Raw genomic sequence first — 72089 nt, 5'->3', positions numbered from 1 at the left:
TGGGGTCACTATTAAGACTGGGGCTACTAACGGGGACACTATTACTACTGGAGGCATTAATGGGGGTAAATATTATTGTGAGGGGGTCAATGAGAGGCACTATTATGGGATACAAAGGGTGTGGTTTTTGCATAAAAGGGGTGTGGCTTGCCATAAAAATTAGCATTTACATTTATTCCTCCTTTCGTGGTTCATAGGTTTTGAGGTATGTCAATGGATTTGTAACAGATGAAGACGACTCAGAGATGAGTGATGTGACTGAGCGGGTGTGTGGGCAGTGCCCGCTCTTTTCGGCCGCAGTGGAAGTTGCCATGGTTCATTATCTGGGTCCGCCTTGTGCTGATGACTTATTGGAGTCAATTGTTGTGTCAATCCAGCAATACGTCTGAAGTGTCTGTTTAATGTACGACAATCATGTACCTGGCGCCACGGGTCAACACACCCGACCCACCGCCTAATCCCCAACCGACAGCCGCACAATAAGCAGTCATCAGCCTCTGTTTACTCCAACTGCTGCGTGCCCAACATAAAGGGACAGAGCTGTACACCTGCGACTAATCTGTAGGGGAACATGATCTACTGCTCCCTGTTATCAGCCAGTTCATGATAAGCACAGGCCATCAATATTTACCCCTTAAGGACGCGACCCTTTTTTGTTTTTCCATTTTCGTCCTGGAGCATTAAAGATTACTTGTGCCAATAACTTTCTGGTCAATGGGGGGTCCAACCGCTGAGATCTTCACCAATCCCAAGAATGGGGGTCGGTCTGGTGTGTCCAGCAAGTGCGAACTGTCAATCCATTCATTTCAATTGGGGCGTTAAAGTTCAAGTGTTCAGCTATCCCCGGAGCTCCCATCAAATGAAAGGATTGGTAGTGCTCCACTCATACATGGATCCTCAAGACCCTCGTTCTTGGGAACGGTGGGGGTCCCAGTGACCGGAACCCACAAATCAAGAATATTCCTTATTTGGGGATAACATTCTATTTTGACGCAACCCCTTTAAAGCCTGTAAACCCCCTTAGAAATTGGCTATACATTTAGCAAACGTCATCCTGCCTCTCCTTAAGGCTGGATTCAGACGATCGTATATCGGCTGGGTTTTCACGCCCAGCCGATATATGTCATCTCTCTCTGCAGGGGGGGAGGCTGCTCTGAGCTCCCCTCTCTGCCTCCTCTCCGCCCCTCTGCACTATTTGCAATGAGAAGGGGCGGGGCGGGGCTAATTCTAGTAACTTAGCCTCGCCCCTGTCCCGCCTCCTTTCATTGCAAATAGTGCAGGGGGGCGGAGAGGAGGCGGGAGCTCAGTTCCTGCTCTTGGGAAAACCGAGCCGATATACGGTCATCTAAATCCACCCTACGGCGGGCTTCACACGAGCGTACGAGTATTTTTGCGTGCCTGAGCGCTGTATATTTGTGGAATGTATGATGCTTTTTGCGCATTCATTAGTATTTTTAGTGTACTTTTTGCGCCCACAAGACATGTTCATTTGTGCGCATCAAAGAAAGACGCTTTGATTGAAATGGCTAATTAGTTTAATGAGTTCCAGGTGTGTTCTTTTTTGTGTGCAATTACAGTGTTTCACATATCTCCGAGCGTATTGTGCAGTTGCTCATCCCCATTGACTTCTATGGGGACTTTGAGTGCACAAATGTGCAGTAAATAGAGCATGCTGCAACTGAAATACACAAGAAAAATACACGGAATGTGTTCTATTCTCTGTGTATGGTGCAGCGCCCAAGGAGCCGAGGAGACGGCGGGGTAGAGTTGGGCCTTGTCATGATGGCGCTACCATTTCCTCCCCTGGGGGTAGCACGTGACCCGTCTAAGTTACCACTGTGGGAACTTTCACGGGGGTAACCCAATACATAGACTACCTTAAATAGTCCTGTCACTCGTGACGCCACCGTTCCTTCCTACGTGGTGAATCCAGATAATGAAATAAGTGGTCCACACACACAGGGAAACGTTTAAGGAGCAAAGCCAGGAACAGGCGGCGGTGCTCGTTTGCTCGAGAAAATGATGTCCAAAACTGTAGATACACATGCCAGCAGGAAAATGGTGCAGAACACAAAGGGGTGCGACAGGGAGAAAATCACAAGATCACAGAAGAATCCACAGTCCCAGTTATCTGCAGGGTTCTGTTCCCAGTTACCCTGCTATACTCTCTTTAGCTCTCTACTGGTCAACACACACTTGGAAGCAGAAAGCACTCAGCACTGCTTGGCAGTTCCTCTATCTCTCTTCATTCACAGTGTTTCAGGGGTAACATTGGCATCTCCAAGGTAAAGCAGGCCCAAGGAGGGCTGGTGGATATGTCTCATCCTCTTCCATTCTGGCCCACACAGAACAGATGGTGTCTGTGTGGCTCACATGCAGAACTCCAAACACTCCTTTCCCTTGTGAGCCCAGACTGAAACTCTGTGCAAAACTCCTTGCAAACACTTATACATAGCATGAACACATGATAATCAACAAAATACATTTGGTACTGGTGCATCTGGTCTCCACTGGATGTATGGGTGGAGACATGAGTTGGCCAGTGTAAGTGTTAGCTCCCACACATGACCCCGTCTGACTCTATCTTCCTGTCGGACTGCCAATCTTCGCTCCTGTTCCCCCAGGACACACAGCTTCCTCGCTCCCACACATGTTCCCTGGCTGACTCTCTCTCCCCGCTGGACTGCCATCTCCGCTCCTGTTCCCCCTGCAGTGGCTGCAGCCAGAACTGCTCTCGCTGTGGTCCTTGCTCCTCTCCACGGCTGAAGCCAGCCCTACTCACGCCATGGCTGCATGCCGCCACCACTGCTTGAGGACGGGCAGCAGCAGTAGCGGCCGCAGAGTGCCGACGCCGCTTCCAGTGGAATGTTTTCCTCCTCTGTGGGAAGGGGGTTGCTGCAGGACCTGGCTGCCTTGCAGAAGTAGTGGCCACAGCTTCAGTACCAGGAGGATGAGGCAGAAGCCAGAGCTCAGGAGGGCACATCTGCATCAGCCAATCAGCCGCTGGGGGCAGGAGGTAGAGCTCAGGAGGGCATGTCTGTGGCAGTCAATCAGCCGCTGGGGGCAGGAGGTAGAGCTCAGGAGGGCATGTCTGTGGCAGCCAATCAGCCACTGTGGGCAGGAGGCAGAGCGCAGGAGGGCACGTCCGCGGCAGCCAATCAGCCGCTGGGGGTGTTGCCTTTTACTGAGGATTGCAAAGCCCTGTCTCCACCCATTATTGTAGTGGAGACAAAATGCACCAGTACCCATACATTTTCCAGACATCTCACATACCAGGCAGTTAACCCACTCAGTACTGCAGCTATGCAATACACATATTCATGCAACATGTAAGACACTGACAACACATAGGCATAAGACCAATGCATGCATGCATTATGGAGGGGCCTCGTTAACTCCGGGCCACTACATATTGCATGCGCAAATATGCGTGCATGAAGAGGGCCTAAGGCTCTGTTCATATTTGGTGTTTTTGCTGCATTTTTCATTCTTAAAAACAGCATGCGCCTTTAAGAAACTGTGTGTGGCTCTTAAAGGGGCCATCCGCTCTCTTCTGCTCTTTACAGTGTTCATTTAATTAGTTACAGAATAGGAAATCATACAGTTTTCTAATATCTGCTCACATCTTATAGCAGTGCAGCGGCCCCTATCCGCACAGTACAATAGTATGGCCCAGTCATGTGACCCCCTTCTATTCCCCACAGGGTGTATTCACACGGGCAAGCGCAACATCAGTCCAAGAAACTCAGACCGGTATCGAACTCTTAAACTTCCAATTTCGGGTGCGAGCGCCATGTATTTTTGGTTAAAAAACACATCGCATCTATGTACTTGCAATGTTCACGCATGCGAAAAAAATCGCAAAGGCTTCCAATAGTTTCAATGGTAAAAATCGCACTTGCATGCAGATTGCACGGCATGCGACGGAGATGTGATTTTTTGAAAAAAGATCCCATAGGAAATAATGGTGATTCCTTGTGCGCAATCACCCAAATACAGGACATGCAGCGATTTTTCTATCTAGGGTGTGACTGTGCGAGAAAAGTCGCTCATGTGAATTAACACATTGGAATGCGTGCGTTCTGTCCATATGGCTATCGGACGGCGCATGAATCTCGCCCGTGTGAATACACCCCAAAATCGTGGGAATAAAGATGTGATTTTGCAGCGCTGTTTCTCAGGGCAAAATCGCCATTGCCTGTGCGAAACTAAGGTTAATTAGTCTGATTAACAATTGCGCAGAAAAAGCCGCTGTATTTTTTGCGTAACCGAAACGCGCAGAAAATTCACGCAAGTGAAGGAACTCATTGGAATCAATGGGTGCTATTCTGCGTATTGTGCGAGCAGATTTTGCGTGCGCATACGCCCGTGTGACGCCGGCCTTACATGTGCGCTGTTATGATGAATCTACAGATACCGTTATCAGTTTCCTGAGACATCCCTTCTCAATCGTGTCGCGCACCATGTGGAAATTAACCCCGAACCATCCAATGGGCGCTCCACCTCTGTCTACGGTCCGGGCTCACTCTCTCCCCACTGCCTGACAAACCGCCCCTTCTGTCTTTTGTGACGTCCCAACCTCTCTCCGCTGAAGACATCATGCGTTTCCTTGCAATGTGTGCGCTGCTCTGGGCAATCCGGCGCACTCGCTGCTTCTCGGCGGCACTGACGTCACTTTTTCTTAAAAGTCATTTTCTTAAGTCATTTTTGCCGCAGTGCGTACGCCGTAAAAACAATACCCTCCATCGAACAACGGCAGGATTGCGTTTTTTTCCATTTTACTCTACTTTTAGTACATCAAATATTAGCATTGAACATTACAACTTGTGGCGCACAAAACAACGAGCCCTCCGGCTGCGTCGACGGATGAAGAAAAGCGGTAAGATTTTTTTGAAAGTGGGGAGGGGAAAAAAAGGTGCGTCATTAAGGGGTTAATACAATAAATTTCCCCCAAACTCCATTATTCGATGACAATTATTACTGTTGTTCGTGTTGTTTGGAATATACATGTCCGTCACTATCGATGGAACTCACCGGAAGGGCCAGAAAAGCATTGAAATACTCCAAGAAGAGGTCATCATATATGAGAAGCTCCTCAAATTCTGCCTCGTGGATGTCCGGCGCTGCGGAGAGGGACGGAAACACATGATGTCAGGCGGTTCGACTACTGTCACTTGGCAGGTTCCCGTTCCCTTTAGTTCATCTGACCAGTGACCAATGGTACCAGGACCCAGCTCAGGGAGCACAATAGGGAGGGTCCCAGGAAACAGCCCCTCCGCTGATCATCACTGAAGAGCAATTCTCCTTTAAGGCTGTTTTATGGACGGGAACTAGCAGGAGCCCATGTATATGAATGTGCCTGCCAGTGTATATAGTACTGCACATGTGCTAGTGGCCGTCTCTCTGCTGCGGCCTGCAGTTACAGCCAGTGTGTACTGAGCCTAATTGTAACTTGTCATGGCACTCTGTAATCACTTATGTAGCTGCCCGCCCTCCTTTAAGTAAAACTTCAAGTGTTGAGAAGATGATCTTGCCGGAAAAGAACAATGCAGCTTTCACAATTCTGTTGTTACCTTAGACTCCAGTCACATCCAGAGCTGCGTTCACAATTCTGTAGTAACCTTATATTCCAGTCACATCTAGAGCTGCACTCACAGTTCTGCAGTAACCTTATACTCCAGTCACATCTAGAGCTGCACTAACAATTCCATAGTTACCTTATACTCCAGTCACATCCAGAGCTGCACTCACAATTCCGTAGTTACCTTATACTCCAGTCACATCCAGAGCTGCACTCACAATTCCATAGTTACCTTATACTCCAGTCACATCCAGAGCTGCATTCACATTTCTGCAGTAACCTTATACTCCAGCCACGTCTAGAGCTGCACTCACAATTCTGTAGTTACCTTATACTCCAGTCACATCTAGAGCTGCACTCACATTTCTGCAGTTACATCATGCCTTGTACTCCAGTCACATCTAGAGCTGTATGTGCAGCACTCACTAAGAATCCTTCAGCATTGGGATGATACTAGTAACAGGTTAGCTGATATCCCATATAATTCATGGATACCTGCAGTACTGAGCTTTTCTGCATCAGACTATTGTATGGAGCCCAGTGTGAACATTACATTTCCCACGATGCAGTGCAGCATACTGTATACAGACTGACGTATTGTTACTGCATATCAAGTGTGTCATTTTCACGCATCTAATACACAGTGCTAAAAGCCCATCCAATTCTATTTGGTAACAGAAACCTAATTTTTTTTCCACGTGCGTATTATGTATTAGTGTGCATGTTATACTGCTATGTAGTATAAATATAATACTGCCATACAGTGTGCAAGTAGTACTGCTATGTAGTGCACATATAATACTGAAATACAGTGCATATATAACACTGCCACACAGTGCACATATAATGCTGCTATATAGTATGCATATAATACTGCCATGTAGTGCACATGTAATACTGAAATACAGTGCATATATAACACTGCCACACAGTGCACATATAATGCTGCTATATAGTATGCATATAATACTGCCATGTAGTGTACATGTAATACTGAAATACCGTGCATATATAACACTGCCACACAGTGCACATATAATGCTGCTATATAGTATGCATATAATACTGCCATGTAGTGTACATATAATACTGAAATACCGTGCATATATAACACTGCCATACAGTGCACATATAATGCTGCTATATAGTATGCATATAATACTGCCATGTAGTGTACATGTAATACTGAAATACCGTGCATATATAACACTGCCACACAGTGCACATATAATGCTGCTATATAATATGCATATAATACTGCCATGTAGTGCACATATAATACTGAAATACAGTGCATATATAACACTGCCACACAGTGCACATATAATGCTGCTATATAGTATGCATATAATACTGCCATGTAGTGTACATGTAATACTGAAATACAGTGCATATATAACACTGCCACACAGTGCACATATAATGCTGCTATATAGTATGCATATAATTCTGCCATGTAGTGTACATGTAATACTGAAATACAGTGCATATATAACACTGCCACGCAGTGCACATATAATGCTGCTACTGTATATATTATGCATATAATACTGCCATGTAGTGCACATATAATACTGAAATACAGTGCATATATAGCACTGCCACACAGTGCACATATAATGCTGCTATATAGTATGCATATAATACTGCCATGTAGTGTACATGTAATACTGAAATACAGTGCATATATAACACTGCCACACAGTGCACATATAATGCTGCTACTGTATATAGTATGCATATAATACTGCCATGTAGTGCACATATAATACTGAAATATAGTGCAGATATAACACTGCAATAAAGTGTGCATGTAGTGCACATATAATACTGCTATGCAGTGTGCATGTAATACTGACACACCACGTGCACATAATATTGCTGCACATATAATATTGCCTACACAGTGCACACGCATGTAATACTGCCACAATGTACATACAATGTTGCCATACAGTGTGCATATAGTACTGCCATAAATGCATATACAATGTCCATGTAATACTAACGCAGTGCTATACACTGCATATACAATACTGACATACAATGCACATATAACACTGCCATACGATCTCCATATAATACTGGCGTACAGCGCACATACCTGTCATGTCCTCTTCTGCCTGTCAGCTCTTCTGGAGCTGGATGAGAGCATCTCGCTGTTATCAGCTGCCGTTCGGAGTTTCTGTGTGCACTACAAACACATTGCGCTGGTTACTGGCTGCCAGGGCGAGGTGCGGCGGAACAACCACCCTCCTAATGCCAGCCCTGCCCTGCAGATAAATCATCCCAGACTGATACATTGTAACAAGCAGGACAGAAGAGACTTGTGCTACTGCTGTGTGTGATGCTCAGAGGGCTGTCTGCTCTGACACATTGTAGCAAACCTTCAATATTAGGTCAAAATAGACTTTCTGGCTCTGATGTTTGTTCTCATTCACTGACAGCAAGAAGAGATCCTGAAAAGTATACCAGCAAAGACTGGAACCATTTCCATCATTCCCATCATTGCAGGTGTCAAAGCAATGCCTCTCCCTTTTACTGGCCACTAAGAAGTATGGAAGTACTGGGCAAGGAAGGGGTGGTGGGCATGTCTATAGTGAGTGACTAATGGGTCACTTCACCCAGAGATAAGGATGCCCAAAAGCATGGACAGACATCAGCAGGAACACACAGCCTATGTTCTAGATAGCTGCTGCCCCCTAGTAGTGATGGCTGGTATAGCAGGTTATCAGGATGCTTATCTGTCATCCCTGGGGAGGAAATAGTGTGATTGTTCTCAGTAAGAGAAATCAAGTAATCTTGTAGATCTGATACCTTTTAATGGATTACAAAAATACATGATTTTATAGCGAGCTACTATAGCGGGCATAATGGAACAAATCTACAGTCGTATTTATATAAAAAGGTATACACATGATCACGTGGGAGGGCACAAACATGGTGAACTTAATTTGCATTTAGATAAATAGCAGAGACAGAGAAGAGGGCACAGACATGCTGTGATTAATAGCATTTAGATAAATACCAGGGAGGGATGAGCATAGCAGTAAATAATTAGTCCAGTGACCTTGTGAGAGTTTATAGTCTCTAAATTGATGTTAAGGGCTCAACAGCCTGTGTGTTACCTCTGCTCTGAGGTTCTCATATATCATAATCTCCACTTGTCCATAAGTGAGTGTGTCACATGTTCCGCCCCTGATCACATGACGGTGACGTCATCGCAGTTCCTAAAGCATAAAACATGCAGAGCCTGACAGCAGCCATGTGCTCATAGGACGTGGGGTCAGCCAATCAATGTTGGCTGACTCAATGTTGAATGGCTGTGATTGGCTGACGCCCTATGAGTTAGCCAATCACAGCCATTCAATGGTGTCATTGAATGGCTGTGATTGGCTGACGGCGCGTAAGTTAGCCAATCACAGCATTAGCTTTCTGGAGTCGGCGATTTCAAGCCCCGCATCCAGAAAGCAATGCTCTGTCGGGGACGAGGAGGGAGCGACAGCCTGCAGCAGCGCCGAAGAACGCCGGTGAGTACTGTTTTTTCTTTTTGACACTTTTTTTTTGTATAGCCGGCTATAAGACGACCCCCGACTGCAGAGCAGATTTTTAGGGGTTAAAAGGTCGTCTTATACGCTGGAATATACGGTAGTTCCTTTTTATGTGTCAGAAGACAATGCACTCCTGATTATAAGGTTCCTCAGAGTTGGAGGTTGCTTGTAACCTCACTGAATGGCTGTGATTGGCTCATCGAGTGCCGGCTGTGATTGGCCGCCAGCGCTCGATTAGCCAATCACAGCGCTCGCTTTGCTGGAGACCAGGTATTCAAACCCCCATCACCAGCAGAAGGCAGGAGGCATTGGGACACCGCAGACCAGGTGAGTATAATGCTCCCAACGCCCCTGAAAATAAGACACTGTGCCCTTTTTGGGGCAAAAAAGAATATAAGACAATGTCTTATTTTCGGGGAAACATGGTAGGGGTACATGGCCGTTTTCTCCCTTCTCTGTGTATTGGAGTAGTTGACTTCTGGGTATCCTGGTGGCTCTGGTGATTTGGTCATTAATTAAGGTGGGGTAGTAGACCTGGTTTAAAAATGTATTTTTAAGATGATATAGATGTTCCTCTCTGTCTGTTGGGTTGGAGCCGATCCGGTTGTATCTGATGGCCTGGCTAAGCACTGCTATGCTCATCCCTCCCTGCTATTAATCACAGCATGTCTGTGCCCTCTTCTCCTGTTTCTGGTATTTATCTAAGTAAGGTTCACCCTGTTTGCGTCCTCCCATGTGATCGTGTGTACACGTTTTTATATAAATACGACTGTAGATTTGTTCCATTATGCCTGAGGAAGGATCCTGAGAGGTTTGCAAGCTCACTGTAACGTCATGTATTTTTGTTAGCCATTAAAAGATATCATATCTACTGGATTTCACACTTTGCTGTACTGGCGACACCGGACCAAACCTTTTTGGGGAGAAAAAAACTGTTTTTAATGTGTGTCAGGTCTTGTCCATAGAAAACCACCAGAAAAATAGTGAGTGCAGCTCTGGAGTATAATAAAGGATGTAACTCAGGATCAGTACAGGATAAGTAATGTATGTACACAGTGACTCCACCAGCAGAATAGTGAGTGCAGCTCTGGAGTATAATACAAGATGTAACTCAGGATCAGTACAGGATAAGTAATATATGTACACAGTGACTCCACCAGCAGAATAGTGAGTGCAACTCTGGAGTATAATACAGGATGTAATTCAGGATCGGTACAGGATAAGTAATGTATGTACACAGTGACTCCACCAGCAGAATAGTGAGTGCAGCTCTGGGGTATAATACAGGATGTAACTCAGGAGCCGTACAGGATAAGTAATGTAATGTACATAGTGACTCCACCAGCAGAATAGTGAGCGCAGCTCTGGAGTGTAATACAGGATACAACTCAGGATCAGTACAGAATAAGTAATGTATGTACACAGTGACTCCATCAGCAGAAGAGTGAGTGCAGCTCTGCAGTATAATACAGAATATAACTCAGGATCAGTACAGGATAAGTAATGTATGTACACAGTGACCCCATCAGCAGAATAGTGAGTGCAGCTCTGGAGTATAATACATGATGTAACTCCGGATTGGTACAAGATAAGTAATGTATGTACACAGTGACTCCACCAGCAGAATAGTGAGTGCAGCTCTGGAGTATAATACAGGATGAAACTCAGAATCAGTACAGGATAAGTAATGTATGTACACAGTGACTCAACCAGCAGAATAGTGAGTGCAGCTCTGGAGTATAATACAGGGTGTAACTCAGGAGCAGTATAGGATAAGTAATGCATGTACACAGTGACTCCACCAGCAAAATAGTGAGTGCAGCTCTGGAGTATAATACAGGATGTAACTCAGGATCAGTACAGGATAAGTAATGTATGTACACAGTGACTCAACCAGCAGCATAGTGAGTGCAGCTCTGGAGTATAATACAGGTTGTAACTCAGGAGCAGTACAGGATAAGTAATGTATGTACACAGTGACTCCCCCAGGAGAATAATGAGTGCAGCTCTGCAGTATAATACAGGATGTAACTCCGGATCAGTACAGGATAAGTAATGTATGTACACAGTGACTCCACCAGCAGAATAGTGAGTGCAGCTCTGGAGTATAATACAGAATGTAATTCAGGATTGGTACAGGATAAGTAATGTATGTACACAGTCACCCCACAAGCAGAATAGTGAGAGCAGCTCTGGAATAAAGTACAGGATGTAACTCAGGAGCAGTACAGGATAAGTAATGTATGTACACAGTGACTCAACCAGCAGAATAGTGAGTGCAGCTCTGGAGTATAATAAAGGATATAACTTAGGATCAGTACAGGGTAAGTAATGTATGTACACAGTGATCCCACCAGCAGAATAGTGAGTGCAGCTCTTGAGTATAATTCAGGATGTAACTCAGGATCAGTACAGGATACGTAATGTATGTACACAGTGACTACACCAGCAGTATAGTGAGTGCGGCTCTGGAGTATAATACAGGATGTAACTCAGGAGCAGTACAGGATAAGTAATGTATGTTCACAGTGACTCCACCAGCAGAATAGTGAGTGCAGCTCTGCAGTATAATACAGGATGTAACTCCGGATCAGTACAGGATAAGTAATGTATGTACACAGTGACTCCACCAGCAGAATAGTGAGTACAGCTCTGGAGGAAGGTTGTGTGTCTGGGAGCTCTGCTGGTTCCAGGGTGTGGTCTGCTTCTTGGGTGGAGACCTTGCTGAGAGCCCAGGAACAAGTGCACGTTTCTGGGCTACATTTGCCATGGAGTCCCGTGCTTCCCCCCCCCCCCGGCTTCGGTCGGGAGGGGGGAGGAATGAACCCCAGGAGGGGAGAGGATCCAGTCGCGGCCCGCGCAGCGTCACCCAGACTCCCCGGGAGGACGTGGATTATAGGAAAACCCGAAGCCAAACCAAGGGCAAGGTTAGTGCTGCAAAGGCACCTACAAGCATCAGCTGGGGAGAGCGCAGCAAGGGTGAATCCGTTACTGCTATGGCATCTCGGATAACTGCCAATATAAAGGACTATAAGGAGGTTGGTAGGCAGCTGCAGAAACACCGCAGGGAACTGCAGACTGCCCTGAGTGATCTAGATAAAGCCCCACAGGGAAGGAAAAAGATCGCTGCAGCAGAAAGAGTTAAATCCTGCAAGGAGGCTGTGGACTTCTACAAGGAGGAGAGGTACAGAATATTCCAAGCCAGCGGCCCGTTTAAAGAGAAGCTCTTAAACGACGAGCGATTCTCCGGAATAGCGCACATAAGCAGCGACAGCAGCTCGGATGAATCGGAGGATGCGCAGGATGGGATGCCAGTATGCTCTGGGGAGCAGCCGTCCCTACAGCAGAGAGGAACTGCAGGGAGCAGCATTCCTGCAGAGCAGATTAGCCTGCCCCCCACATCGGAGGAGTCCAGTGCTGAGGCCGCGGACGACGACAGCAGCAGCGGTGAGGGGGCTCTCATCATGCAGCAAATCATGCTGCAGGAGTCCCCAAAAAGGATGCAGAACATGTACTTTGGTGACGACATGCCTGAAACATCGGCAGGCAAAAAGAAACAGAAAAAAAAGATAAAGAAGACCACCGTGCAAGAGAGGTTTGTGTATGTCACCAAGCACTCCGGTCCGGCTGCAAAGTCAGATCGGGGTGCTAGCCCTGGTATACCCCTAGTCCCGGGCTCTGCAGTGGGTCCGGTGCAGGGGACTGGGGAAGAGAGGGTTAATGCGGCCCAAAACTCCATTTCCGCTTGTGCCAGTAGTGGGAATGGAGGCGATAAAGAGGCAGAGAAGGTCCGTGGGAAAGATGGAATGAGGGGTCACGGCCAATCCGGAGGTGCTGGCGCTGGTGGCTGCCCCCCAGTGGGAGGGGGGAGCAGTCCGGTATCAGGTTCCACCAGTGGTGGCTTGGCTGTCCCTCCTGTGTCCCTAAAACGCCTGTCAGGTGTAGAGGGGGCGCAGTGGGTGGTAGCCAAGCCTGTCAATCCTCCCACCCATCATGACAGTAATGCTGTTACAACTAAGGAAGTGAAAAGTACCACAAGTCCCAGAATGGCTGGGAAAATAGGCGGAGCTGGGGCTGCAAAGACAGCTCCTACCAAGACTAATGCAGGACTCAGGACGGATTCTGTCAGTCTCCAGCTTCAGCCCGCTGGAGGCTCCCAGGACAAACCATCCAGCAAGTGTAATATTAAAAACAAAAGTGAATCAGGTCCTGGTCCGGGGAAAGGAAAGGAAGGTATGAGTGGTGTGATGCATGTAATTGCTAGTACTACCGCTGCCCCTGCGCCCGTGGAGGCTCCGGATGCCCCCAACCCCGTGGGAGGCATGCCATCAGCTGTACAGGAGGGTGGGGCTTCGGGTAGTAGCCAGGGGATGGGCCGGGATCCAGTCACCCCTCCAGCGGCGACAACAGCTGGTAGAAGTTATGCCAGTGTCGCCGCTGGAGGGAGGGGGGATGCGTCCTCCTTGTCTTTGGGCTCTGGGAACGGCGTTTTGCAACAGCGCCTCCTGGAGGCCTTGAGGAGGGGGGAGAGCTTGATGAATGTAGGGGGCAGAGTTGTGGATTTGTCTCTCTGGGTGGAGAGACATGGTCTTGGTGCCTTCCGAGAACAAAGGGGGGAGACCGTTTGGTCCCTGCCGACAACCGGGCAGGACATTGGCCGCAGGAATGTGGCTCGTCTTCAGTGGAGAGGCAATGACGCGTGCCCATCCAGGAGTAAGGTGGTGGAGCTTCTGCTGAAGATGGGTTTCAGGGCAAATGACATCTATGCCCTGATCCATCCTTACGGCACGTCTGAGTTCGACATCAGCTTTGCTCGCCCGGAGGGCCTGGAGCTCTTCTGGGGGAATTATGAGCTGATGAAGGACGAGCCCGGCTGGCGCGGTTTCGCTGCACAAGTGGTAACCCGCCAGACTGGAGTCAAGAGAGTGACCGTTTTGACTCGTAACGAGTCCCTCTCTTGTTACGATATCATGACTTGGATAAGTCGGTACGGAGAGGTGGTGGATATGCCCAATAAGAACCGGGACGAACACGGCATCTGGTCCGGAGCCTGGACGTTTATGGTGAAACTTAAGCGTTCAGGGAATTCGGTGGCCCACATACCATCCGCAGCCTTCCTTGGCAGGGATCGTATCTTGGCCTTCTACCAGGGGCAGCCGAAGCTCTGTCACAAGTGCCGCGACCCCACACATTTGAGTGCAGCCTGTAACGTCATCAAGTGCGCTCTGTGTGGCGAGGTAGGTCATCTTGCGGCATCTTGTACAGAGATTAGGTGTCACCTGTGAGGTGACCTCGGTCACCCATTCAGTCGCTGTCCGCGCTCTTTCGCCAATGCGGTCAGGGCCCCAGCGGAGGAGAGCCGTGAGGTTGCTTCTGCAGGGGAGGGGACCAGCAGAGGCGATGGGGCCCAGGAGCCAAGGAAGAACAAACATGCTGGGGCAGCCAAGCTAAGGCGCCAAGAGAAGCGCGGAAGGGGCAGGGAGCTGGTGGAAACCCAGGTGGCAGGTGGGTCAATGCTGGCCCCTGCTCCGGACGCAAATCATGTGGCTGAGGCTCCAGGGGACAGGGAGCTGGATGAGGAGGTCAGGGTTGGCTCCCAGGCTGCACCGTAGGGGGTTGTTTGGGGTGTGTGGTGGTTTGGTCTGGGTATAGGGTTAGTTTAGGATTATGTAGGGTTTTATTCTTTAGGTGGTGGGCATTTAAAAAAAAAAAAATTAAAAATAAAAAAAAAAACATATTGGGTTGTTCTTATTATTGTTATTATTACTTTTGTTATTGTTGTTTGCATTATTGTTATTATATCATTGCTTCGGTTATTAGTCGTTTTCTTTCTTCTTTTTTGGGATCTCAGGCTGGATCCTGTGAGTTAAGGATGTTTTCTTACATGTGTTATATGTAGTATGTAGCGTATATGTATTGGTGAGGATGAGTGAGTGTAGTTTGAAGTGCAGGTTGGTGTAGTGTGCGGTGTGTATTGTTTGGACCAGATGGACCCTTTGCTTTTGTTCCTTTGTCCTGCAGTAAGGCAAAGTACAGATAACACAAGTGATGATTTGTTTTGGTTTTATGTTTATGCCAAGTGAGCGATATTTATGTTCTGTTTATTGTTATGTTTTTCACTTTTATAATAAAAAGATCTACAGGATGGAACTCAGGATCAGTACAGGATAAGTAATGTATGTACACAGTGACTCCACCAGCAGAATAGTGAGTGCAGCTCTGGGATATAATACAGGATGGAACTCAGGATCAGTACAGGATAAGTAATCTTCGTACTTATTAACTCCACCAGCAGCAGAGTGAGTGCAGCTCTGGAGTATAATATAGGATGCAACTCCCCACAGGTGGTATCCACATCACAGATGTAGTTCCCAGACCAGATGCCAAAAGTAATTCTGATCTCAGACCTTTACATCATTACTGCTCGTGGTTCTTGCCTTCAGGGAGCTCTCTCCTGTTATCCAGTAAGTCCAGCTGTAGCATGTCCTGAGGTGTGAGACAGCGGAGGACGCGCATGCTCACCTTTACACTATTCAGTTTAATGGGACCGTTGGAGATAAGCAACTTGGCTATGTTAGGCGGTTCCAGTGAAATGAATGGAGGAGAGTCCCACTTCCCCACACTTTGGGACTCGCTGGATGACAGGTAAAGCCTGTAGTGAGACAACCCCTTTAAGATCCGGATTTTGGAGTCCCTCTCACAAGTATCTAAAGTTATTAGGTAATATCCATCGGTGGTTGAACCCCCTTGTTTCATCTTTGTGGCCAGCCCCTTACGGCAGTGCCAGCTGTTCTGTCCTGATGGCGGCGCTGCTCCAGCACACGCGATGGATGGAGTCAGCAGCATAATAAATGATAATTCCTTATGCAATTAACAGTGGTGCTAACTAGAGATGAGCGAGCATACTCGCTAAGGCAAACTACTCGAACGAGTAGTGCCTTATGCGAGTACCTGCCCGCTCGTCTCTAAAGATTCGGGTGCCAGCGGGGGAGAGCGGTGAGTTGTGGGAGGGAGCAGGGAGGAACGGGGGGGGGGGGGGGAGAGTGAGAGAGAGATCTCCCCCCCCCCCCCCTTCCTCTCCGCTCTCCCCCGCCGCTCCCCACCCCCCTCCGGCACCTGAATCTTTAGAGACGAGCGGGCAGGTACTCGCATAAGGCACTACTCGCTCGAGTAGTTTGCCTTAGCGAGTACGCTCGCTCATCTCTAGTGCTTACCCAGGTGTAGAAGAGCTCACGTCTGCAGAACAGGGGGAAACTAGATGATTGTTGGAGCGCTGCTGCATTCACTGTGGTTGAACCCTTACCAACCAATTAGTTATCCCTTACCCTGTGTATAGTGGATAGCTTAATTTCATGGGGCACCTCAATAACTAATTAAGGACCAAGTGCTGTAAGTATATGGCACTCGGTCCTTGGCTTTAATCCCAGCTGATAGTAAATATATGGTGCGTCATTAAAGGGCCTGAACTCTAGCAGGAGCAGGTCGGGTTCGGGGCTGTCAGACACAACCAAGGACCCGGAGGAGAAGCAGTTGATACCGGCTGCCCATGCCTTCTCTATTACAGGCTACATAGCACTCAGTGAGCGCCATGTAGAGAACGCAGGAAGGGCAGTGCATGACGCCCGGCATATCAGAGCTGCAGGGTGTTAGCAGACCCCCGACCTCCTCTGACAGTGACTTCTGTCACACTAGGGGGATCTTTTCTCCTGTAACTGGGGCTCCTAGGGATGATCCAGCTGCAGTGGAAAGGTATGAAATAAAGAAAAATACAATGTAAATGTCCCAAGAGGTCTTATATGATGTCACGGGGGACATAGAGGGTAACAAAAAAGTTACAAAAATATGTTTAAAAAAATTTCAGGATAAGAAAGAAAAAAAAAAAGATATAAAGAAATAGAAACCGACCCGCCCCCCCCCCCCCCCCCCCAACGCCAACCTAAACTGTCCCTGTAATCCGTGATTATACAAATTATACATCAAGACTGAGGGTGCGTTCACACGAGCGCATAAACGGCGCGTTTTTGTGCCCAATCGTATAAACGTGACCATCTGAGGCATTGGTTTCCAATGTATTCGTTCGCACGGGCGATTTTACGGCGCGTAAAAACGGCAACCCGAAAAAAAGACGGAACATACGCGACCGAAATACGCGCCAACGCATATTCGATGGCCGAAAAGATAGTTTGCAAAGTAGGAACAAACAATAATACGCTTTCTAGCTCTGGTCATGATTGCCAAAAAACGTTCTTTCCGGCGATTAAACGCTGCGAACGTGCGAACGTAAATACGCCTACGCTCGTGTGACCACGCCCTAAGGATGAGCGAGTATACTCGCTAAGGCACTACTCGCTCGAGTAATGTGCCTTAGCCGAGTATCTCCCCGCTCGTCCTTAAAGATTCGGGGAGCGCCGCGGAGCGGGGAGCTGCGGGGGAGAGCGGGGAGGAACGGAGGGGAGATCTCTCTGTCCCTCTCTCCCGCCCGCTCTCCCCTGCTCCCCGCCGCGACTCACCTGTCAGCCGCAGCGGTCCCGGAATCTTTATGGACGAGCAGGGAGATACTCGTCTAAGGCACATTACTCGGACGAGTAGTGCCTTAGCGAGTATACTCGCTCATCCTTAATCAAGACATCTGAAACAAAGTGGCGAACCCATCTCTGCACTTTTTATTTTTACGTAAATAAAATCATTTTAAAAATTAAGAACTATCAACTTAAAACTTTTTTTTTACTACTTTTTGGACAAATTACTCCTAATAAAATAAAACACTGGAAAGTTTTCAGTAAAAAAGGTATTTAAAAACATCCGTATATGTGATGAAAAAAAAACACAGAAGAAATATTTCTGGTAGGACAGGAAAAAAAAACGGGCCATAAAACCACCACTTGGGTAAGATCGCTAAAACGTGTCTGATCTTTTAGGACTGAAGCACCTTGGTCTTAAGGGGTTAAAGGGATTGCATGCCCTGTGTCACACAGGCGGATTTTCACGTGCAGCACGCAGAAAATAGATGCCATTAATTTCAATGGTTTGCTTCACATGCGTGTATTTGGCGTTCGCAATTCGAGCACACAAAAAAACGCATAACTCTTTATTTTCCTGTGTGTTTGGCAGGGAAAGAACAAGTCTTGAAATCATTAAACTAATTGGCCATTTCAATAGCCGAGATCATCGGAGCATTTTGGGGTTTTTTTTGCGCGTAATTGTACAATATTGGCACATACAAGGTACAGTTTAAAAAACGCCAATGCCAATACGCACACAAATGCAACGCACATTCAGCAAAAACACAGTGCAAATCCGCATAAGTTAGTGTGAATCCAGCCTAAAGGCCCATTTAGACTCAACGATTCTCGCTCAAAAATCGCTCAAAGCCGTCTTTTGAGCGAGAATCGTTGTCTAAACGCGCAGACATCGTGCAGTTTTCATTAACGAGTCGTTCATCGTTCTCTTTAAGCTAGCTGAAAGAAAATGATGAGCCGTATCAGTGCCGCACGCTGAGTTCTCAGCGGGATACCGCTGATACTATTGTTTCAGCTAGTATCCCACCCGGAGAACACAGCAGGAGTATGCAGAAGACAGCGCTACAGCTGTCTTCTGCATACCCCGCTCGGAGCGCTCAGCTATATACCAGCAGAGCCCTCCGAGAAGACAACAGCTGTATGCAGGAGATAGTGGTCCTGCTCGTCTTCTGCACACAGCGTGAGCTTCATTTACACACTTATGCAAAGTGAACGCTCAAAACTGTCACTCAAACTGCTGTTTGAGCGAATTTTGAGGGATCATCTTGCCGTGTGAATACACACAACGATTATATATCGCTCAAACGATGTCTTTTGAGCAAGATTCATTGTGTCTAAATGGGCCTTAAGGTTGTCTGCAGTCTTCTTCATTTGCTGTGAAGGTATATGCACTCTATTGTTCCCTGTTATCAACCATTCTCTGTTGGGGAAGAGGCTGACTATAGTGCTTTTCACTGCGGTGCATCAGGAAAAGTATTGTTTCTCCTCGCCCAGAAGATATGTGTGGAGATTAATAAGGTCATCTGTGCTCCTCTGGGAAATATGCAAATGAAAGTTACCTCTGCAGTGCCACCTATTGGAAGGCTGCATTACTGCAAGTCACTGTTAGACCTTTTAAACAAGTCTTGTAATAATGACTGGGAACTGTTAGGCTGGGTTCACACGAGACCGAAATCCTGCGAAATGACCGCACGGAAAAAACTGCGGGATAAGCGCAGCTTCAAAACCCGCAGCCTTTAGCAGTTGGTTTTGGAGCATCTTTGCGCCTGCATTCCACTGCGGCCATCTTTTCCGATTGAGAGGAGAGAGGCCGCGGTGCAAAGGAAGAAAGAATTGACATGATGCGTCTTTGATTTCCGCACTGCATGTCAATTTCAACGCGGCTTGGCCACAACGGATCGGCCACAATGTGTGGATGAGATTTTTGCAAATCTCGTTCACTTTGCTGGCTAATCCTGGGATTAAAAACGCGGGCGGAATTTCCATGCAGAAAGTCGGCACGGGCATTCCACGGCAATTCCGCCCTGTGTGAACCTAGCCTGAGCTAAAAGCTACTGCACACTGATGAGGGGCAATCTCCCCGAAACAGCTGTCTGTGTATGGGTTCTGACTTTGGCTTACAATTCTCAGTCATTGTTACAAGACTTTTAAAAAAAAGTTTAACATTGACTTGCAGAAATGCAGCCTTCCAATGGGTGGCGCTGCAGAGGTATTGTTCCATCTTCTCATTCGCTAGGGCAGTGTTCCCCAACTCCAGTCCTCAGGGACCGCCAACAGGCCATGTCTTCAGGATTTCCTTAGTATTGCACAGGTGATGTAATTATTGTTGGTGCCTCAGGCATTACCAGAGGTGTTCTTACCATAGGATATCCTGAAAACATGACCTGTTGGCGGTCCCTGAGGACTGGAGTTGGGGACCCCTGCACTAGGGTGAGTGACTAGAAGTGCAAAAATCCCAGGGCCCCAACTACCATGGGATATTTAGGTTCCTAGTGTCTCATGAGGCAGAGGAGACATTGGGCAGGAGTACATCTGCCGCCTCTGTACCCTTAGAGCTACACCCCTGCTCCAGAGACATATCCACCCATATCCGTCAATGCTGACACATATAGGGCTACTGGCCCTTTAAGAGAACACCAGGTAAAACTGTCAACTGTGACTTGCACTTTGGCAGGTGAATACATGATAGGTGGGATAGTCTGCAGGTACTAAATCAATGATCACACCCAGTGAGGGTGGAGGAAGAGGAGGAGACGTTCCCCAACCCAGAGAACACAGAACAAAGTGCTCAGGCAGAAGGCAGCGACATGTGGCGACAAGTGCTGGAGAATGGCAGGTGAGTAGGGACCCCGAAACCCCACATTGTGCCCTGACTGCAACATGAACGAATGAGATCAGGGCAGAGCGATGTTCTGCAGATCTCTAGAAGGGTTAGTGGAGTAATAATCTGCAGGGTATATCACTATCTGTCAGGAGGTAGAGGGGACAGAGCGATGCTCTGCAGATCTCTAGAGATGTCAGTCATGTAATAATCTGCAGGGTATATCACTATCTGACGAGGTAGAGGGGACAGAGCGATGTTCTGCAGATGTTTACAGAGGTCAGTGGTGCAATAATCTGCAGCTTTATCCAACAGTTTTTAAAACCTGTATAGCGTGTTTTAGATATGTTGGGGGCGGAGTTCTTTCCCTCCCCCCTGATGCTGAGCTGTAAACCCAGAAACAGAATTAGGCTAGAGAGTACATAGAAATCGGGCCCCAAGCAAGATTCAGAACTGGGGCCCCCTGGTGTCTACCACCTCCAATATATACATATAACATATATGGCTCTATTAATATATAAACTAGGCCAACAGACCAAGCCGGCCGCCTTCACTTAGAGCACACGATCACAAGAGGTGAAGACAATTCGGTTTACCACATCAGGAGGTGGGGAGGAGAAACCACATCTCCTGCCACAAAGACCGGGATCCTCGAACGGGGAGTTGTCTTCCTGGCACTCAAGTTCGACACATCGTGGATTGGGTTGACAGATTACTGGGAGGGGCTGGTGAAGCTAAAGAGGTCATGGTACACATTGGCCCCAACTACAATGGTCAATGGAGCGGGAACTTGGGGAGGTAAATAAGTGGCTCCGGAGTTGGTGTACGAAGGAGGGGTTCGGGGTTCTGGAGAACTGGGCTGACTTTGCTGTTGGCTACAGGCTCTACCGTAGGGATGGGCTGCTTCTCAATGGGGATGGATAAAGCTGTGCTTGGGGAGAAGATGGCTAAAAGGCTGTAGGAGTATTTAAACTAGGGACTTGGGGGAGGGCAAAAAGAGTAATAGGGGAGAAGACAGTGTAGACAGTGACCTGGGACCAAGTATTGGGAATGAGGGTCAATGGGGGGGTGGGGTTAGTACAGTTAGAACTGATAAAACAGCTAATAGGACCATAAATAGCACAAGAAGTCTGATCAGTAAAGTGGGTGAGCTTGAAGCGAAAATGTCTGAAGAAAATTACAATATAGTAGGAATAACGGAAACATGGCTTGATGATAATGCAATATGGCGGTCAATTCACAGGGTTACAATCTCTTCATAAGAGACCGTGGCAACCAAAAAGGGGAGGGATAGGTCTGTATGTTAAATCCTACTTAATGCCGAGGCTACGGGAGGATATAGGGGCAGGAGATGAACATGTGGAATCTCTGTGGGTAGAAATACAGGGAGGGAAAAATAAGAAAGTCCTGATAGGGGTTTATTAGAGGCCACCAAAAATAACAGAAGAAACTGAAAACATATCAAGAAGACAAATAGAAGAGGTGTCAAACCGCAATGAAGTAATTATTATAGGGGACTTTAATTATCCAGATGTAATATGGGAAGACGAAACCTGCAAGTCTCACAAGGGTGATAAGGTCTTGAGAACGATTAAAGATAACTACCTTACCCAACTTGTACGGGAGCCAACTAGAGGGAGGGCCACTCTGGACTTATTATTAACTAACAAACTGGACAGAATCACAGGAATGCAGGTTGAGGGGCACTTGGGGAACAGTGACCACAATATAATTAACTTCCAGCTGTTATTCAATAAGAAGCCTCATCAGGGAGCGACAAATAAACTAAACTTTAGGCTGCATTCACACGAACGTATATCAGCTCGGTTTTCACGCCGAGCCGATATACGTCGTCCTCATGTGCAGTGGGGGGAGGATGGAAGAGCCAGGAGCAGGAACTGAGCTCCCGCCCCCTCTCTGTCTCCTCTCCGCCCCTCTGCACTATTTGCAATGGGGAGAGGCGGGGTGTGGGTGGGGCTAATTCCCAGAACTTAGCCCTGGCTCCTTTAATTGCAAATAGTGCAGAGGGGTGGAGAGGGGGCGGGAGGTCAGTTCCTGCTCCTGGCTCTTCCACCCTTGCACATGAGGACGACGTATATCGGCTCGGCGTGAAAACCAAGCCGATATATGTTCGTGTGAATGCACCCTTAGTAAAGCAAAATTTGATCAGCTCAGAATTAATCTTGGGAACATTAATTGGGACAACATCCTCAAAAATATCAGTACAGGCGACAAATGGGAGAAGTTTAAAAACCTCCTAATCACCTCATGTGAGCAGTTCATATCTTTCATAAATAAAAGAACTACAAGTAGAAGGAAACCAATGTGGCTCAACAAGACTCTAAGGGGGGCAATAAGTGGAAAAAAAGAAACTTTAAATTATTAAAACAAGAAGGCAGCAAAAAAGTTCTAAAATCATACAGGGGGAAAAAACAAATTATGTAAGGAAAAGATCAAAAATGCCAAGGAGGAGGCAGAGGGACTGATTGCCAAAGTGAGCAAAAATAACCCTAAACTAGTTTTCAATTATATAAATGGTAAACGGATTTGCAATGAGAGCGCTGGCCCTTTAACAAATAACTAGTAATTATTAGAAAATTCTAGTACCAGTGTTTCTGGTGGCGTCACTTACTGATCTAATATAGTGGAAGGGATTGGAGTTGTAAGCACACGGCTGCTGGTTTAGGACCTGGGATGATATCACTGTCATTGCGCTTAGGGTGTTTAACAAATAATGCAGGAGAAATCCTAGAAGATGATGAGAGGTAGGGGAAGCAAATCTATCAAATAGTTTTTTCTCAAGTGTATTCACAAAGGAAAAAGAAATGTCACACGAGATGCGCAAAATATCACCTGCCTACTGCAGGAGGCAATGCAGAGCCGATTTGAAAGAGATTAAAAACAACAAATCGCCGGGCCCAGATGGAATACACCTATGGGTTCTAAGGGAATTAAGTGATGTGATAGATACTGCTATTTCTTATATTTAAGGACTCTATTGAGGATCGGTTATCACCACTGGATTGGCGTATTGCCAATGTGGTTCCAATATACAAAAGGGGTCAAGAAGAAAGCCTGGTGACTACAGGCCAGTAAGTCTCACTTCAATAATTGGGGAAAAAAAATATTCAAGGGGTTTCTGAGAGACGCCATTCTCGAATACCTCAAGGAGAACAACGGATTAACTCCTCATCAGCATGGCTTCGTGAGGGGTCGATTATGTCAGACCAGTTTGCTCACATTCTATAATGAAGTAAGCTCTAAGCTGGACCTGGGAAAGTCTATTGCTCTCGTATATCTGGATTTTTCTAAAGCATTTGACACCGTGCCACATAATAGGTTAATATATAAAATGATACAACTGGGACTGGGCGAAAATGTGTGTCTATGGGTAAGGAACTGTCTCAGAGATAGAAAGCAGAGGGTGGTAATAAATGATTCATACTCATTGGGCCACCGTTGCTAGTGGGGTGCCACAGGGTTCAGTATTGGGCCCCATTCTGTTCAATATATTTATTACTGACCTGATAGAGGGGCTACACAGAAAATGGCAATATTTACAGATGACACAAAATTATACACGGTAATTAATACAATGGAGGACAATATACAGCTGTAAGTGGACCGAGATAAGCTGGGGACTTGGGCAGAAAAATGCAAATGAAGTTCAATGTGGATAAATGTAAGGTTATGCAGATGGGCAGGAGAAACGGATGTCACCAATATACACTAAATGGGGTACTGCTAGGAAAAGTGATATGGAAAAAGACCTGGGGGTACTAGTGGGCTGTAGACTAAACAGGAGTAACCAAGGCCAGTCAGCTGCTGCAAAAGCTAATAAAGTCTTGGGGTGCATTAAAAGAGGTATAGGGGCGAAGGACGAGAACATTATCCTCCCATTATATAAGGCACTTGTCAGGCCTCACATGGAATACTGCGCACAGTTCTGGTCACCGGTGCTCAGGAAAGATGTTACAGTGCTTGAGGGGCAACTAAATTATTAAACAGAATGATGGGACTGGAATACCCAGAGAGGCTATCAAAGTTGGTATTATTCGTCCTGGTAAAAAGATGGCTAAGGGGTGACCAAATAACTATGTATAAATACATCAGGGGACGATACAAGGATCTCTGCCATGATCGGTTTATACCCACGGTTGAGACCGATATACTAAATAACCAGTGAGGTTATTCATCCGGGCCTTGGTGTCAGGAAGGAATTTTCAAAACGTTGATCCAGGGAATATTCTGACTGCCATTATGGAGTTGTGAAAGAATTTTTCCCCCAAATGGGCTAAATTGGCTTTTGCCTCGTGTTTTTTTTTTTTTCTTCCTCTGGATCAACAAGGGGGGTTGAATCAGGTTGAACTAGATGGACATTGTCTCTCTTCAGCCTAACATACCATGTAATAACTAGAGCTGAGCGAGCATACTCGATAAGGCAAACTACTCGAGCAAGTAGTGCCTTATTCAAGTACCTGCCCGCTAGTCTCTAAAGATTCAGGTGCCGGCGGGGAGGAACGGAGGGGAGATCTCTCTCTCCCTCTTCCCCCGCTCACTCATTTTCGAGTAACTGCCTGCTCACCTGAAAAGATTCGGACGGCGGCGGGTGAGAGCGGGGGGAACGGGGGGGGGGGGGAGATCGCTCGCTCCCACCACTCGTCCCTGCCGCCCCCCCCCCCCCCCCCCAAATCTTTTCGGACGAGCAGGCAGTTACTCGAAAATGCGGATTCTCGCTCAAGTAATTTCCTTAACCGAGCACGCTCGCTCATCTCTACAGCGTAACTTTAAAACAACTTTTGTAACATGACAGATTACATAGAGCAGCTAAGCTCCAGTATACCTGTAATTGTGCAGTCACCATATAATAGTCAGATAAGAGTCCTACACAGTGATTATAGTGCAGTTACCCCCACTGAGCCTCTGGTGATATCCGTTTTTGTCTTTTCTTTTCTGTAACTGGGCCCAGATCGCCATGAAGACTTCTTCCAGCCATAAATTGTCACTGCACACTCTCCCAAGCTTGCTGCTACCCCCAGTGCACCTCTCAGTGGCTACCCATAGTAATTGCACCCTGTATGTGAACCCGACTAGCTTATTGCTTGAGTCGGGCAATCTTACTCTGGGCTCCTCTGCCCCATGGGTCCCCAGCAGTCGCTTGGTATGCCTCTATTAGTGGCATATCACTGAGTTAGCCATTTCACACACTACATATTTCCATCTTGGGGTACTGTCTGAACCGTCAAAAATGTATTCAGATGGAATCCTAGACATTAACGTGTCAAACGGAGACCACTTTGGACGGCTTCTGCTCCTCTCCATTGTCCTAGGAGGAAGAGAAAGCATAGTTGACTAATATGTGATTCTTTTTCCCGCAGGTCGGCGTTCAATGACCACTGGCCGCACAGCGCTCTGGTTCCGGTCGGGGTTGGCGGTGCTGTACTTTGCTGGCTGCTATGTAGACGTAGAAAGCGAACCATAGACATGGGGGACGGGTGGTGGGGTGCCGGGGTGAAGCCCCAGAAGACTGAGGACACCAGTGTGAGACCGTTCCGCATCGAGGTGTCTGAGGACGATATTAAGGTACCAGGGAAAATTCGGGGGTAACTGGTCATGTATCGTGCTGCTCATTAGTGATGCCACTGAAAAATGATGTCCGAATCACTTTTCGTAGCTGATGGGTTGTTACAGTGTATCACTCTAGACGATTCTCTGTGGACTCCAAACGGATACATGTTACTTGCGCTAATACATTGTAAAAAACGATCAGGACAGAAGAGAGATTTGTGCTGCTGATGTGTTTACCTCACTAGGGATTGTATGCACTGATACAGTGTAACAAACCCTCAGCTGTGTGAGCAGGACTGGTGTCATTAGACAGAGGTTCCACACCAGGTGGGCTCATCATGCATAAGTTAATGTGCTGACTGCTTTGTGATCTCCAGGATCTCCATGAACGTCTGGATCGGACCCGCTACGTTACCCCTCTCGAGGATTCACAGTTCCATTATGGCTTTCCAGGGACGGAGCTCCAGAAGATCGTCTCCTACTGGAGGAACACGTTTGACTGGGGCAAGCAGGTGGAGACCATCAATAGATACCCGCACTACAAGACCAACATCGAAGGCAAGTTCTACAGTGGTTGAGAGTTAAGAACTTATATATATCTTGCATCATACAGTATATATATTACATGTATCGTACTGTATATTATATCTTACATCATTCAATATATATCTTGCAAGATATAATATACTATATGATGCATCATACAATATATTACAGATGCCTTACATCATACAATATATTACATATATCTTACATCATACAATATATTCTATTACAGATATCTTGCATCACGCAGTATATTATATTACAGATACTTTACATCATACAATATATTACATATATCTTACATGCATCATGCAGTATATTATGTCTTATATCATACAGTATATTATAATTCAATATAATTTCTGTGCGATAGACTATTAATTTACATATGTATCATACAATACACTATACTATTGCATATATTATATGATAATGATATATATTACATATATACTGTGTATATATAATGTAATACAGTATATTATATTACTTGGATTATATCCTACACTACTATATTCTTACGGCATGCCACTATACTATATACAGGATTATTATATGACATATATGCAGCTTTCTGGTTCGGATGCATACGTTTATCAAAGAGCGCCACATAATGCTTTTCTTTCCGACAGCTGCAGCACCCCGTGAAACCGAAATCAAATGATCTCCTAGGGGTCCTCAGAAAGCAGAAGGGGTTATCTAAATCAGATCACCGCCCCTTTTCCCCCAGAGAATGAGAAAAACATCGGGTCTTCATAGATGTCAATTCGTGACTCTTTGTAACATCTTATTTGGTTCCTGCAGGTCTGGACGTCCATTTTCTCCATGTGAAGCCCCCGCACCTTCAGCCCGGCCAGAAGGCCGTCCCCCTCCTCATGGTCCATGGCTGGCCCGGCTCTGTATATGAATTCTACCGCATAATCCCGCTGCTGACAGAACCCGGGAAGCACGGACTGGACCCCAGCGTCACATTTGAGGTCATCTGTCCCTCTATTCCAGGATACGGCTTCTCCGAAGCGCCACACAAGAAAGGTACGGAGGGGAGGGGTCACTGTAGAGGGCGGAGTCACCGCAATGTCCTTACGCCAATGACCCCTCTGGAAAGGACAAATGATAGATGAATACTATTACTTGTATCATACACTCTATTAGATCACAGGATGTGGCACAGCAGATTATATCACATACATCATAGAAGTGTTTATTGTTGTCAGCTTACAAAATACAAAGTGAGTGAAGAAAAGAGAAATGTAATCCCATCAGTATTTGGTGTGACGCCCTTTGCTTTCACTACAGCATCAGTTCTTCTCGGTATACTTGCACACAGTTTTTGAAGGAACTTTGCAGGGAGGTTGTTCCAGACATCTTGGAGGGCTAAGGACAGATCTTCTGTGGATGTCGGCTCGCTCCAATCCTTCTGTCTCTTCATGTAGTCCCAGATTCTGGCACAACTCGCATTGGGCACCACACTGACACCTGTCCATGTCCTGGCTGATATACAGAAGGCCCTCATTTACATGCATTTGCATGTCCTAATTCTCGTCCATAATACAGACAAGAATGGGACATGCAATAAGTTTGCTTCACGCACATCATTGGTCTGTGTGGAAAGAACGGCAGTGTGTATAGCTGGGTGCGTGTGCTGTCCGTGAACTAACACATACAATGCATACCCAAATATCCCAGAGCCTTATGCTAAAGATGGCTGGATGTTGGGGGTCGTTGTCTTGCTGCATAATAAATTTGGAGCCAATCAGACGCCTTCCTGATGGTATAGCACAGTGTTTCCCAACCTCGGGGCACTCCTGGGAAAATTATTTTTACGCTGCGGCACCCCTACCAAAAGGGGAGGGGGTGGTCGGGTGTGGTTAGGGGCGTGAAGGTTTGGCATTTTGGCAGCAATTCTTCCACAAGGACCACTTCTGGCCACACTTCTCCGAACGGTAGATGGGTGCAGCTGGGTCCCACTGGTTGCTGCCAGTTCTGAGCTGAGGCTGTTTTGAAGACAAATATTGATGTGATTTAGGCTTCTGTTTTGTTCGGTCACTAACGGATAAAAATAAACTATTAACTCTTCTATTTTTGAAAGAGTTCTTATGGTGTGCCATTTTTTTTTTTCCTCCCCTGCCTAAACCATTTGCACAGTACTGTGTATTAAACCTACCGTACTAGTAATTATTAGGAAACTATATAGTACTAGTGTTTCTGGTGGCGCAATGTGCCACACAGCGCTGCTACATGCACCCCACACACACACACACACACACACACACACACACCTGCTACATTGCTTTCGCATATGAGCTGCATGTGATTTACGAACTTTAGCAGCTCGCTGAGGAGACATGTTGGCTTGTAGCTTTCGCATATCTGCTGCACGAGATTTAGGAACTTCTGCTGCTCGCTGAGGTGAAATCGTGGCTTGTCACTGTGTCATGTTAGATGCATTCGCTTCATGGCGGCGTTGAACCCTCTGTGGTGACATGTTTGCACGACAGGAACTGTTTGTTACAACACTGGACAACGGTTGACAATTAGATGAAGGCTGGACTGGTGTCGGCAGCATTAGTACTTGAACCGACAGGATATCACGTTCAGGAGATGTGAAGATAGCGGGGGAAGGACTATGCTTCAATGTTGGACAGTATGCACCACCAGTTATGTATGTGGACACTTGAGAGTGGTTATTTCTTGGAGTCTCCACACAGGTGTGCAGCTGTCTCACAATATACAAACCGCCAGACTGAGTACTGTTGTATCCATAGCAACCGAGTCTGCAGGGGTTTGTGGGGGATGTAGCCCGCACATAATCCCTCATTCGGTACACAATGAGGATAAAGGACCTGTAATGATGTCGTGTGATCAGGGGGCGGAGCTAAGAGCCGGTAACTGGCATTCACAGGTGCTGTCAGGCTCTGAGTTCAACTCACAAACATACGGACAGACTGACAAGTGGTTGTTAGTAGTTTGTACTATCATACACTATATTATATTACATCTATATCCTACGGTATCATATATGCATTATACTATGTTATTATGTATATGACCTCATACGGTATAAGTATTTTTATATGTTATGATATCGCCCTCAGGTTTCGATGCTGCTGCAGCCGCTCGCATCTTCTACAAACTGATGCTGAGACTGGGATTTAGTGAGTTCTACCTGCAAGGAGGAGACTGGGGGAGTCTAATCACCACAGTGTTGTCACAGATGAAACCGCAGTAAGTTGTCAGGGGCTGAATGGAGAAATCGCTGGCCCCAAGGTCTGTGGAGGGGTGGAGAAGTATCAGTGTGGCCCCATATTGCATGGTCCGTCACTGTACAAATACTTCTCTTACCTGGGACTGACCTCTCATTGTCACCCCCTGCCTGTTCAGGGTCTGTACAAGGCCTGTGCAGCTGTAGTGCATTGTGGAAGATGTAAAGCTGTTCTTTACTAGGGGTTGGCCTGCACTGAGGTCTCCTGTAAGCGGCGCGGTGTTGCTCGCGCTCTGTAGCGTGGTTCTTACACCTGTAAGGCGTCTTATTCCATCTCCTCTCTTTCTCAGGTCGGTGAAGGGCCTCCACCTCAATATGGTCTTGATCAGAAATAGAGGACTCAAGGTGCTTCTTTGTATGCTTCTTGGGCGTCATCTGCCTTGGCTTGTCGGCTTCACAAGAGAAGACGTTAAACGTTACTTCCCGTACTTCGAGAAGTCGTGGTATGCCGTAATGCGAGAGTCGGGGTACCTCCACATTCAAGCCACCAAACCGGACACTGTTGGTAAAGAGTCCTCTGAATGGAGGCAACTACACAGAATTATGCAGGATTACAGCGTTTCCTCGGGGGTAACATTCTTGTTTATATCTAGAAGCTGAAGACCCGTCCAGGTCTAATACTTCTCAAAGCTGGAGGTTTGTTTCAATGTATCAGATAATCCTCTTTTATCTGAGCACATCAGCAGCATCAATCTCCAACCATTGGGGGTCCTACATGCATCGATACATTGAAACAAATGCTCAGTGGTGCCAGCAGGACTGGGTCAAGACAATGGATGTGAACTGGAATTTTTGCCATTCACTGACAGCAAGCAGCTGTTTTGAGAATAAAGAGGAATTAAAAATAAAGGGGTTTTGACATTAATGACCTTTATTCCCTAGGGGATAAATGTCTGACCACTGGGACTCCTAGCGATACCGACCACTGCACCTAGGGAATAAATGTCATTAGTGGGAAAAACTCATTTAACCCTTTAGTGATGTTTGCACCTTAATGACCAAGAAAGTTTTAAGTTGTTTTTATCATCACATTTCTATAGCCATAATGTTTTTAGTTTTTCCATCGATGGAGCTCCACGAGGGCTTGTTGTTTTTTGCAGCATGAACTCTAGTCTTTATTAATCCAATTTTAGGGAACATATATAATATTTTATTCCATAGTAAAGGTGAAAAGGCGGGGTTTTGACTTTTTTTTTTTTTTTTCTTTTTATCTTTATCCCACTAGGGGACTTGAATATCACCACTTTTTGTCATTCTTATAATCTACTGCGATACTTCAGTATAGCAGTTTATTATATTGCCTATGAAGCTGGGCATAATGTATAGTAGTGAGGTGCTGAATAACACACGGAGACAGATATTTTGCTTAACTTGTTGTAAACACGGTGTTCTTTAGGGATCAGCGAGTATACTCGCTAAAGCACTACTCGTTCGAGTAATGTGCCTTAGCCGAGTATCTCCCTGCTTGTCCATAAAGATTCGGGGGCCGCTGCGGAGTGGGGAGCTGCGGGGAGGAACGGAGGGGAGATCTCCCCTTTCCCTCTCTTCCGCCTGCTCTCCCCCGCTCCCCGCCGCAACTCACCTGTCAGCTGCGGCGGCTCCCGAATCTTCAGGGACAAGCAGAGAGATACTCGTCTAAAGCACATTACTCGAGTGAGTAGTGCCTTAGCTCATCCGTAGTGTTCTTCTTAAATCTAGCAGTGAGATGAGGCAATGTCCTCCAACACACTCAGTGAATTAGAAATGATACACAAGTTGCAACAATGTAGCCACCTGTCTAACTCATTTATACACTTGGAGATTACGCTGGACTTCTTTTCTCTCTATCCTTCTTTGTATTTATTTCTCTATATTTCTTTATCTCCCTCTCTTCATATTTACATCTTTTATTTTTCCTCTACTCACTGTCAAAGCTGTCTCTCCTTCTCTGTTACAGTTTCTCAGATTTTTCTCTTGTTTCTCTCGTTCTCTTGCTCCTGCTTGTCTGTCTCCCCCCACTTCTCTCTCCTGCCTGTCACTTTCTTTTCTGCCTGGCGTGCTCTCTTTTTACTGCCTGGCACTCTTTACTGATGCTTCTCTTTTACTGTTCTCCTCCTGCGACCCTCGTCCGGCTATTTATCACCTCTGTCACCTGACCAGTTTGTTTCCAGCCAATCACAACCTATCTGGTTGCTAGGCTACCTGCCTCATCTGAGTTTATAAGCATTTTTCTAACCTGTGCAGCTGAATAAATGACTGCTAGGTTACCTGCATCTGCTCTGCAAAATGACTCCGCTTAAACTCCCAGGGGCCGGTTATTATATTACCGCTCCCCACAGCTAAACAGCGCTATGTAATGCCTTTTATCAGACCACTACAGGCGTATGGGCGGTCACTAAGGGGTTAAGAGGTTATCTCGCTGTCTTTGCTGCCCATAGCAACCAATCGGCGTGCAGCTTTCATTTTACCAGAGGAGTTTCAGAAATGAAAGCTGCGCTGTGATTGGTTGCTTTGGGCAACTTTGGTTTTCTCTTTTTTTTTTTTTTTTCTTTAAAGGGTAAATAAAGAGCGTGCGAAGCTCCTGCTGCTGTTGTGCTGTGTTTCCTTGTAGGAAAAATTAATTAAATAAACTAAGATTCTGCCAGTCAACTAAGGCCTCCCTCACACGGGCGTTTTTGTATGGCGATTAGCGCTGCTTTTGCAGCGCTGCGCTAAACGCTGTACAAAGCTCCCATTCATTTCAATAGGGCTGCTCACACAAGCGTCAAAACCCTGCACTTTGACAGCGATGCGTATTCTATCTTTAGCGGTTTTCAGCCCTGAATCACCCATTGAAATAAATGGGCACAACTTGGTACCGTGTTATTGGCAGTATTAAACGCCATAGCTACACTATCTGTGAGAGGGAAAAAAAGCAATACTCACCTAGCAGGCGCTGTCCGGGTCCCTGCCGTTCCCTTCCGGAGCTCCTGCAGGCTTCCTGGCACTTGTAATCCCCTACAGACGATCTTTTGCTGGTATCGTGTATTGAAGATCCCGCCTCCAGCAAGAGACTGCTCTGATTGGCTGAGCAATTCAATGAATGGCTGTGATTGGTGCATCCAGCACTGGCTGGGGCGCCGGCTCAGCCAATCAGAGCCAGCGCTTCCTGGAGGCGGGGATTTTCCAATCCCTGGCCAGAAGAGATGCTGAAGGAGAGAAGACGGGCCGGAGCCGGACAGCGCTTCCTAGGTGATGTATGTGTTTTTTTTCTTCAGCTAAGGCTTAGTTTACGGCTTTGACTGTAGGATTTCCTACTGTCAAAGTTGCATCGCACGAAAACCGCGTTTTCATGCAATGGGATGCAACAGAGAGGAAGGCTCCATAGCCTCTTAATGACGCAGCCCTTTTTTCTTTTTCCATTTTCATTTTTTCCTCCCCTATTCCAAAAAAATCGTAACTCCTTTATTTATCCATCGACGTCGCTGTATGAGGACTGTTTTTGCGGGACGGGTTGTATTTTTCAATGGTGCCATTCACTGTACCATATAATGTACTAAAAACGTTTTAAAAATTCTAAGTGGAATAAAATGAAAAGAAAAACGAAATTACGACATCCTTCGGTGCGTTTTGCTTCTACGGCGCACAAACTGCAACAAACGCGACATGATAACTTTATTCTATGGGTCGGTACAATCACTACGATACCAAACCTGTAATAGGTTTATTTTGTTTTTGTTTTGTTTTTTCCCTCAATTATTTTCTGTGGTCATTTTGTGCGCTCAATAACTTTTTTTTATTTTTCCGTCGACGTAGTTGAGCGAGGGCTCATTTTTTGCGGAATGTTCTGTAGTTTTCGTTAGTACCAATTTAGAGTACATGCGACTTTTTGATCACTTTCTATTGCGCTTTTTCTGGGATAGAGGGTAACTAAAAAAGTGCATTTCTGGTGTTCTTTATTTTTTTTTTCAAACGACGTTCACCGTGTGAGAAAAATAATGGGCTACTTTGATAGATCGGACTTTTATGGACGTGGTGATACCAAATACATAATTTTTTTTATGATTTAGATTTTTTAATAATAGATATGGCAGAAGGGGGGTGATTTAAAGTTTTTTTATAACTTTTTTTTTTCTAACTTTAAAGTCCCCCTGGGGGGACTACAACATGTGATGCTTTAAACACTCCTGCAGTATGACGTAATGCTATAACATTAAGTCATACTGCTATTTGACAGGCAGTCTATCAAGCCACCCCACAGGGGTGCTGCTGTCAGAATGGCTGTAATGGGACCTCTTGTCTATCTTATATGACCAGCTGATGTTCTCTTCTCCCTCACCAGGCTCTGCTTTGAATGACTCCCCTGCTGGTCTTGCTGCATACATTTTGGAGAAGTTCTCTACATGGACCGATCCAGACTTCAGACAACTAGAGGATGGAGGCCTGCAGAGGTCAGAACTAAGGAATATCTAAAGTCCTTACACTTACATACCCAGTCCCTAGAAGTTGTCATTTTGCTGCAAAACTCGTCCTGCAGTTCCTTCTCATGTAAATGATGAGCGTTGTGGTGATTAGATAAACGGTCTTGTCACTGGAGACCCTAAAAGTGGTTCCCCCTCCTTGGCCTATAAGAGGCTCCCGGAGGCTCCTTGTGTGTAGTGACCTCTTCTTCTGCTTGTTGACCACTAGACGCCTCTACGACGCAGAGAAGAGATTTCACCCCGTTACCAGAGTCTGAGAGGGGCGCATTATTGCGATGTGAGAAGCTGGATGGTCGTATTGATGAACTGTCCCCCGCCGGCCGTTTTGACCAGACTATTAGGGGGTGTTGGGACCAATGAATGTGTGAGGGCACACAAGGTGACCGGGCTCTGGACGCCCCCCACAGACCACCAGTAGAGAGGAGCGTCTGACCAGACTGTTAGGAGGTTTGGGACCGGTGGATGTGTGAGGGCACACAAGGTGACCAGGCTCAGGGCGCCCCTACCGACCACCAGTAGAGAGGAGCGTCTGACCAGACTGTTAGGAGGTGTTATGACCAGTTGATGGGGGCACACAAGGTGACCAGGCTCAGGACGCCCCTACAGACCGCCAGTAGAGTGGAGCTTCTGATCTTCCGACAAGCACCAGCAGCTCCAACCGTTTTGTTGTCCGCTATCCAGAGACAGGTGGTGCTACTATTACATCCCTGCGTCTGTCTGAAATATTTTGTGTCTGGAGACCTCGGGGTGAGAACATTAATCCTGCCTTTGTTGTGGAGTGGCACACTGCCCCCTGCTGGTGTGATAGTCTGGGGGGCATTGCATACGACAGTCGGTCTCCCTAGTAGTGGTACGAGGGACAATGACAGCTCAGCGAAATGTTCAGGACATCCTGCAGCCACATGTGTTCCTCTCATGGCGACTTCCAGCAGGATAATGCCCGGCCGCACACAAGGGGGTCACAGGAAGCCCCCACAACATTGTCACACTGCCATGGCTGCCCGGTCACCAGATTTATTGCCAATAGAACATGTATGGGACCATCTGGGATGCCAACTGTCACAGCCGATGATTTTGTACAATCTAGAGGCTCAGTTACAGCAAATGTGGAGCGATATACTGCAGGATACCATACAGAATCTGTATGCCTCCATGCCCGCCCGTATCACATCTTGTATCCAAGCTAGAGGCAGTACGACAGGGTACTAGAGCCTCCAAGCCCCCCACCCCATATCACATCCTGTATCCAAGCTAGAGGCGGTGCAACAGGTCACTAGAGCCTCCATGCCTGCCTGTATCACATTTTGTATCCAAGCTAGAGGTGGTACAACAGGGTACTGAAGCCTCCATGCCCCCTGTATCACACCTTGTATCCACAGCAGCCAGTTATAATCACACTTTCGACAGCCTTGCATCCAACATGTTTGGGCATCTTTACTTTTAATTTCTAAATGGATAGTAAAGTTGCATTTTTCATATTGGCCACTAGATGTCAGCATAAATTAACACCTGTAGAAAGAAATCTCCTTTTCCTTCCTGCTGAAAAACTATTGTCATCATAACTAGTAGGGTGGAGGGGTAATAATAGAGCGATGCTTGTACTGTACTGCCTGAGCCCGTGTGAAGGAGAAATCGGTACATGTGTCAGAAAACTGACTGCTCTGTCATGTTGTTATCACAGGAACTATTCCATGGACGATCTTCTTACTAACGTGATGATCTACTGGGTAACTGGATCCGTTACATCTTCTATGAGATTCTACAAGGAGAATTTCACTCGAGAATTCCAAACGTCTCCAACAGCAAGGTAAATTATCAAACCAGTTGGTGGCGGTCACATAATTATGTACAGATGATACCCAGGTTATACCGGCATGGTCCAGATCACTATATACAGGATATATGAACTGATACCAGCTGTACATATGTAATTATATTCAGGAGCTACCAGGTTATACTAGCATGGTCAATATCACTATATACAGGGAGATGTAGAATTTATACCAGCTGTACATATATAATTATATACAGATGATACCCAGGTTATACCGGCACGGACCATATCACTATATACAGGAGATGTATAACTTATACCAGCTGTACATATATAATTATATACAGGAGATACCCAGGTTATACCGGCACGGTCCATATCACTATATACAGGGAGATACCCAGGTTATACCAGCTCTACATATTTAATTATATAATGTCTCTCTTTCTTCTAGGACCCCTGTATATGTGCCCACTGGCATTGCTGCCTTCCCCTGTGAGTTGCTTCATGCCCCCAGGGTATTGGCTAAAGATAAATATAGGAACATTGTCACTTACACCTACATGCCGCGTGGAGGACATTTTGCCGCCTTCGAGGAGCCTGAACTTCTTGCCCGTGACATCCAGAACTTTGTGTCCAAAGTGGAAAAGAAATAATCACTCCCCTCCTCTGTTTGGGGCCACGACGCCCGCATGTCCTCTCTTATAATAAAGTTACCTGATCACTAGTGGTGGTTGTCTGAACTGCAGAATCTGCACTGACCTCTGTCGAACAACCTGAAGCTTATGGGTCCTCCATGCAAAGCCTGTATCGGGCCCCAACCTCCCATGTGCCACGTACAATACTGGGGATTTTTTACGTCCCAGTGGGGCCCCGGTTTTGCTACTAATATCAAAAGCTGTATACAATGGATATGAAAAGTTGGTACACCCCTGTTAAAATGCCAGGTCTTCGTCATGTTAAAGTCCAACAAATTATTTCCGCTGTATTTCCACCTACAATGTGACCCGCTGTCTGTACAATTCCATGGAAAACAAACTGAAATCTGTTAGGGTGGGAACAAAAATAAAATAATGTGGTTGCATAAATATACACACCCTGAAACTAACACTTTGTTGATGCACCCTTTGACTTATGAGAGCATTCAGTCTTTTTGGGTCGGTGTCTATCGGCATGGCACACCTTGACTTGGCAATCTTTGCCCCCTCTTCCTTGCAAAAACGCTCCAAATCTGTCAGACTGCGAGGGCATCTCATGTGTAGCGCCCTCTTCAGGTCACCCACAGATCTGCAATGGGATTCTGGTTGGGGCTTTGGCTTGGCCATTCCAAAGCTTTCATCTTCTGGTTCCACCGTTCTCTTGGTGATTTGGAGGTCGGCTTTCGGTCGTCGTGGTGAAATTCCTCTTCAGCTTTTTAGCCGAGGCCTGAAGGTTTTGTGGCAAAATGGACTGATATTTGAACTGTTCATAACTCCCTCCACCCTGACTAAAGCCCAGCTCCAGTGGTAAAACAGACCCCAACCTAATGCTGCGCCCATCATCTTCACTGTGGGTTGGGGGTCTTCTGGCGATGCGCAGTGTTTGCAGGCTTTGCAACAAACATACCTTTTTGGAATTCTGGCCAACAAGTTCCCCCTCGGTCTCATCAGACATAACAGGTTCTCCCACAGACTTTTGGCAGACTTGATGGTGGTTTTGGTAAAACATAACTGGCTTGGATGATTTCTATGTTTAGAAAAGGCTTCTGTCTTGCCCCCGCCCGACAGTCCAGACATATGAAGAATACGGGAGATGGTATTCTTCATATGTCTGGACTTCCCAGAAACTCCTGCAGCTCCTCTTGGCCGCCAATGTTCTCCTGGCCTTTTCATCAATGTTTGAGGGACGTCCAGTTCTCAGTAATGTCACTGTTGGGCCAAATGTAACCCACATCTTGCTGACATCTTCACTGTGTTCCGTGGTATATGTAATGTCTTGGAGATCTTTTGGTCTCCTTTTCCTGACTGATACCTTCCAACAATCAGATCTTTTTGATCTGCTGTAAACTCTTTACTGACAAATTAAGAAAATGTCAGGGAAAATCCTCCTAGTGTAGTGGCCCAGTACAAGCTTTCCTGGCCCCCTCCATAATGTCATACATGTATTTTCATGTTGATGCTCTGTGCAAATTGTCTTGTCATTCTGTTATGTGTATTGCACAGCTGCAGCGTGTGATGGGTTAATGTTTGCAAAGTGTGAGCTGACTGTCTGTAAATGTATCAATTTATGTCCTGTCACGTGGTATGAGAGAGGCTATAAATGTGAGTGGTTAAGAGCAGGAAAAGGGGTCCATCTTCTAGAGCTGCTAGAACACAGAGGCACATGGGGGGCACCTTCAGCACTCCTTTGTTGAAGATGGAAGAGGAGGAGAGATTTCCCTGAATGCTTGTCTTCAGCATGAATTGTAAGCGAGCCGCAGAGAGAGAGTGAGCAGAGAGCAAGCCCAGTGTAGAGGTGCATGATTATCTGCTTTACCCACCCGCGCGTCCTGAACGCTGGGACCCCCGGTGGAGGTACTCTATAGTCATTGTTCACACTCAAGCGTCCTGAAGTCTGAATCCCGCTGAGTGGAGATACGCTTCTTTAATTAGTAACACACAGGCATCCTGAAGTCTGGGTCTGCCGCGTGGAGGTACTCCTAGTTTTTTTTTAATTCTTGCACTATTTAAATTCGGTCATCGGTGCCTTGTATTGCTAAAGTGAAGTTTACAAGTAAAGGTTATTCCTGGCCCTGACTGTTCCCGGAGACCTGAGGTACTATACTACTGTCTGTGTCTCCTTTACTTCCCCGCTGATGGTCATGCGGGGGGGTACCGGAGCGGTGGCGTCACACGTGACAACTACAACCTCTGTTCTCCAGTCTATTGGGCATCCCTATGCTGGGAGTGTCCGGAAGAGGCCCAGCGCTGCCCTGGCCTTGGCCACATGCGTCCCTCCGGGAGGGAGCCTGGTACGTGACAAGCCAATACTTTACCCTCCCAGCTCCTCAGCATATGCCATGTGTCCGGGGTCACCCTATGGGACGCTGCACTAGAAGAGATGAACTTTATATGGGGTAACCAGAATCCCTGTAAGTAATGGCAGCGGAGTGCTGACTGCTATATCAGGAGGTTAAATGTGATTGGCTAATACTGAACACAACCACACCCACAAATATAAGAGGGTGTGAACACTTATGTAACCATAATATTGTAGTTTTGCTATTTTTATTTTTCCACCCTAAAGGGTTTTTAGTTTGTTTTCCACTGGCATTGTCCAGATAACGGCTCACACGGAGGGGGAATAAATCTGAAAGGATTCATCTTTCTCAGATTTTTTTAACATGACGAAGCATGACATTTTAACAGGGGTGTGAAGAATTTTTATATCCACTGCCGAGGGAATGAGAATATGAAGTCTTTCTATCATCACTAGGGGGAGCTCTCTGTATACTGATTTAGTTTTTAGTTCTGCATTTACCTGTATATGTAATAAACTCCCTGCAGTGTTGGTTGTAGAAAGCTATATGCAGTGATCTCCCCCTAGTGGTGGCTGTATGAATCTGTATACAATGAGCTCCTCTAGTGCTGGCTGTATATATCTTTATATAGTGACTGCCACTTAGTGGTGGCTGTATGAATAGTTAGACAGTGAGCTCCCCCTAGTGGAAGTTACAGGTAGACCGTATATGATCTGTAGACAGTTATATGTAACTGACGGTTGTGTGGAGGGACGATGAGGATTTGGCGCTTGCTGTTTTCTGCTCTTATCACAGATTCTCTCCCACCAGCTGCAGAGGTTTATACTGATGATGATCACAGACTGATTCCCGATACTGCAGCCCTCATCTACAGCTCTGTTCTTCATGAACAGAATGCCAGAACTAGTAAGGACTGACACTGCACATAGCAGTAGCAAAGAAAAGGGGGATTTAAAGACGCAAAACCAAGCAGATTTACAGTATGAACCATTGAGGGTCTATGGAAAGGTGGCCGTTGGTGGCTGCGGCCGTGCACAGGGAAGCTCGCGCGGGAGGCGACATGTTTATTTTATCGTCTTTCTATTTGCAGTTGATTTCCATTTGCACTTGGATGACTCCGACACCTGATATTTGAAGAGAAAGGAGGGGGAGGGGCAGCGGGCGGTCTGCCTTATCCCTGCATGTGACAGGACAAAGGGCAGTCACTGAGCAAGAGGCACCGCAGAGCCCAATATGTGGCAGCAGCTCCTGGAGGATGGCAGGTGAGGGGTGGGGGGCACCCAGCATGTCAGCTCCGCTGTAGGACCCCAATGAATTCAGAAATGGCGTGATTCGCTTCTTCCAAGATAACCGGAGATATCACCAACACAGGGATGAAGTTGGCGCCCCTTCTAGTAAAATTTTACAAACTTTTTTTTCTTGGTGCCAGCGCTACCCAAGCACATGCAGTGGCAGCCCACCTCCCATAGATTGGCACAAACTTCCTGCCTTATACTCAAGTTACAACCAGAGCTGCATTCACAATTCTGTAGAAATCCTAACAGCAGCTTGCTGACTGTTTCCAGATTAATATTTGTGTTTTCTAGATTGCATCGGGTACAAATAATGTGAGGTGCTGAAGACTCCTGATACGAGGCCGGAGGTTAGAACTGCCACATATTCCAGAACGGTGCCTGGGGTGACACACCGGCTCCCACCTGACACTGAGCTCACAGCCATCAGGGTCCCTTCACACAGGACAGAACTGTACACAGGATGCAGCGCATCATCGCATCACATCGCTGCCGCCCACAATAAAATTGCGCAATTTTTTTATCGCAAGAGTCAATAGGACTTTCTGATGTTGAAATTGCAACGCAAGTTTGTGTGTTGCGATGCAATAAAAAGGAGGTTCCATAGGGAAACATGGGAGATAAAAAATCGCACATCGCAGAAAGATAGAGCGCGCCGCGATTTGTTTTTGTTCTCGCAACGTCTCATCAGTGAAAGCATCGCTAATGGGAAGGAAAAATGATTCAAAAACATTGGTTTTATAAATTTGCCTTTTTACGGACTCTCACAGCGCACGATTTTATCGCCCATGTAAAACCACCCTAATTGCGCAGCAGAAAGCTTTTCAGCTGCGGAATTTAATCTTGCGGTTTTGAAGTAAAGGCGCACGGATTTTAACGGGTGCAGAATTCAAGCCCCATAGAGATTACACCGTGACGCAGAAATGTCCGTGTGGACTAATTCCGTCCCGCGTGAAAAGTCCCTCAAGGACCTAACAGTAGACAGGGCAGCGCATGTCAGCCAGTGTCAAGGATCCTGTCTGATGGGAATGCTAATATTTAGTAGAGATGAGCGAGTATACTCTCTAAGGCACATTACTCGAGCGAGTAGTGCCTTAGCTGAGTATCTCCCCGCTCGTCTCTAAAGATTCAGGGACCGGCGGGAAGCAGGGAGGAACGGAGGGGAGATCTCTCTCCCTCTCTCCCCCCGCTCCCCGCCGCAACTCACTTGTCACCCGCGCCGGACCCCGAATCTTTAGAGACGAGCGGGGAGATACTCGGCTAAGGCACTACTCGCTCGAGTAATGTGCCTTAGTGAGTATACTCGCTCATCTCTAATATTTAGCAACTTCCATAGAAAACAGAGAAATCAGACATTTGGTTTCATCATTTGCTTAACCCCTTCATTATTGGACCTGTTATGTTGAGGTGTGACTGCTGAGTACTTCAAAATCTACAGTACATCCAATGTTGAGTATTTTTGTTGTGGCCCAGAGGTATCTTTGAGTGGTGTGTGCCCATCTCATGGAGTCTGTCTTCTGTGTGTCTGTATGTGTTCTGAAGACTGTCAAAGGGTTTTGTACTTGGAAAATCAAAGTTGAAATTGTGAGTAAAGAAACCGAGTGCCTTAAAACTATCATTTGACTGTGGACTCTTTTATTCTATATGGGTAATGGCTCACCTAGGAAGAGGCACTGGCGTCACGTGACAGATAAGTAATGCACTGATTGACACAGTTGTTAATACCGGGCCCTGAGCAAGGCTGGGTAGGCCGCAGCTTTGGATACACCGGGAAGAGGCAGTAGAGCCACTCGTGACATACCATCAGGTTTACCCCGCTGTCTCCTCAGCCCACTACAATTTACCTGAGTCACATCTTTTTTGAGCTCCAATCACACCCAGAGCTGCATCCCTATATTTTATACGCCAATCACACTCAGAGTAGCCTTCTAATGTCTTATACTTCAGTCATATCCACAGCTGCCTTTCAAAACTCATACACTATACTCACATCCAGAGCTGTGTTCCCAAGGTTTATGCTCTATTCACATCCAGAGGTGCATTCAAAAGTCTTCTTCTCTGTGTTCGAAGCAGGTAGGTGGCATGAGATGGCATTGCAGTGGCAGATGGAGGTGGTAGCAGTATTTTTTTATACTGGACGAACTGGTTTCAATCCATGACAGGTTATTTCGTACTTAAACGTTCTGTAATTTAACCGGAAGTCACACATAACCGATATATCCACATGTCCAGATCAAGGGAACAAGGCAGTTCAAACTTACCTCATTCCTGACAACTCCTCTCGCAGTACTCCGTCTCACATTATCTTTTACCGTCGAGTTACATCACTACGCAAAGTGCTTTATTCCCCCCGTCACAGTAGATCGCATATCTTCACTTTGCGCATAGAGGGACATTTACAAAATTTTGTAAGCCAGAATACTAACGTATAAAAGGTGCACATTTTTTGAGTAAGCCCTGCTTGCCCAAAAGTTTTGCAACTTTTGTTTCGCCTGCAGGGGCCTCACCACTTTAAAAAAAAGGGGGTGTGGCTTGTCTTGAGTGGGTGTGGCCACCTGGACCAAAGGATTTATGGGTAATTTACCCCACAAACTGGCATAAATTATGCTAGAAATGTACACCTGGTTGGGACCAATGATACATTTTTATGAAGGCACATGGCAATAACAGTGATGCATACACCTCTTCATGTATTTAGTGTAATGTGCGCTGGAGGAAACTGTATGAAGCACAGAGCAGGAAATGCCAGGCTTAGTAAATTTTCCCCATAATGCCTTGCATCACATTACCTAAACATCACATGACATTGTAACAAGTCCTACATTGCCCATATCATAGTCCCTTCCAGGAAGATGCTCCATCAATCACACCAGTCCATCATAGTCCCTACAGTGTGGACACTATCATCTTGTTGGACTGGTCTTGCACATCCTGCAACTTGCCCCATCCTTTTGAGTTCATAGCGCTGTCATCTGCTTTAGGACCAAGTCCTGGCACGATGAAAGCCTCCCTCTCCTGCCATTCGCTGTGATGTCAGTTTCGGCCCCATGTGATTAGGACCCACTTGCTGGCAGATCACATCTTCGGCCCCTAGTCGTCAGGCCCTTTCATCCCTCTCACATGTTCACAAATCTTGTAGTCTCTATGAAGTGCTGAGGTGAGGTGTACCCTCTTGAGTTCTTATTGGTGTCACCCCCTGCAATCAGTATGTTATGTCCTACAACTTGTCACAAAACTCTACAGTGGGGGATCCTTACAGTTCACAGCATCCATTTTGATGTAATGTGCTTTAGAGCGCCCTCCTAACATCTGGTTCTCTGCAGGTCGGCCTTCAATGACCACTGGCCTCGCAGCCTCCTGATCCCCGCTGCTGTTGGCCTTGGAGGGGCTCTTTTGTGCTGGAAGCTGCATGGAAGGAAGATAAAGACTCTAGAGCTGGGAGACGGCTGGTGGGGTCCAGGGGAGAGGCCTCACACCCATGGAGAGGATACTTGTGTGCGCCCCTACACCATTGAAGCCTCGGAGGCCGATATTGAGGTATTCATTTATCTGTGCAACACATTATTATATGGTAGGATCTGAAACCTATGTAGGGTCTGTACCCCGAAAGCCACTTCACCCCTTAGGAACACCAGAGGTAAATATAAGGGCGGTTCTGGGCCCTGGAGCCTAACAGGACCCTAAATATAATCTGCAAGATAGTTGGGGCTCAAGAGCTGCACCTTACTCCTCTGCTGGGACACCAGGATCAATGCAGGGACAGGATATTGTGACTTGTCATGATAGAAGTCTAGAAGACATCGCGTCAGAGTCCCTAAATACTGAACCAAAACCCCCAAATTAGACAGAAGAGCACTGCTACAGATGGACAGGAATGGGGACTGCATGTGGATGAATGAGTTGGGTGTAGGTATCAGATGTAAGGTCGGAAGGATGGAAGACAAGAACCTACAGATGTAAGGATAGTGTGAGTGGTCTGCATTCCACCGTGACTGAAGACCCCCATCATTGGTTTATAAGGAATGTACTTTGGTTTTCTCTCTAGGACCTTCATAGACGCTTGGACAGCACCAGGTTCTTCCCTCCTCTAGAAGATGCCAAATTCCACTACGGGTTTAACTCTAAGTATTTGAGGATGGTGATTTCTTACTGGAGGAATAAATTTGACTGGAAGAAACAAGTAAAGATCCTTAATAAATATCCTCACTTCAAAACGACCATAGAAGGTAGAGGAGACCTTAGATGGCTGATCCTCAAAAACCACACGTCCATACGTCCATGATACTGGATATCGCTCTTTATCCCTCAGGTCTGGATGTGCATTTTATCCACGTGAAGCCGTTACATGTGACCCCAGGACAGAAGGTCTACCCTCTTCTTATGGTCCATGGCTGGCCAGGCTCCTTCTACGAGTTCTATCACATCCTGCCACTCCTCACAGAACCCGGGAAGTATGGTCTAAATCCAAATGTTGCCTTTGAGGTCATATGTCCCTCTATCCCAGGATATGGCTTTTCTGAGGCTTCATCTAAGAAGGGTGAGTACTGGACTTCAATGATGTCCTGACCAAGACCGCGATTGTAGCTCTGCGAAGATTTTTTGAAAATCTTGTTTTTGCTCCTAAATTGACCCTGTTGTCTCCTTACACGTAGGATTCAACGCCAACGCTGCTGCCCGGATCTTCTACAAGTTAATGCTAAGACTTGGATTCAATGAATTTTACCTTCAGGGTGGAGACTGGGGCAGTAGAATCACCACCATCTTATCTCAGATGAAACCAGAGTAAGTATCTGGTCTTCTGCATGGTGTCCTTCATGCTCTGGCTACTTTTCATTGCCATTGCGTATTTCAGTGAGTGCAAAGATTGTCAATAGTTATAGGCAGTGAAATATAAGGGGAAGAGGCATCTGAGGACATCTGCCACACTTCTACATCATATGGATGTGACATTTGGGGGTTGTACTCTAACCATGCTCCATGTCATTCTCTTCTCGTAGGTCGGTAAAAGGTCTCCATCTGAACTTTATGACGCTTCAGATGGGAGGACTAGGGAGGCTGAAATCACTGTTGATTGGTCGATATATGCCCTGGTTGGTGGGGATGACGAGAGAAGACACCAAACGCCTTTATCCCTATATGGAAAAGAATGTGTTCAGAATCATACGGGAAACTGGATACATGCACATACAGGCGACCAAACCTGACACAGTCGGTAAGAATGGTCAACAGTAATTATGGCGGAGTACCTATGGCTATTGTGGATCCATTGGGTTGTTGTTAGGTTTGGCTCGGAAGTAGACTGGCAAGGTATGATCTTTGCCTATAGCAACGGGAGAAAAGCTAAGGAGAAGAGCAGCAAATCTTAGATGGCCAAGTCCATTTAAAGGTGTATCGAGGCAGCAAGATGTCATCCAACAAGGTTTTTGTGGCAGCAAATCTTAGATGGCCACGGTATGTCGAGTTAATTTAAAGGTGCGTATCGGGACAGCAAGACGTCATCCAACAAGGTTTTTGCAAGGTGGTGCCTCTCAACCATCCCAAATTCTGTGGGACAGTGCCATATTTAGGATGCTGTTCTGCAGTCCCAGGAGGCAAGGGGCATGTCCCACTCCTCCACCCCACCCAATGATGGATTATAATAGGGGTGGCTGCCTCGGCCTGAGGCTCCAGGGGGCCCAGAGTTGTCAAAACAGCCTCTACAAATAATCCACAACTGCAAAAAAAAAATAGAAAACAGCTGTATACCTCTACATTGATCCTCCCACTCCTGGCCTCTGCAGTCCGTGCCACTGATCCACAACATGCTTCCGGGTTAGACAGGTCACGTGACAAACACACTGTCAGGTGATCAGTACAACCAGTCTCTGGGCTCAACACTAGTCAGGGACTGGCCATACCGATCACTTGACAAAGTGCTTGTTCCTCGACCTGTCTACATGGAAGCATGCTGGGATCAGCATCATGGAGTGCAGAGGCCAGGAGTGGGAGGTGCGATGTATATGAGTACAGCTGTTTTTTAATTTTTCGGCTACAAAAGGTTATTGTTTTAATCAAATGGGCATTACTAATAAACGGGTCCAAATGGGGCATTATTATTAAATGGAGGCATTTTTATTAAACGGGGAATGAGTTGCATTATTAATAAACAAGGACATGAGGGGGCATTATTATTAATTGGGGCCATGAGGGGCAATGGATTATTATTATTGCATGGGGTTTATTACTAAACAGGGTCATGAGGGAGATAATTACTAAACCTGGACCATGAGGGGCAATGGGGCATGATTAAACAGGTCATTACTGTGTTTCCCCCACAATAAGACCCAGTCTTATATTAATTTTTGCCCCAAAAGAGGCACTAGGTCCTATTTTCAGGGATGTCTTACTTAGCAGGCTCAGTTCAGGTCCCTCCTGCTGCTCTCTGGAGCTCCGACGCGCTGACCTGTGGCATTGATTACCTAATTCATAAATTCCGTCTTCACAACGCGATGGCTGTGATTGGTTCTTCGACTGCTGCTCAGCCAATCAATACAGTGCTCAATGAACCAATCACAGCCGAGGACTGCAAGATGCACGACAGAGCTCTGGAGAGCAGCGGGAGGGACCTGGACCGAGCCTGCTAGGTAATGTATTCCTTTTTTTATGTAATGCAGCTAAGGCTTATTTTTGGGATAGGGCTTATATTTCAAGCCTCCAAAAAAAATCAGGGTAGGTATTATTTTTGGGAAAACAGGGTATTACTAAATGCAGCTGGTGCATCACTGCCATAAGACAGCCACTCCCCTTCCTCCCCTCCTATCCTCCTCCCTCCTCCCTGTAAGGATTGTGCATGGCATAAGACCCAAATGTTCGGGAAATTTCCGTCAGCTCCCTATAAAAAGGATTGCAGCTACATCACAGAGAGAGGCACAGAGAGTAGTGTTCACTGATGCAGCAGAAAGATCCTGCAGCAACAAAACTGAAGTAGCTGTGCCCACATCTAATGGACCAGCGGAGGGTCCTGCGGAGGGTCTTGATCTGGGTACTATTGCATTATGTCTCCACCATAAGCTAGGGGTTGACCAGCCTTAGCTGCAGGTAACGCCGTGGTCACGCCCCTAGCTGCCCATTGGCTCCTGGTCTCTGCTGTCCTGTCCCCACTGTAACTTGCCGGACATCGGCCATCCATCCATAGGAGACTGACAGCAGCGGGGTCAGTAGGGAAGATGGGAGCCGAGACACTCATGGCAGTGGAGATGGGACACTGCATGCAGGTTTCCGGAGCAGGGAAGGAAGCCCAGTGGCCAAAGTGACAGCGTGCATCAGCCAACCACCTGTGGCCATCACCTGTATCTAACCCATGTCTCCAACCATACTTCCGGTGGACACATAATGCACCAGTACCCTTGATCTTTGTCCTGGGGATACTCTGTACATCTCTCTGCAGCTCTTGAAGGGCTGACTGGCCACTCTGCCTACCTTCAGAGTAGTTGTGGTTCATCAGTGAGTGCTGAGATCCCGAGCAGTTGTTGTAGAGGGGTAAGAAGTGTTTGATAAGCGGAGAGGGAGACGCTGTTCTCTAACATAATATATTACACAGGTTATCATCTTCCCATGCACTATTGATTGATGGGAAACACTGAACCAATAGAGGCGCCTTATAACCTATATAAGACCACTGGATGCCCCTTCACCCCACATACCCCTTGTTTCTCAGGCTCGGCTCTGAATGACTCTCCTGCTGGACTCGCTGCCTACATCCTAGAGAAGTTCTCAACGTGGACGGACAACTCCTTCCGGGAGCTGGACGAGGGCGGCCTAGACAGGTGAGTAGTCACTATTATAGATTGTCACAGCTTGTAGCAACAGGGGGACAGACGGGGCTCTTGGGCAGGGGGGCCACATCATGGACAGGTTTGTTCAGGACCATGATGCTTTGCAACAATGCTGGACATTCTTATCATTCTAAGACAGAGACTTAAGTCTCCTGAGAAACTGTAAATCCCTGCTAATACTCATCTGGTACTAATCCTGGTATATCCAGATCTGTATTCACAGTTTTGTAGTTACATCATGTCTTATACTGTAGTCACATCCAGAGCTGCATTCAGAATTCTGCAGTTATATAATGGCTTCAGTTCTGCTCCAGTCACATCCAGAGCTGAATTCACAATTGTTTTGTTCATTTTGTGGCTTTTATTTCAGTTAGATCAAGTAATTCTGCTGTTACATTATGCCTTGTACTCCAGTTACAGCCAGAGCTGCTAGCCTTAAGTTTTCATAAATCTTCAGAAAAAGTGTAAACCCTCTGCTTAAATCTATTTAGTCCTGCTCTACTACGTCCAGAGATGCATCGACAAATCTGCTGTTACTGCATGTTATTTAATTTCAGTCACATCCAGAGCTGCATTCACAATCCTGCTATCCTCTGGAGTATAAACTATGATATAACAGCAGAATTGCGAATGCAGCTCTGGAAATCACTAGAATATTACATATGATGTTACAGCAGAACTGTGACTGCAGCTCTGGCTGTGACTAGAGTAGGCAACAGAATTTAGAAAGATTATACAGTATGTAGATTATACCTGGCTGTAGATGCGTTATATTGAGATGTGGGGGGCGGGGGATCCATATCTAATTATCTCCCTTCTTCTCAGGAAATTCTCTCTTGATGATCTCTTAACCAACATCATGATCTACTGGATTACGGGATCCATTGCATCCTCCATGAGGTTCTACAAGGAGAACTTTCCACGCAACTATAATCGCACCCCTGACACCAAGTAAGGCTGCAGATGGGGGGCAGTATGGGATTTGGGTTGGTTTTGATGGGTGTTGTGACAATACGGCCCCAGGGCAGCGGTCAGGGGTTGATGATGTCATTGCAGCTGCACAATGATGTCACTAAGAGATGTATGATAAAGCCCCCTCTACCTGGGGGGTCTACGCGCCCCTCTGCTGTTTGGCCCTTGGTAGCGCTACTAGGTCTGGCCCTGCTTCTACCAGCCCCTCAGATTCACTTCATGCTGCCTGGTGCACAATTTAAGGGATTGTCCAGGTTTAGAAAAACATGGCTTCTTATCTAATCACAGCGCCACCTGTGTTCATGGGTTGTGTGTGGTATTGCAGCGCAGCGGCATGGCGCTGTTTTTGGAAGAAGCAGCCATGTTTTCTGTAAACGTTCGCCCAGTCTTCTGTGGATTAGGCTCTTTCACATCTATATTCAGAGTCTTGTGTTCCCGTTCTTCACCATGTTCAGAATCTCTGCTTGCTGTCAGTGAATGGGCACATTCTTGCTTACATCAAGGCTCTGATAACTAGTCTGACCTAATACCTCTGGCTGAGGGTCTGTTGCAATGGCTCCACTATAGACGGCCCTTGGTGGGCTAAACATCCTGGGCTCCAGACTGATACATTGTAACAAACTATCAGGGCAGGAGAGAGATTTGTGCTGCTGATGTCTTTACCACACAGGGGATTATCCAGACTGATAGATACATTGTAACAAACCCTCAGCTGTGTTAGACTCTATTAACACGGCATAATTTTGAAGTTCATTCTGAGGCGGATTCTGCGCCAAAATACAATTCAAAATCGATGGCATTTTAGCGTTCAGTTGACCGCGATGGAAACCCACAGTGTGGTTCACAGGGCACAGAGCCACATCGCAGGAAGGTAGAAATGACATGTCTGTCCTCGGGCGACCAGAAACGGATTTTACCCATTGACTGGCGTTAAATTTGCATGTGGATCTGCCCAGAGTGCTGAGGCTCCGCCCCCATTGACTTCTATGTGGACATTTGAAGCGAAAATAAGCAGAAAAATAGAATCTGCTCTATTTTTAAAAAAAAAAATTTGCACAGCTGAAATGCGCACGCAAAATATGGAAATATGTACAAACCTCCCCCAAAAATCAGGGTAGGTCTTATTTTCGGGAAAATGGGATATTACTAAATGGGCCTGTGAGGGGCATTATCATTGTGAGGGAAGGGGAGTCACTGAAGGGCACTATTATGGGATACAGAGGATATGGCTTTGCATAAAAGGGGTGTGGCCTGTCACCAAAATTCGGGATCCGGCCACGAAGGGTAAAGAGCAGTGCCGGTACAAGTACCCGCACTTTGTTGTCTGAGGGCAGCTGGTGCGTCACCGCCATGAGAGAGCGCCCCCCCCCCAAGGATTGTGAATGGCGCAAAACCCAAATGTTCGGGAACTTTCTGTTAGCTCCCTATAAAAAGGATTGCAGCTGCATCACAGAGAGAGGCACAGAGAGTAGTGTTCACTGATGCAGCAGAAAGATCCTGCAGAAACAAAACTGAAGTAACTATGCCAGCATCTAATGGACCAGCGGAGGGTCCTGATCTGTGTACTAGTGTATTATGTCTCCACCAGAAGCTAGGGGTTTACCAGCCTTAGCTGCAGGTAACACTGTGGTCACGCCCCTAGCTGCCCATTGGCTCCTGGTCTCTGCTGTCCCGTTCCCACTGTAACTTGCCGGACATTGGCCATCCATCCATTGCAGACCGCCGGGAAGGAGATTGACAGCAGAGCCGGGAGCGATTCAAAATCGATGGCATTTTAGCATTCAGTTGACTGCGACGGAAACCCACAGTGTAGTTCACAGGGCACAGAGCCGCATCGCAGGAAAGTAGAAATGACATGTCTGTCCTTGGGCAACCATAAACGGATTTTATCCATTGACTGGCGTTAAATTTGCATGCGGATCTGCGCCAGAACGCTGAGGCTCGGCCCCCATGGACTTCTATGTGGACATTTGAAGCGCAAATAAGCAGAAAAATAGAATCTGCTAAAAAAAATTTTTTGCCCAGCTGAAATGCGCACGCAAAATATGGAGATACGTACAAACCATCGAGATCAAGGCGGATTGCGCAGGCACATTTTGCGTGCACAGATACTCTTGTCTGAAGCCAGCCTCAGTTCGAAAAATCTGCTGAGGATCTGACAATTAGCCCTGCGTCACACGAAGGTATCTGCAAAGCGTTTTTTGTGTGCGCAAAACTCAGTGAATAGAACCCATTGTTGTCATTGGGTTCATGCATAGAAGCATATTTTCTGAGCGCGTTTTGTTTGTGTAAAGCATACGCCGCGCGCTTTATTTTCCAGCACATTTGTGCACAAAAATAGCAGATATTGAACTAATTGACTTAACCGCCCATTTCAATGGATTGGAGCGCGGTTACGTGTTTTTTTTTACACACGCCAATGTGCATGATTTGCATGTGCAAAATTACAGTAAAACACAGACATGTGCGCAAATATGCAACATTCATTGTGCAAGTACTTGGCGCAAATGTACGCATAAATGCGCTTACGCCTGCGTGACATTGGCCTTGAACTGTATGAACGAGGCCTTGGGGACCTATCACATTGTACAGAATAGGCCGCAGACGCACCCCAAGCTGCAGTAAATTCAGCACCCAAATCCACAGCCTCATGTCCACGGGGAAAAGAAGAATTAAAATCCGCAGCGGATTTTAACTCTTCTCCCGCGCGCGGATCCGCGTCCCATAGGGATGCATTGACCACCCGCGGGTAGATAAATACCCGCAGATGGTCAATAAGAGTGATTTTAAAAAAATATGGAGCATGAAAAAAAATGGACCATGCTCCATTTAGGTGCGGGTCTCCGCGGGGACGGCTCCCGCAGGCTTCTATTGAAGTCTATGGAAGCCGTCCGGATCCGCGGGAGACAAAAATAAGAATAAACTTATCCACCGGCCGAAGAAAGAAGATCCGGCTGCGAAGAAGAGAAGATCTGCACGGTCCGCTGCGGGTAAGTTTATTCTTATTTTCAGCGCTCATGTCCGCGGGCAGGAGGGACCCGCTGCAGATTCTCCATGGAGAATCCGTAGCAGGCCTGATTTTCCCCGTGGACATGAGGCCTAACCTGCAGATTTTGACATGTAAATTCTCGCTGCGGATTTGGCTGCGTCCTGCGGCATACTCCCATACTGAAAACGCTACGGATTTACCGTGTCAGAATTCTGCACTAAAGATCTATAGCATTCATGCCATATGGAACAGCCGTAGCTGCGCACAGTTTTTCAGTCCCTGGATGTGTATAGCATTGTTTCCATTCAGTGACAGCAAGCAGAGATCTGGAGAATACCAAGGAATGGAACTACAAAGTACTTTTTATGATACAGGATGGTATGTGCCATCAGGGGGCTATTACCATTCCTGCAAGTGCCAAATCCCAATAGCAGAGGCAATAGTGTCCAAACCCCATTCAGGGTAAGCAGCACTGTGGGGGACGCCATCACACGCCATCAGGGTCAGCAGCACTGTGGGGGGCGCCATCACACAGTATCCTGGGTCCCTCTCCTATGTCTGTGCCCCCTGTGATTGGAGATAAGATGCCACTAATGGGCTGATTCTCATTCCAGGATCGGGGTGTCTGTACCCACCGGAGTCGCTGCCTTCCCCTGTGAGCTGGTGCATGTGCCCCGGGTGTGGGCCAAGCAGAAGTTCCGCAACATTGTCTCCTACACCTACATGCCACGCGGGGGGCACTTTGCCGCCTTTGAGGAACCAGAACTTCTGGCCCGTGACATCCAGAACTTTGTGTCCAAGGTCGAGAAGATGTGACCCTCATGTCTCCAGCGGTGACTTTATCCATCCATGTTATACAACATCCCATTTATCATATATCATATTACTTGCACTGTGGCACCCCTTGGGCACGACCGAAGTTTTCTGCTTCAGGAATAGAATACTGGATACACAGTAGAGACTGACACATCACAGATGCCATCACATTTTACATATTTTGCCGAGTACTGAGAGAGTTTCATTCCTGGCACCAATCTAATACCTATGGGTGCTGTTGGCTTAGTCCTCTGTGCCCACAAGTCGTGGGGTGCTACCTTCAGTGTGTGGAGCAGTAATCATGTTGACCTTAATCACAGATCTGTCAAATTTATTTACATTATAGAATAAAATGAAGTCTGGAACATTCCACAGCTGGACTCGTTTCTTCTATACCCGCGGCCAGAACTTTTAAAGATTTTGGTTTTCACTAGGTTTTCTGCTTCAGTGTTTTCAGATCTTTTAGATGGATGAGTAGCGGCCCCTCCATAATGTTATGTGTTTGTCTTGTGTAATGGTATTGTCAGCGTCTTCTATGTAGTATGCATTTGTGATGTGTATTGCCGCTTTGCAGCACTGAATGGGTTAATGTCTTGGTTACGTCTGAGAAATGTATCTTTCTGTATGTCATCTGATCACTTCATATATATGTGGTTGCAAGGTCTGGTCTCTCTGGTTGTCTTTTTGAAAAAGGGAGTCAGGAAGAGAAGTGTGCAGGTGAGCCACACAGACACCGAGTGGTCTGTGAGGAAGAGAATGGAAGAGGCCGAGCGATTTCCTACGGCTTGGTCTGGGACTATTCTACCAAGGATGTGCCAGTGCTACCGCTAAGCACTGAGAGAGAAAGGGATCGTTGCATGACAAATGAAAGCGCAGGAAGTGTGAGTGTGGAACAGTAGAAAGTAATTGAGAGGAAGAGAGTTGTCGGGACTGGGATCACAAAGATAACTAAGACTGTGGATTGTCCGGATTGCCCTGAGAGTCCTTCCTTCTCCCAAACATCCAGAAGTAGCTTCTCCCAAGCATCCAGGAACAACGTCCCCCAAGCATCCAGAATCAACTTCTCCCAAGCCTCCAGAAGCAATTTCTCTCAAAGCATCCAGGAACAGTTTCTCTCAAGCATCCAGGAACAGCTTCTCTCAAGCATCCAGGAGCAGCTTCCCTCAAGTATCCAGGAGCAGCTTCTCTCAAGCATCCAGGAGCAGCTTCTCCCAAGCATCCAGGAGCAGCTTCTCTCAAGCATCCAGAAGCAGCTTCTCCCAAGCATCCAGGAGCAGCTTCTCCCAAGCATCCAGGAGCAGCTTCTCCCAAGCATCCAGGAGCAGCTTCTCCCAAGCATCCAGGAGCAGCTTCTCCCAAGCATCCAGGAGCTGCTTCTCCCAAGCATCCAGGAGCTGCTTCTCCCAAGCATCCAGGAGCTGCTTCTCCCAAGCATCCAGGAGCTGCTTCTCCCAAGCATCCAGAAGCTGCTTCTCCCAAGCATCCAGGAGCAACTTCTCCCAAGCATCCAGGAGCAGCTTCTCCCAAGCATCCAGGAGCAGCTTCTCCCAAGCACCCAGGAGCAGCTTCTCCCAAGCATCCAGGAGCAGCTTCTCCCAAGCATCCAGGAGCAGCTTCTCCCAAGCATCCAGGAGCAGCTTCTCCCAAGCATCCAGGAGCAGCTTCTCCCAAGCATCCAGGAGCAACGTCTTCCAAACATCCAGAAGCAGCTTCTCCCAAGCATCCAGGAGCAGCTTCTCCCAAGCATCCAGGAGCAGCTTCTCCCAAGCATCCAGGAGCAGCTTCTCCCAAGCATCCAGGAGCAGCTTCCCCCAAGCATCCAAGAGCACCTTCTCCCAAGCATCCAGGAGCAACTTCTCCCAAGCATCCAGGAGCAACTTCTCCCAAGCATCCAGGAGCAACTTCTCCCAAGCATCCAGGAGCAACTTCTCCCAAGCATCCAGGAGCAACTTCTCCCAAGCATCCAGGAGCAGCTTCTCCCAAGCATCCAGGAGCAGCTTCTCCCAAGCATCCAGGAGCAGCTTCTCCCAAGCATCCAGGAACAGCTTCTCCCAAGCATCCAGGAACAACGTCCCCCAAGCATCCAGAATCAACTTCTCCCAAGCCTCCAGAAGCAATTTCTCTCAAAGCATCCAGGAACAGTTTCTCTCAAAGCATCCAGGAACAGTTTCTCTCAAGCATCCAGGAACAGCTTCTCTCAAGCATCCAGGAGCAGCTTCCCTCAAGTATCCAGGAGCAGCTTCTCTCAAGCATCCAGGAGCAGCTTCTCCCAAGCATCCAGGAGCAGCTTCTCTCAAGCATCCAGAAGCAGCTTCTCCCAAGCATCCAGGAGCAGCTTCTCCCAAGCATCCAGGAGCAGCTTCTCCCAAGCATCCAGGAGCTGCTTCTCCCAAGCATCCAGGAGCTGCTTCTCCCAAGCATCCAGGAGCTGCTTCTCCCAAGCATCCAGGAGCTGCTTCTCCCAAGCATCCAGGAGCTGCTTCTCCCAAGCATCCAGAAGCTGCTTCTCCCAAGCATCCAGGAGCTGCTTCTCCCAAGCATCCAGAAGCTGCTTCTCCCAAGCATCCAGAAGCTGCTTCTCCCAAGCATCCAGGAGCAGCTTCTCCCAAGCATCCAGGAGCAGCTTCTCCCAAGCATCCAGGAGCAGCTTCTCCCAAGCATCCAGGAGCAGCTTCTCCCAAGCATCCAGGAGCAGCTTCTCCCAAGCACCCAGGAGCAGCTTCTCCCAAGCATCCAGGAGCAGCTTCTCCCAAGCATCCAGGAACAGCTTCTCCCAAGCATCCAGGAGCAACGTCTTCCAAACATCCAGAAGCAGCTTCTCCCAAGCATCCAGGAGCAGCTTCTCCCAAGCATCCAGGAGCAGCTTCTCCCAAGCATCCAGGAGCAGCTTCTCTTAAGCATCGAGGAGCAGCTTCTCCCAAGCATCCAAGAGCAACTTCTCCCAAGCATCCAGGAGCAACTTCTCCCAAGCATCCAGGAGCAACTTCTCCCAAGCATCCAGGAGCAACTTCTCCCAAGCATCCAGGAGCAGCTTCTCCCAAGCATCCAGGAGCAGCTTCTCCCAAGCATCCAGGAGCAGCTTCTCCCAAGCATCCAGGAGCAGCTTCTCCCAAGCATCCAGGAGCAGCTTCTCCCAAGCATCCAGGAGCAGCTTCTCCCAAGCATCCAGGAGCAACTTCTCCCAAGCATCCAGGAGCAACTTCTCCCAAGCATCCAGGAGCAACTTCTCCCAAGTATCCAGGAGCTGCTTCTCCCAAGCATCCAGGAGCTGCTTCTCCCAAGCATCCAGGAGCTGCTTCTCCCAAGCATCCAGGAGCTGCTTCTCCCAAGCATCGAGGAGCAGCTTCTCCCAGCTATCCAGGAGCAATTTGGTGATGAACAATGTTTCTTCCGGCATGATATATCTCCATGTTACAAGGCAAAATTGATAACTAAATGGCTCGGTGAACAAAACCTTGAACTTTTTTGTCCATGGCCAGGAAACTCCCAATTTCCATCTCAATGAGAACCTGTGGTCAATCCTTAGAAAATGGATGGACCTACAAAAACACAGAAATTGTGATAAACTGCGAATCCACTGCAGCAAAGCCGGCAGAAGCCAGAGCTGCGGCGCGGATTCCCCGGCTGCAGCATGTTCATTTTTTTTCTTCTTCCGCTGCGGCCGCGCTCTCCTTTATGGGAGCGCCGGCCACAGCGGAAGAGCGAGCGGCCAGGCCGCTTCAAAACCCGCTGCTAAGTGCCACGGGTTTTGAAGCAGCGTTTCTCCCGGTGGAAATCTTGAGTTTTTTCGCTGCGGCCAAACCACAAGATTTCCGCCGGGATTCCGGTGTGTGTGAACCCAGCCTAATAGTTTGGACTTTTACATGGACGGCAATACCAAAAATGTGGGGTTTTAAATTGTTTAGATTTTTTTTAAATGGTGAAAACGGAAAAAGGAAGCGGTTAAACTTTTAAACACTAAACTTTTTTTTACTGTTAGAAGCGTTAAATCTTTTTTTTTATATATTTTTTTTTAACAACATTTATTTAGTTCCCCCAGGCGACTGAACTTGCAATAGTTAATCGCTTGTACTATATACCGTAATACTCCAGTAATATAGTATCTAGTAATTTTTGATGTTGATAGGCCTTCAGCAGGCTAGCCAATTGGGACCCTCCAATCACACTGTGGGGGTACTGATGGACACCACCCCTCCCGCTGACTCTTTAGATACACAGTCAGCATTTAAAGAGTTAACTGCCACAATCAGATCTAACTCTGATCAGGGTAGTTACTAGCGGCTGTTAACTGTCTGATAAAGTTGCTGAGTATGGAGTGAGCTTGATTTTGATCCTGCTCTACTGCGCACTTTATGACCGCCCGACGTAAATTTACCGGCAATAGTCATTACGGGGTTAAACTTCAAAACAATCTGTTAACACAGTAATCACGGCTTAATAGGCCTGCATAGTTCTTCCAAGTGCACACTATTCAGCTTTTAGTGAGGCCGGCCTCACTTACGGCCCGCTGCTGACAAACTCATTGATGTTCTCCGTTGGATCATGTTCTGTTTATTCCATAGCGCAGCCCAAGTCCTCTGTATCTTGACGAACCTCTCACTTTGATTGGCAGCTCCCCTGTAGCTGTGGCACACTATGTGCTAGTCTCTTATCAGACCTGGATAGTCTCTAACTGTGTAATAAGTGTTACCGCTTTGAGTAGTCCTCTCTCTACCTAATAGTGTAATGGCCCAGAGTTAGTGGGGCCCCTCCATAATGTTATATGTCTGTCTCTTGTCAGTGTTTTGTGTGTACTATGCATTTGGATTATGTGTACTGCACCTCTGCAGCACTGAATGGGTTAATGTCTAGATTATGTCCAGAAAATGTATCATGTTGTATGTCATGTGACTATGTCTTATATATGTGTTTGCAAGTTGGAGTGTAGGTTAGTTAGTGGGGGAGTCTAGCAGTACAAGTCAGTTTGATGCTAGTTCACCTGCTTCCGCGGCTCCGGCTGTTTGATGTGCCAGCTGCCGGCGCATGTGCAGACCGGAGCCGGCGGCCAGGGAGTGAAATAGAACATGCCGCGATTTGTTTGCCGCGCGAGATTTCGCGTTGACAAATCACAGCCGTCTGCCTAGGATTGCGCTTGCTAACGCAATCCTATGGCAGCTCCCACGGGCAAAAATAGCGCCCGTATGCAGGAGGCCTAAGAGAGAGAGTCGCCAGTAGTAAAATCACACAGATAACTAGGACTGTGCATCATCCGGAATACCCTGAGAATACTCCCTGCCGCACCACATTATCTGACTGTATCTGTGCCAAATTGCTGTTGTGAATTGGACTTCACTAAAGTTACAATAAACGGACACTACCGACTGTTTCCGGTTTTGTCCAGGATGTTTCCTCTGTGTGTGGACTACTTTATTCAATGGTCAAGATTCATCGCCGAGGACGGAACGGTGGCGTCACGAGTGACCAAGAGACTACAGGTAACCTCTGATTACTTTGCCCTGTGACCTCACCCAGTGGTAACTTGGTCGGGTCCCGAGTTACCCCAAGGGGAGGAGATGGTAGAGCCCTGTGACAAGGTCCTTATATACACCTCGCTATCTCCTCAGCTGTGGGCCCGCTCCTCGGACGCTGCAATAGTACCCCCTAACCCAGTGCCTCCCTGCACTTTCTCCTCCAGTGGTGCGGTATTTTCTTTTTATATATGGCATTGGAGAAGCTTTGGGGTCTGTCTTCTGGGGAGACGCTGGCAATTTTTCAGCAGCGCTGATGTGTGTTGCAACTTTTTGACACTCTTTGTGCCTAATGTCCATGCCATGCACCTGTTTCTGGTGCATGGTCCATATTTTTATCTCCCTCTGTCTGGGGGGGCATCTTCCTCCAACGGCAGTGCAGAGTGGGCATGTATTAGCGCAGTGTTGGTTTGGTGACCGGGTGACTATAACCCTCATCTCCAAAATGACTGATTACGGCTGTAACTTCCTGTTTTCAGATTAGAAGAGCAGCTCTGGAGCATAAACTGCTGCTCTGAGAAGAGACACACTATACAAAGCACATGAACAAGGATGTGACATTGCTGCAATATCGAGAACGTCCACAAGGTGTCATGATTGCTCCATGTTATCTCCAGGTGTTGCTCCTCTGGCGCTCGCTGTCAGGTGTTACATATCAGACTCATGTTCACAGCGCGGAGGGAAAAGCGATCTGTGCCAAGATCAGCGGCAAAACCCGCGTATTTACACACAACACCCAATAACATGGAAAACGCAAAGTTACGGACTGTGAAAATGCTACGTATTTCCCCGACGGAACCTGAATATGTCTGTAAACGAGCCCCTGGGGTGCGTTTACACGGACGATCTTCATGTTTGATTTCTGTGCATTGCGAGAAGCACAAAAATCATGTGAAAAAAATCGCAGCGCTTCCCGTTTTTAGGCAATAATGCCCATTATTTTCTACGAGAGATAAGAAACGCTTCGCACGCGCATGTTGATGCGATTTTCATGTATCCGTGTAAATCACATGCACCGCAATGCAATACGTTTTTCTCGCAAAACACATTGCATTCGCAGGCAAAATTGCGGGTTTACAAGTGCGACATTAGTCCGGGTTCCTTGGGCTGATATTGCGCTCGCCTGTGTAAATACAGCCCTACGGCTCGTTCACGCGGTGGGCTGCGGGTTTCAGTCGCATAAATATACTGTGCATGTATGCAACTAAAAATCGCATCACCCTGCGGATTTTCGCCCATCCTGCGGGTTTTGTGCATGCACATAAATACACATAGGAGGCGATTATTTTGCGGCACCTGTATGCACTGGCCCATTTACTTCTATGGCCTGTTTCGGGGCGTAATACGTACGAATTAGGACAAGCCGTGTATTTTTTTACACAACCAAAAGTCGCGTGAAAAATACACATATGAGGGAAGACATTGAAATCAATGGGTTGTATTCACTGCGTATTATGCGGCAGAGAATATTCATGCATGAAGTACGCGTTTCACATCCCCTCATTTCCTTAGCGTTGAGGTCTGGATTGTGACTCTTCATGGTGCATCTCCGCAGTCTCATGGAGTCTTGTTCTTGTCTCACTGCAAGACCCAACAACCCCTTCGCTGCCAGTTCTGCACAGATCACCAGACTGTCTTTGTTCCTGTCCATTGCAGAAGTCTTGGATCCCTCAGCGATGGCCGTTTCACGTCCCCTCATGGCCTTAGCGTTGAGGTCTAGATTGTGACTCCTGAACCTTCATGGTGGGTCCCTCAGTGATGGCCATTCTCTGATTCCGGAGGTTCCATCATATCTTACAAGATGTTTAACACTCATAAATCGCCCAGTGGGATAAATATGTAAAAATGATGAACATCTCGGGGGGGGGGGGGGGTAATACTTTTTCGCAGCGCTGTTAATGCTGGACGTGGATGAACATTGTCCTCTAGTCCGGATGAATTCCGCTCCTTGTTTTGCTCGGTGGTTGGCGATGCTTTATTATCTGGGGTTGTGGTTGGCGGAGGAGCGGATATCACTTGGCCGTTACGAGACTGAGAAACGCAGCGAGATCCGACCGCTCTTATTATTACAGGACGCAGCGCCGTTTCTTATCACAGCCCTAATAAAGCGTCCGGTCTGTTTCCTATTAATGTTCTTGGCGCTTTGGCCGGACAAACAGAACATCTCCTGCCAGCACAATCTTAGTCTGACATCATGTCTTCTACTCCAGTCACATCCAGAGCTGCGTGTATAACTCTTACTTAAGATACACTGCTGTATGGTAATAGGAAGGAATGTAAAACAATTGTGAAGGCAGCTCTGGTTGTGACTGGAGTATAAAATATGATATAACAGCAGAATTGGGACTATAGATCTGGGTGTGATGAGAGTATAAGGCTTTATGTAACGGCAGAATGGTTGACTGCAGCTCTGAATGTAACTGGAGTATAAAACATGGCTTAAAAATAGGACTGTGACTGCAGCTTTTACTGTGATCGGAGTGTAAGAAATGCTGTAACAGCAGAAATCATTATGTAGGAATTGTGACTGCAGCTTTGGATGTGACTGGTGTATAATGCACAATGTGACAATAGAATTATGAGTTCAGCTCCGAATGGGATTGGAATATAGGATGTGATGAAACAGCTGAATTGTGAAAGCAGCTCTGCATGTGAGTGAAGAATAATTGTGTATGTGACTGGGGTATAATACATGAAGCAACAGCAGCATTATGACTGCAGCTCTGGATGTGACTGGAGCATTTGTTGTGATGTAACAGGAGAACAGTGAATGCAGCTTTGTGACTGCAATTTTAGACAACCATAACAACAGAATTGTGACTGCAGCTCTGGATGTAAATGGAGTATAAGACATGATGTAACAGAAGACTGTGACTGCAGCTCTGCATGTGACTGGAGTATACATGATGTAACAGCAAAATTGTGACTGCAGCTCTGGATGTGGCTGGAGTATAAGACATGATGTAACAGCAGAATTGTGACTGCAGCTCTGGATGTGACTGGAGTATAAGACATGATGTAACAGCAGAATTGTGACTGCAGCTCTGGATGTGACTGGAGTAGAAGACAGGATGACTATGATTGCAAGTAAGACACACTGAAATGGCAAAACCGTGCAAGCAGCTTTGATTGTGACTGGAGTATATATCATGATGTAAGTCTCTCCCCATTATGTATGTAGCAGAGGCCTCCGTGTACAAGTGGGCACAGACTTCCTCGTGTTGGTCACTGGCACGCCGCACGGAAAAAACTCCTCAGATCAGACAAGCGCACCTGTCATGGCTCCCGCCTCCACGTGGTGAACCGCATCCGCGCTGCCATGTGTCACAGCAGAAAGTCATTTCTTACAAGGGTTGATGTCATTTTGTTTTCAATTAGGAGACAGTAATGAAATCTTCATGTCGTCTTAAGAAGTGTTTCCAGCGACTCTGACGGTCCCACGGAGCCGGCCTTAAAGGGGAACTCCATTGTAGAGCGACACGGGATTATATGCTATATGACATGCCTAACTGGGATCCTATCTTATATGATGCCTTAAACTCCATTCACATCCAAAGCTGCTTCTAAAATGTTGCTGGGGAACGCTGTAAACAGACTGAAGTTTATCAACATTTCTCTATCAGAGCCGTAGACGCCAGGAGCCACTTATTGGCGACCATCTATCTCCTACCATCCGTGGGCTATTTCTAACTCCTACATCTGCAGCTTTAGCTCTAACTGAGTCATTTGAGCTCCCACAGAAATTCAACAGAACTCTGGCTGCAGCTCTAGCTGTGAATGGAGTATAACTGCAAGGGAAAGCGAAGTAAGCCGAGTAGTAACTACATACTAATCAAGAAGATTAGAAGTTCTGCAAGAACTCAGCCCAAGAATAGAGTCCTCCTCTCAGTTCAGATCTAGGTTTATCAACGCGGTTCGGGCGATTCCAGCTCAATGGTTTCTCCTGCTCTTACATCACTGATATAAGACGACCCAACCAATAAATAAGACATTATGTGGGTGCCGCCTCTCCCAATCCCCTCACAGAGGAGCAGCAGACCCCAAAAACATTGGTCTTCATTAATAGTCCAATCCTTAAAATGAATATCTGCATTCCTAAAATGTGAACGAGTTGCCACAAAACGCATCGGGTTTCACGAAGCTCCGCCCCATCTCAGGTGGTTCATTAGTAGCCCATCTCCTGGGTCAGATCTTCTCTGGTTGGCCCCGTACCTCAGGTCAGTGTGAGGAGGTCCACTCTTCTCTTATCTCCTGCAAGGCATAGAAATGAGAAGGGAAATGTTGCGAAGGGGTAAGTTGGGTGAGCGGGTATAGCAGCGCAGGAGGAGGGGCCGCCATGCTGTAATATAACTCTACTAATGAGAAGTACAAACGCAATTTTGAATGATAAGAAACAAATTCAGGTAAACCCAACGCGTTTCGGGGACTACAGATATAATCATACATTGCCATGCCGAAAGTTATGGCAGGAGCGAATATCATATAGGACCTCCTCTATCCTGGCGAAGAGTGGAAACTCAAAGTGGCATCGATTCAACAAGTGGACACTTGATGTCTGAAGGGATGTCTGAAGGGATGTTGAGCCATTTGGATGCCCCCCACAGCTCCGGGGTATTTGTAGGTGCAGGATCTCAGGTGTGAATGGACCTCTCCACCACATCCCATAAATGCTTTATTGGGTCATGTTAGGTGAACCTGCAGGTTGCACCATTAATAGGAACTCTCCAGAATGCTCCTCAAACCAGTTTTGGACAACTTGGGTCTGATGGCACGTAGCGTTATCTTGCTGGAATATCCCATCATTGTGGGGGACATGAAGTTCATGAACGGCTGCAAATGGTCATCAAGGAGTAAAACATAGTGGGCATCGGTCAATTCTGTGTTTAGATGGAAAAGCGGACCCAACCCGTGCCATGAGGACATTGTCAGTATGGAGACACCACTAGGCTACACCATGCCTTGTTGACAACTGGGGTTTGTGGCTTCATGGGGTCTACACCACACATGATGGCTACCATCAGCCCAAACCAATTGGTACGATATCTCATTGGACCACGTCACGTTGCCAGTCCTCTAGCATCCAGTTACAACCTCACGTGCCCAGGTGAGGCGCTGCTCTGGTGTTATGATGATAATAGAGGCGCTCTGGTGGGTCTTCTGCTCCAGTATCCCATGAAAGGTAAAGGACGCTGCTCTGACCTGTGGGATATACATGTGGGGCTCCTGCTCTGACCTGCGGGATATACATGTGGGGTCTCCTGCACTGACCTGCAGGATATACATGTAGGGTCTCCTGCACTAACCTGTAGGATATACATGGGGGTCTCCTGCACTGACCTGCAGGATATACATGTAGGGTCTCCTGCACTAACCTGTAGGATATACATGGGGGTCTCCTGCACTGACCTGCAGGATATACATGTAGGGTCTCCTGCACTAACCTGTAGGATATACATGGGGGTCTCCTGCACTGACCTGTGGGATATACATGGGGGGCTCCTGCACTGACCTGTGGGTCTCCTGCACTGACCTGCAGGATATACATGTGGGGTCTCCTGCACTGACCTGCAGGATATACATGTGGGGTCTCCTGCATTGACCTGTAGGATATACATGGGGGTCTCCTGCACTGACCTGCAGGATATACATGTAGGGTCTCCTGCACTAACCTGTAGGATATACATGGGGGTCTCCTGCACTGACCTGTGGGATATACATGTGGGTCTCCTGCACTGACCTGCAGGATATACATGTGGGGTCTCCTGCACTGACCTGCGGGATATACATGTGGGGTCTCCTGCTCTGACCTGCGGGATATACATGTGGGGTCTCCTGCACTGGCCTGCGAGATATACATGTGGGATATACATGAGGGGTCTCCTTCACTGACCTGCAGGATATACATGTGGGGTCTCCTTCACTGACCTGCAGGATATACATGTGGGGTCTCCTGCACTGACCTGCGGGATATACATGAGGGGTCTCCTTCACTGACCTGCAGGATATACATGTGGGGTCTCCTTCACTGACCTGCAGGATATACATGTGGGGTCTCCTGCACTGACTTGCGGGATATACATGCGATTTCTGCCGAAGTCGTTTATCTTTTCACATGGACAATTCTATCCAGATGCTGCTGGTCATGATCATTAAGCACCCGTGGCCCATCACTGCGCTGTCCGCTGCAGGTGGTAATGCCTTCTATGATGTTTTCCCGGTACACACTATATTTTCTCCTTAGGGAGAGCACCTAGACAGGGAGTGAGGAGACTTATAAGGCCATTCATGTTCCTCTGGGTAATATGCACATAAGGGAGATGGAATAAAACCTCCACAGTGCCACCTATTGGAAGGCAGCATTCCTTCAAGCCAAAGTTAAACTCTTTATACGAGCCTTGTAGCAATGACTGGGAATTAAAAGCAAAGCCAGATTTTGCTGTAGAGAATGTACACTGATGAAGGACAAATACCCTGAAACAGCTGTCTGTACAGCAAAGTCTGGCTTTGCTTTTAATTCCCAGTCATTGTTACAAGGCTCGTATAAAGAGTCTAACTTTGGCTTCAACATAGTAACATAGTATGTTAGGCTGAGTGAAGACAATGTCCATCTAGTGAAGGAATGCTGCCTTCCAATAGGTGGCACTGTGAATGTATTATTCCATCCCCCTTATCCCAGGCCCCTCACTAGCAAAGCTAGACTCCTACTGTACACTGATGAAGAGCAAAAACCCTGAAACAGCTGTCTGTATATGGAGTCTGGCTTTGCTTTTAGTTCCTGGTCATTATTACAAGGCTTGTATAAAGAGTCTAACTTTGGCTTGAAGGAATGCTACCTTCCAATAGGTGGCACTGTGGAGATATTATTCTATCTCTCTTTTTTTGCCTGGTACGCATGTGACACTGTGGATTGAGGACTGTTAAGTGCCTGCACAAATTTAGAAATATAGCATCCCGTCTGTCTAGCGCCCAGTATCAGACCTCGTTTCAACTCTGATAATTCACGCCGTATCACCACGAGCGCGCTGGCTGGTGTTCAACCTCACAAGATAACCTCTAACAACTTATACAGGTGCGGGCGTTCCCAAGCGTCACCTGAGATAACGCCACCTCATCATCAATCTACGTACCGCTATCCCGGGACTTTCATCCTGTCAGTGTATAACACATGTATAATATCACTATGATGGCGATATATTTCCCCTGATTAGCACACACCTTGATCTCAAAACTTAAAATCCCACTACCGAAGATGTTCATGGGAATCTCAGACCAAACAGATACCCTGGCAGAAGTTCTCCGGGCAGAGTTCATCATGACCTACAAAGGGGGGAATGCCATTGTTCCGAGCAGACAGCTGCCTCCACCCAATGATGATGGACAGGGGAGAACAGCGCAGCTGGCGCCCACCAGTGCAGATTAGTAGGGGTGTGAAACGCGTTGGTCATAGTTCGGATGGTGCTGGACGGCTGAGGGTTTTCTAATTTGGATCCTGATAACACGAGGGGAGCAGCTGGGCCGAGGGTCCACATTCTGCTTGTAGGGTTGTGACAACTAATCCTATAAATAAGCTCCCAGAGGGCTTGCATGAATGCTCAAATTAGGTGAAGCTGTGAGTTCTATAAGTATATGGCGTACCCAGACATTGTAAAGGCAGTCCCTATGAGGCTCCGGAGTCCTACAACAAGCAGACCACTGTGCCAGGAAATGGCAGTGGGGGACCTTAAATGTGCTACTGGATACAATAACACATGCCGAATGATCCCCAGGGGCAAGAAATGCATCAGAAGGCAAAATAGTGTGTCTCTCGTGCGGATTGACCAGTGGACAATCACATAATCCATTATATTATTGTTGCAGCACACAAATTTTCTTATGTTAGACCACGTCACTTTTATGCTAAGGCACACCCTTTGTGTCCCTCTCACAGTAATAGTGCCCCTTAGAGACCCCCTTATAGTAAATACCCCTTAGTGTTTCTCTCATAGTAATAGTGTCCTTCAGTGACCCCCTGACAGTAATAGTGCCCCTCAGTGTACCCCTCCACAGTAATAGTGTGCCTTAGTGATCCCTCTCACAGTAATAGTGCCCCTCAGTGATCCCCCTCCACAGTAATAGTGCCCAAGAGTCCCCTCACAGTAATATTGCTTATCAGTGACTCCCTTACAGTAATACTGTCCCTTAGTGATCCCACTCATAGTAATAGTTCCTATCAGTGACCCCCTCTACAGTAATAGTGCACCTTTGTGATCCCCTCCACAGTAATAGTGTCCGAGAGTCCCCTTACAGTAATAGTGCCACCTCAGCGACTCCTGACAGTAATAGTGCCCCTCAGTGCCTGCTGACAGTAGTAGTGCGCCACAGTAACTTCTTCACAGTAATAGTGTCCTTCAGTGACCCCCTCACATTAATAGTGCCCCTCAATGACTCCTGACAGTAATAGTGCCCCTCAGTGTTTCCTGATAGTAGTAGTGCTCCTCAGTGACTCCTCTCAGAGAAATAGTACCCCTTAGTGTTCCTATTACAGTAATAGTGCCCTTCAGTGACCTCCTCACAGTAATAGTGCCCCTCAGTGTTTCCTGATAGTAGTAGTGCTCCTCAGTGACTCCTGACAGTAATAGTGCCCCTCGGTGTTTCCTGATAGTATTAGTGCTCCTCAGTGACCCTCTCAGTAATAGTGCCCCTTGGTGTTTCCTGATAGTAGTAGCGCTCCTCAGTGACTCCTCTCAGTAAGGCCTCCTTCCCACGAGCGTGACGGGCTCCGCCGCGTAATATTCCGCAGTGAAGCCCGTCACGGCGCCCCCCAGAGACCCCATACTTACCAGCGGAAGATAGCGTGAAAACGCTTCCCCGCCCACCGCCGTCGCGTCATGTGATACGCCCACCGCGTCACATGACGCGGCCGGCCGTGTCACGTGACGCGCCGGCCGCGTCATATGACGCGCGGCAGTAGGCGGGGAAGCGTTTTTTCACGCTATCTTCCGCTGGTTGCAGCGGGAGATAGCGTGAACGGACGGCTTCCATTGACTGCAATGGAAGCCGTCAACGCGTACACCCGCAGCAAATAGAACATGCTGCAGGTGAGGACGGGAGATTTCACGGTGCGTAATTCCACGGTGGAATTACGCATCGTGAGCATTGTGCTATTAGGTTCAATAGAACCTAATAGCATGGGGCAACGCAGCGGATTTTTGCCGCGGATTTACGCGGCGTAAATCCGTTCGTGGGAAGGAGGCCTAATAGTACCCCTTAGTGTTCCTCTTACGGTAATAGTGCTCCCTCTTATGCAGTAAAACAACTAACAGCCTATACCCACCTCTTTCCCTCCCCCACCACACCGGATCTCCTTGGTACGGCTGAGGCAGAGGTTGGCTGCAGTGATTACGTGCTAGATGCCATATAATCACACTACCCGCAATGAGTGAGGGCCACGGCGGTGAAATGGAGGAGTACAGGCTGTATTTTATTATACTCCATCCCAGCTGCCCCTGTGGGACATCTCTCCTGCCTCCAAGGACAACCCCCAAAATCTGGGACTGTCCTGCTGAATCCAATATGACAGGGAGACATAGGTGAATTCATTAGCAGCATTCTTGTAGGGCGGCTGCCGGTACGGTCAGGCGATACCGATTAGCCAATCAAATGCATTTTGCAGACATCTTAAACAACTGTGTAAACTGTGATTGGTCGTTGGCTTTTATGCGCGCAGATCCTGAACGATGAACAGGAAGCCAACAGGTTCAGTCGGGGCATTTACCATGAACGATTTATCGGCCCGTGTAATAGGGACCCTCTGAAGGCAACCATACTGGTGAACGCTACTGAAGAGACCAGGCAATTCACATCCAGCGACCAACCTGCCACCAGAGGTGCCCAAATGAAGTGGCAGGAAAATATTTGCTCCCCCATTTACCAATGCATCTGGGGTCTCGATGTAGAGTAGCTCGTGGGTCCACCTCGTTATGGAGTGCAGATGCTGTGGATGCCCCCCCTTCCAGTTACATAATACGAGGTTACTGGGAGTCAGGGAACGCGCTTGTTTTCCTTCCCTGTTTTGTATTTGGGAGGTTATTGCTTTTTCTTGGTGCCTCGTGGCCAAATCCTGTCCGTTCAGACTCAGCGTGAAATTCAATTACGGAGAAGCCTCCTGGCTGAAAACTGAGACTCCTCATCCAGACCCTTCTTGCTGGAGCGAGTGACCTGGAGACAGAGCTGCGGCCACCACGGGACGGAGGATGACGGAAACAACAGAGGGCACCAACCTCAAAGATTCCATTACACTAACCAGTAACGTGACACCCCGAAAGCCAGAGACCCTAATATTTTACAAGCCCTGGAAACACTGCGCAGTACGAGGGGGTCACTTCTGTGCAACGTAATTGTTCCCATTTGTCACCTTCTCATACAATAGTGCACCTCAGTAATCTTTTCACAGTAATAGTGCCCTTTAGTGACCCCCTTACAGTAATAGTGCCACTCAGTAAAAGTTCCCCTTGGCGACCGGCTCATATAATAGTGCCCCTCAGTAACTCCCTCACAGTAATAGTGCTGCCTAGTGCTCTGCTTTCAGTAATAGTGCCCCTTAGTGACCGACTCATATAATAGTGCCCCTAAATAACCCCCTCACAATCATAGAGCTGCCTAGTGCTCTGCTTACAGTAATAGTGCCCCTAAGTGACCTCTTTAAGTAAGTTCCTCTTAGTCACCTGCTCATATAATAGCGCCCCTTAGTGACCTCTCTCAGTAATAGTTCCTCTTAGTGACCGGCTCATATAATAGTGCCCCTCAATAACCCCCTCACAGTAATAGTGCTGCCTAGTGCTCTGTTTACAGTAATAGTGCCCCTTAGTGACCTCTTTAAGTAAGTTCCTCTTAGTCACCTGCTCATATAATAGCGCCCCTTAGTGACCTCTCTCAGTAATAGTTCCTCTTAGTGACCGGCTCATATAATAGTGCCCCTCAATAACCCCCTCACAGTAATAGTGCTGCCTAGTGCTCTGTTTACAGTAATAGTGCCCCTTAGTGACCTCTCTCAGTAATAGTTCCTCTTAGTGACCTGCTCATATAATAGTGCCCCTCAATAACCCCCTCACAATCATAGTGCTGCCTAGTGCTCTGCTTACAGTAATAGTGCCCCCCAGTGACTCTTCTCAGTAATAGTACACTTTAGTGACCCTCTCACCATAATAGTGCCCCTTCTCAGTAATAGTACTCCTTAGTGACCTGCTCACAATAATAGTGTCCTTTTATTTTAGGACCCACCATGAGAAAAAAAAAAAAGGAAACCCGGAGCCTTGCATGAACCAAGAAGAGACAAGAACCCTCACAATAAAAAAAAAGATGCAACATGAAATTTTTCCCAACTAGTGAGCAAAAATCCATAACAATTTGATAATCCAGCACTTGATTCCAGCAGTGGCACTACCACTATGCCAACGTGAACACTGTTGGAAGGATGGCTTTACTACACAGCTGCACGTCTGCCAGGACCGGAGAAAACTCCCGGCAGGCAAAGTGGCTTCTGGGAAAAGTTTCTAAAGGCAGGGAATGGTGTAAAATAAAAAGTAAGTTTACTCAGTTGTGAAATGGTCCCCCCGGTTCAGCAGAAGCCCCCCGGGGTCAGGAGCTCCTCAGTGATCAGGTGCTGCTCATGGTTTACATGACTGCTGCAGGCTTCTGGGGCCGGGGTGGCCATTCCCTGCCCTGAGGAAACTTTTCACCAAGCCTCAGAGAACCCCTTTAACTCGCCGACTGTCATGATCCAGCCCGATCGCACTGTTTAAGGGGGACTCCTATAACTGGCATCATTTTGGAGACAGCTTGCAATCGGATAAACGGTTGTGTGTTCAGATACACTAGCTGAACGATTCCTGACATCCTCCTCCGACCCCTTTCAGTGATGAGTTGATTCCTTCTTGAAGATCCCTTTTTGCTGGATGTTTTCCTCAGTCACACTATTCTCAGTAGACTCTCTACACCGTTACACAAGAATACCCAACGCGGTCGGCAGTGACATCCTGGCACCGGCTAGTCTAGAATGTTCCCCTGATTCCTCCACACCCAAGTACAGCCATCTGATGTAAAGATGGAGCAGCATGATTCTTCACCCCATAGAACTTTCTTCCATCACTTAACTGTCCAATGAAAATGCGTCTTACACCATTGTAGACGGGCTGATGCATCTTGTTAGAGAGAACTTGCCAGACATTTGCAGGATGAATGGAGGAATATGCCAGCTGAAGCGTATCAGACGTTAGTAGAAAGTATACCACGGCAAGTATCCATTAGGGCCAAAGGAGCCCCACTGAGTATTACGATATGGAAATAAATACTACTTTTCAATCTTGCTCAGGCGTCCAATTACATTTGGTAGGACAGTGTACAGAAAAACGTAAAAATAATGACAATAAAGACATTTTATGGCCGCCTGCAGACGGCCAAGTCAGATCCCGTTGGGAGAATTCTCGCAGCGGGACCCAACCCAAGCCCCTGCAGGGACCAGTGCAGCGCTCACCTTCTCCCACGGCTCCAGCTCTGTGATGTTCCGGCTGTCGGCCAGCCAGCGCATGCGCAGAGCGGAGCCAGCGGCCCAGGAGTGACATTTCTGTGCGGGGCTCTGCGAGACCAACACAGAAATACAGCATGCTGCGATTTGTTTTCCCCGTGCATTTTCACGCGGACAAATCACGGCCGTCTGCATAGGATTGCGTATTGTAATGCCATCCTATGAAGGCGGGCAGAGGCGGAAATTCTGCGGGAAATCCCGCTGCAGAATTTCCGTCCATGTGCAGGGAGCCTATGGGGAGGAGTGAAAATCAAGAGCAGTAAATTGTGAGAGCCTTGCAATATCACGACAGAGGAGCGACAACAAGGCATATTACAGAGTGACGCAAAATGACAATGTAAAATAAAACACAACACCCTCGTCCGGCCCCTAGTGGCCTTTCCTGTGACCCGACACATAGGGCCCCTTTTTTCTTCCACCTATGCTACCAGTTACAACAGCACCTGCTCTGTTTCGACATGGAAAGGATCAGAATTAGAGATGAGCGAGCATTGCCCTTAGCGAGTACCTGCCCGCTCGAGAGAAAAGGTTCGGGTGCCGGCGGCGGGCAGGGAGCGGTGAGTAGCGGCAGTCAGCAGGGGGGGAGAGAGGGAGAGAGAGATCTCCCCTCCGTTTCCCCCCTGCTCTCCTCCGCCGCTCCCTGCCCGCTGCCAGCAGCCAACCTTTTCTCTCGAGCGGGCAGGTACTCACTAAGGGCAATGCTCGCTCATCACTAGTCAGAATCCTAGAAACATTCTGCTTTGTAGATTTTCACTTTTTGTGAGAATGTAATAAAAAAGAATTTCCTCCCTGGAGGACGAGGCAGGCGACACGTGAGGATAAATTAGCCTTCAGTGCGGCACATGCAGCTGGTAATTAAGAAACGAAGCACAACATATAACAGACCCCTCCCCCACACATACACCCAATAAAAGAGGAAAAAGGCCAACAGAAACAACGAAAAAGAAAACGCGTTCCAGTCGTTATTTATTAACATCTCCGCTTGTTTATCCTGGCAAGATGACCGCCGCCTTCACCGTGACATTAATGGAGTCTCTGATGCTGCAAGAGCAAAAACACAAGCAGGGTGTGAAAGACA

The 72089-nt window shown here is 47.2% G+C and overlaps 2 protein-coding genes across 2 annotated transcripts; both read left to right on the top strand.

Moving 5' to 3' along the window:
• The first annotated feature begins 20355 nt into the window (after positions 1-20355).
• LOC136620461 (epoxide hydrolase 1-like) lies at positions 20356-36788 on the top strand. Its single transcript, XM_066595245.1, has 9 exons — positions 20356-20487; positions 25851-26055; positions 26418-26598; positions 27391-27618; positions 29682-29811; positions 30139-30353; positions 34149-34257; positions 35969-36094; positions 36516-36788. The coding sequence occupies exons 1-9, from the start codon at positions 20459-20461 to the stop codon at positions 36715-36717; spliced, it is 1425 nt and encodes a 474-aa protein (XP_066451342.1). The 5' UTR covers positions 20356-20458; the 3' UTR covers positions 36718-36788.
• Positions 36789-36943: 155 nt separating this feature from the next.
• Positions 36944-53298, top strand: LOC136620460 (epoxide hydrolase 1-like). The gene is made up of 9 exons (XM_066595244.1): positions 36944-40321; positions 43675-43888; positions 44397-44577; positions 44661-44888; positions 45004-45133; positions 45349-45563; positions 48048-48156; positions 48991-49116; positions 52741-53298. The coding sequence occupies exons 1-9, from the start codon at positions 40293-40295 to the stop codon at positions 52940-52942; spliced, it is 1434 nt and encodes a 477-aa protein (XP_066451341.1). The 5' UTR covers positions 36944-40292; the 3' UTR covers positions 52943-53298.
• The last annotated feature ends 18791 nt before the right edge of the window (positions 53299-72089 follow it).

This window comes from Eleutherodactylus coqui, chromosome 3, assembly GCF_035609145.1.
Source record: "Eleutherodactylus coqui strain aEleCoq1 chromosome 3, aEleCoq1.hap1, whole genome shotgun sequence".
In the NCBI taxonomy this organism is placed as follows: domain Eukaryota; kingdom Metazoa; phylum Chordata; class Amphibia; order Anura; family Eleutherodactylidae; genus Eleutherodactylus; species Eleutherodactylus coqui.
The sequence above is the reverse complement of the archived record's forward strand: the minus strand, read 5'-3'. Positions and strand labels throughout refer to the sequence as shown.

What these genes read in the sequence shown, in the direction of transcription:
- LOC136620461 (XM_066595245.1), top strand. Translation starts at nt 20,459, where the DNA reads ATGTGGCGACAAGTGCTGGAGAATGGCAG. An exon ending in TGTCTGAGGACGATATTAAG is followed by an intron (nt 26,056 to 26,417) that starts GTACCAGGGAAA and finishes TGTGATCTCCAG; the next exon opens with GATCTCCATGAACGTCTGGA. An exon ending in CTACAAGACCAACATCGAAG is followed by an intron (nt 26,599 to 27,390) that starts GCAAGTTCTACA and finishes TGGTTCCTGCAG; the next exon opens with GTCTGGACGTCCATTTTCTC.
- LOC136620460 (XM_066595244.1), top strand. Translation starts at nt 40,293, where the DNA reads ATGTGGCAGCAGCTCCTGGAGGATGGCAG. An exon ending in CAGCTCCTGGAGGATGGCAG is followed by an intron (nt 40,322 to 43,674) that starts GTGAGGGGTGGG and finishes GGTTCTCTGCAG; the next exon opens with GTCGGCCTTCAATGACCACT. An exon ending in GACGAGGGCGGCCTAGACAG is followed by an intron (nt 48,157 to 48,990) that starts GTGAGTAGTCAC and finishes CCTTCTTCTCAG; the next exon opens with GAAATTCTCTCTTGATGATC.